Source organism: Moschus berezovskii, chromosome 16 (genome assembly GCF_049115385.1).
Source record: "Moschus berezovskii isolate FMDL1 chromosome 16, NW_MosBer_1.0, whole genome shotgun sequence".
Classification (NCBI taxonomy): domain Eukaryota; kingdom Metazoa; phylum Chordata; class Mammalia; order Artiodactyla; family Moschidae; genus Moschus; species Moschus berezovskii.
The window spans coordinates 11,459,394-11,520,341 of NC_142475.1; the positions used below are offsets into that span (position 1 = coordinate 11,459,394).

The window sequence follows — 60,948 nt, forward strand, 5'->3', positions numbered from 1 at the left end:
GTAGCACCAGCTCTCCTGCGTATCTGGAAGGATTAACTAGTGTTTCATGGGGACTAAGCAAAGTCACAAAGTAAAGAAAGAGCCCAGCAAATAGTCCTTTGTGCCTGGAACACATGGAAACTAGAGAGGATGACGAGATATGTCTGGAAAGGGCATATCCTATCATCCTAGGATCCAGGAGCCGGATCCTATCATCACGGATGCCTCCCTAAGGAAACTCAGGAAATTGTTGGTGGCTGGGGTGTGACGGGTGATTTTCTGTGTCAACTTGACTAGGCCATGAGGTGCCCAGATATTTGGTTAAATACTATTTCTGAGGGTGTCTGAGAAGGTGTTTCTGGATGAGATGAACTTTGGAACTGGTAGGCTGAGGAACACAGATGGCCTTCTCTGTGGTGGGTGGGCCTCATCCAAATGAGTGAAAGCCTGAAGAGAAGAAAAGGCTGAGGAAGAAAGACTTCTCTCTCTGCCTGTCTACGAGCTGGGACATTGGTCTTCTCTTGCCTTTAAACTGGGACTTACGTCACTGGCTGTCCTAGTTCTCAGGCCTTGAGACTCAACATAATCGTGTGACCCAGTTCCTTACAACAAGTCTCATTACATGCGTGCACACACATACACACACACACACATGTACTTACCCCATCAGGCCTATTTCTCTGGAGCATCCTGACTAACACTGGGGTAGCCCTGTCACCCTGTCCTTCTCACTGGCTTCTCTCCTTCCCAGTGACTTGGTATTTCTAGCCAAGTTGTCTTTCTAACATGTACTAAAGCAGGCCTGGCCCTCTCTTGATATTCTCTAGCTCCTACCTACTTAGAGTTCCCAGTGCCTCGTTTCAGTCGCTCAGTCATGTCTGAGTATTTGCGACCCCATGGACTGCAGCATACCAGGCCTCCCTGTCCATCACCAACTCCTGGAGTTTACCCAAACTCATGTCCACCAAGTCGGTGATGCCATCCACCATCTCATCCTCTGTCATCCCCTTCTCCTCCTGCCTTCAATCTTTCCCAGCATCAGGGTCTTTTCAAATGAGTCAGCTCTTCACATCAGGTGACCAAAGTATTGGAGTTTCAGCTTCAGCATCAGTCCTTCCAATGAACATCCAGGACTGATCTCCTTTAGGATGGACTGGTTGGATCTCCTTGCTGTCCAAGGGACTCTCAAGAGTCTTCTCCAACACCACAGTTCAAAAGCATCAATTCTCCAGCACTCAGCTTTCTTTATGGTCCAACTCTCACATCCATACATGACCACTGGAAAAACCATAGCTGTGACTAGACAGACCTTTGTTGGCAAAGCAATGTCTCTGCTTTTTAATATGCTATCTAGGTTGGTCATAACTTTCCTACCAAGGAGCAAGTGTCTTTTAATTTCATGGCTGCAGTTACCATTGGCAGTGATTTTGGAGCCCCAAAGAATAAAGTCAGCCACTGTTTCCCCATCTATTTGCCATGAAGTGATGGGACCCGATACCATGATCTTAGTTTTCTGATGTTGAGCTTTAAGCCAACTCTTCCACTCTCCTCTTTCACTTTCATCAAGAGGCTCTTTAGTTCTTCTTCGCTTTCTGCCATAAGGGTGGTGTCATCTGCATATCTGAGGTTATTGATATTTCTCCAGGCAATCTTGATTCCAGCTTGTGCTTCATCCAGCCCAGCGTTTCTCATGATGTACTCTGCATATACGTTAAATAAGCAGGGTGACAATATGCAGCCTTGACGTACTCCTTTTCCCAATGCCTACTCTAGAGTCCTTCAGACTCGAACCCAGCCTACTGGTTCAGCCTTCTTTCCCCTCTTTCTCCAGTACCAACATGACCATTTAAACCAGTTATGGTTTCTGAGGCATTTGTGCCTCTTGCATCCACTGTTCCCATTGTCTGGAGGGTCCCTTCCCCTTTCTCCCCCTGGCTGGTTAACCGCTGGTTAGCATCCGCTTGCCACCTCCTCAGGAAATCCATCCCTGATTCCCCAGCTGAGCCCCGTTCCATTTTGTGCCTCCCTTCACTGTGGCAGGCATTCCGTCACACTGTACCGGTTCATGTAGTGTCTGTTTCTACCAAAGGACAAGGCTTCTTAAGGGCGTGAACCACGACAGTTTAAGTTTCGGATCCTGAGGGACCAGGATGCAGTAAGGACCTGAGTCCCCAAGTGCTGAAACATCTGGGCATGAACATCTGGGTAAAAGGATAGAAGCGACCAATAAAGTAAGCGTGACAGTGTAGACCCCAGTTTTCACAGCTCATCCTCCTCTTTAAATGTCCTATTAAATGAACATCATGAACTCCTTTCCTGGCAATGCTTTACACTGTGTTCCAACAACAGCCAATAATTAACTTTGGGATTGTTTTCATAACATTTTTTTTCTTTTATTTTTATCAAGTTTCATCCAGTTTCCATTTGGGCTTGAAGAACCTTGGCTAATTTCAGACACTGCCATTCTCTCTCCTTCTCTCTTCTTATGCTTATATTTTGTACTGAAGAAATTTCAAGAACTCATTCTGGTGTTTTGGGGACATTCAAACATGGCATTGCTTAGTGTAAAGTTAACATTTTAGGGAAGGCAGAATTTCTGAAAAGCATCCTTTGATATTTTGAGAAAATACATGTTGGGAGTTTTAAAATTCAAGCTCTATACTTGTGCCAGAGTGAGGAAGTTACGCTTTTAATGAAAGCTGGAAAAATAAAAAATCAAGATTAAGGAGCAGGCAAATTTCTTGTGAGTATAGGATCTTTAAAATGAAACTGCAGCAGGGGCAGCAGAAATTGGTTTAATGATTTTAAAAGCAACACTAAGACTGAAAAATGTTTTTAACATTCCTAGCACACAAAAAGAGTTGGCCTCAATGTTTTGCTGCTGAGCAATTGGGAAAATGAGTATTTCCACTGTGGCCAAAAGCCTGTACATTTCCGTTATGACTCATCTCGTGTCTGAATTCTGAAAGCCTGACATGCAGAAGAATGGGGAAGTGCCACACCCTCATTTCCAGTTAATTCCTGTCAATATAAAGTCAGACACACTTCAGGGAAAGTTTTGTTCTGAGCTGACAGTTCAGAATGTATTTTCTAGGGCCCTTGATATTTGGGATAAGGAGTAATTTTCATCTCTAAATTTAAAAAAATGGAGACATTCTCTTGTATGTAAATAAACAGCACCAATTCTTGACACATATACCCCTTCTTGCTCTCTATACTGTGGACTAATATAAACATCAGTATCCTGACCTTGGGGAAGTAATTAATATTTTTGACCTTCATTTTCCTCATCTGTAAAATGGGAACAATATCTGCCTCATTAGTTTGTTGCCGGAGTTAAATGAGTAAACGTATGTAAATAGCTTAGCACTCTCATTATTCAATAACCAGTGGCTGCTGTGGTTGTTGTTGATATTATTAGCAATGTAATGGAGAGAACATTGGCCTAGAAATCAGAAAAAACTAAGTTTTCCCAAAGTAACCACTTAACCAATAATCTATTTTAAGCCATATTTTCTCATCTTAAAATGAAGAGTTTGGCCCAGATAACTTTCCAAATTCAGTATTTATGACTCTATGAATAAACTGGTCAGAATAGTAAAGTCCTCTCAGCTCTATCCCTTGAAGTTCCTGCATCTTTCCTGAAATATTTTTCAACCACATGTGAGTTTTGTGTCTGAAATTCCTTGGAGCTCTCGTATCTGAACTCCATGCTAGCCAGTTCTGGGTGGGCGCACAATAGCTCTGCAGAACTGAAGAGGAAAGAATTTTTAAGGCAATGATTTCTAAATCCAAGGACATAATGTTTAGAAAATTTTTAGTACTATTGGGTACACAGATAACATTCAGACTTGTCTCCAAGAGATACTGTTCATTGTCAGTGAGAGTGGAAGATCGATGCCTTTATGCCACAGCCCTTGATGAAATTTAACCATTTTAACCTGGAAGCAAAGAAGTTTTCACCGGGGGAAATAAAGTTCTCCAGAATGACCCCGGTGAGGGTGGACAGCCAGAACAGCACAATAACTGCCTCTTGCAGCTGTGTGGTTTTTGCCCCTGGAAAGCCCTTTGTCATACATTATGGCCTTTCACCCCCACAACAGCCATACAAGGTAAATATCGATGGTCATAAGTTTGAGCAAGCTCTGGGAGTTGGTGATGGACAGGGAAGCCTGGCGTGCTGCAGTCCACAGGGTCGTAAACAGTCGGACATGACTGAGGGATTTAACAGAGATGCAATGACTAGTCCCATAACTAAAATAAGGAGGTAATATCCAGAGAGGTTGTATGACTTCCTTGGAGTTGCATGGCTCACTGGGCATGTGCTATGCCAGAGAGAACTGTGGCTTACTGGATGTGGAAGACACCTAGACACCCCTTTCCAATTGCATCTGAAACGCAGCAATTCTGTCTTCCCCACTGGTCTTCTTGGAAACTAGTATTTCTGTCAGATAAAATTAAGCAAAGCTAAGATCTGCTTTGGTAGATCAAAGAAGGATCTACCAGATGGGCTTCTCAAGCAGGCGTGCTGGAGGAATGCAAACGGCAAGATGTGGGGAGACTAGGCCCTCCTTCTTGTATGTATATCATATGCTGCTGCTGCTGCTGTTGCCAAGTCGTGTCAGTTGTGTCCGACTTTGTGCGACCCCGTAGATGGTAGCCTATCAGGGTCCCCCGTCCCTGGGATTCTCCAGGCAAGAACAATGGAGTGGGTTGCCATTTCCTTCAATAAACACTTGTAAAAGGGCTGTCAAACAACTTGCATTCCAAAATGCACAAAAATCACCCACAGAGTCACACTCCGTTCAAAAGCAGTCATTTAGGACATTTAATGGAGAAATTTATCTGCTTATTATAAAGGAAAAATAGCATTTTATTAATTGAATAAATCAAATGCTACAAGAAGAAATTCGGGTTCATGTATCAGGAGGAAGATTAATCTTAGCCTGTTCATAATTCTGCTGAGTCACTTCTGCAGATAGAAGATAATGGCACGCAATTTGCCTCTCTGCTTGGGTTTGAAAATGAAATGATTCCCTTATGGCTTGTCTTTCTCACATTCCTGAGTTTGTCCTGTTCCCCCAGGACTCGGGAGTGGAGAGCAATGGCTGACAGGTCTGGGGGTGGTGGTGGGCTTGCCCACCATTTACTCTGGAAAAGGATTGCAGACAAGCACTGTTGGGTCTTGAGCCTTCGAGAACCTGGACTCAATGACCCCAGGGGGCCCTTCCAGCTGGAAAGGCAGAGATGTTCCCTTCCCCTTCCTGGGAATCAGCCAGCTGAGAGTGTCCAGATCATCCTTTAGCTCTGGCAAGGATCGTATAAGTCCCACAAATAGAGAGAGAAAGATGAATCCCCCAGAGAACCTCACCCCACTCCCCACTCACCTTGTCATGTCAGGCCCTCATAGTCTGATGAGTTGGTATGCATATTTCGTTGTTTGCGAATAGGTCTCTTAATTCCCCAGAGGGAGCAAGGTTTGGGACTGGCAGAATCACGGCTAAGCTTTGTCTCCCAAGGTACCCACCCGCATGTGAGGACCCTCCCAGTGGTTTGAGGCCCAGAGGTGCACAAGAGCACGCATGGCTCCACAGCTGGTATATCCCTGAGCCCACTCAACCAGCTTGCCAGGAATCAGGATCCCTTTGTTCCAGCTCTAGAGAAAGCCCTCAAACTGGCTCTTTTTCACTCCTGGTTTCAATCTGTTCATCTTTGCAAAGCCTGGCTTATCAAGGTCCAAAGGCATCTGAACAAGAAGCCTACAGCATGATTGTGAACACGCCACTGTCAACCAAGGGGCAGATTTTCAGGGGATGTTGATGTCCGCTTATCCAGAACCGACTCTAGGCAGGAGCAGTCCTACACTTAACCTTGAGGAAGTGTGAATACTATTCCCACTTTACAGATGAGGAAATAGACTCAGATGTGTAGGCTACATTTACATGGGTAGCAAAAGCCAGAGGCGCCTGCCTTTAACCACTGAGCAGAATTGCCTCTGGAAGGACCAGAAGAAGGATCAGAGCTTCCAACTGGAGACAGAGCTTCTGAAACTTGAGATCGGTTCATCAGCATGCTTGAATGCTCTTCATTCACTTACTTTCTAGCTGTCTCCCCATCCACTTGGAATGGTACCCTATATGCAACAAATGCAATAGCCCCGTGACTCCTCTTAGAGACTTTAGGAAATAAAACATGGGCCAAACCTGGAAGGAAGAAAGTTTAACAGATTCATGGGGTGTGATGGGGGTCAATATCAAAATGTGTGTGTGTGTTTCATGGGAGTCTTGGGGTCAGTATTAAAGTGTGTGTGTGTGTGTTTCATGGAAGCGAGTATGGAAGTGTGTGTGTGTGTGTGTGTGTGTGTGAGCCTGCAGTAGGGGCTTTCCTCTGTATACACGAGGCAGGAAGCAGGCCCTCCCTGGCCTCCGCAGCTCCAGTGAAGGCTGCCCAGAATAGCCTTGGCCTGGCTCTGGCCTCATCACGTTACAGAGCAGCATCTCCATTCCTCCTTCCGCCCAGTTGCTTTTCAGCCTCTCAGCTGTCCTTTCTCTCCTGACCTCTCTACCTTCGTGGTAGAGAGGATTAGCTCCCCACAGCTAGATGGGTTTGTACTTCCCCAAACCGAATCCCAATTCCTCCCCTCCTGCTCGCCAGCAGCGCCTTTGGATGTCTGCTCTGGTTTCCGCCTCTGGTCTTTGAAGCACCTGCTATGCCTGCTCTCTTCCAAGTTATTAAGCAGAGGTGTTAACCGAGGACAGCCTGGACCGGGTCTCTGGCTTGATACCTCCCTGGAGGCAGCTCCTAGCTTGTCCCTGCGATGGGCACCAAAATGCCAATGCTTAGCCACTCAGGGATGCTCTGAATCCCCAGCTCTGCCATCTGGCTAGTGCTTTACTTCCTGAATCTCAGTTTTGTTATCTGTGTTATGGGTACAGTAATTTCCTCCTCCAAGACTTGGAAGTAGTTAATGAGATAATGGTATACAATACTCAGTATGTGACAGCTACTGAAAAAGTTCCAGCTATCATTAATGGATTCATCATTACTTGACATGCTTCTCACCACTCAGTTGACACAGATCTTCCTTCATTTTCTTGTCCCCTCTCCAGTATCTACAGTTAAAAAAAACATATCATCTCAATAACCTTTACAAAGGGATGTTATCACCCCAGTTTATAGGTAAGGAGATAGATCACAGACAGGTTTCCCAAGGTCGCATTGTGTGGTCAAGGCAACTGGGATACATGAGTTCTCTCTCTGACTCCTTCAGAAAACGTTTACTGGGAGTTTCTGGTGCCAGGAACTTTGTTAGGGGTTGCGGAGACTGTGGTGATCAGACATGGGCCTGAGCAGGGACCCAAACAAACGGGAAGACAGTCAAGTACTTGGATAATGACAGAATAGTAGACAAAGGTATCCGGACGAGGAGCCAGGGACCTGGGGCACCGCAGAGTTGACACAGTGCCAGCTGGACTGTGTCCTGGGGTCTGGCACGATGGGGCACACTGGGGGAGTCGTTCAGACAGGGGACAGAGGGAGCAATCTAGGAGAACCTGTGGGGCAGGTGGCCTCATTCGAGAAGGGCTCAGAGGCCAGGACTTGGGCAGCAATTCTGAAAGCAGCTTACCCTTCATACCCTCCAGCAGCTGCCTTTCTTCAAGGACAAGGAGACCCTCCCCTGGAGCCCCCTGAGGACCATCTCTCTCAACTCTTTGGCCAGAATCACATCACAACCCTGTGGAATCACCATGATTGACTTAGGACAGCAAAACATACTCATAGGCTATGGGGGGTCCCTGTGAGAGTGAAAGCACAGCGGGGGTTCTGTTAGCAAGGAGGAGGGGCTGCCTGGTAGGTGACTGGCCAGTGGTCTGCCGCAACCGTCCATTATTAGTCTTATTTTGGTTTTTTATTTCAATGTTTGGCTAATTTTTCTCTCCTGTGTTTTGATCCATATTACTCCTTTTTGGTGACTGGGGATATTGAATGCCCCCAGTTCACTATTCAATTTTTTTTTTTTAATTACATTGAGTTCTAGAATTAGGACGCTTTGAAAAATGGACTAAATTGATACTGGCTACTGGGCTGTCTTTTGGAAGGCACATTTTGGATAAATTACCAACTTTGTCTGATTTATCTTTTAATTCTGAAAGCAAAGTGCTGAAAAATGTGACAGTCGCTCAGTCGTGCCCAACTCTTTGCGATCCCATGGACTGCAGTCCACCAGGCTCCTCTGTCCATGGAATTCTCCAGGCAAGAGTACTGGAGTGGATTGCCATTTCCTTCTTCAGCTGAAAAATATTACTGGCTAAATTGCCAGGCTCCCATTACAGTTGTTTGGCCACTGGTCACACTCATTTGGTTCTCTAACAGGCTACAGAATAGGGTGAGGACTGGAACCTCTAATTAGGATCAGACAGGTGGAGGGACTTTTGTAAGGCCACTGTAGCAAGTTTCAGGCTTCCTGGCTGCAGACTTGTCACTAATTACAGGGTGATGAGCAAAATAGTCTGAAAATGACTATGGCAGCTCACTCTGGTTGCCTGGCCAATGAGGTAGCAGGCCTCAGAGACGTCTTTCTTTCAGCAGAAATGCTACATCCCAGCTCAGTTTCCCATGGGACCGGTAGCATCCTTTCCCTGCAGCATCCTATGGACCGTGGCTGCTGGCTCTCCCAGCACCCCTGTAAATAGCTGGCCCCCCAATCCAGATTGCCTTGATCAAACTGCCTGAATTTTCCCCCACTGACAAAGCGGCTGTTTTACACTTGCTTTATAGAAAAGGCAGAATAAAGAGAGATACTGTTCCTCTATTGGAACGTAAACCCACACTACATTTCTTACACAGCACCCTTGCCTGTCTGTCTGTGGGACCATGGGAGGCAGGGAACCTGGTCCTCTTTCTGTGTAACCTACCTTGTGTTTTCCCTTTCCCCAATAAAGTAAGTGTTAGTCGCTTAATCGTGCTGGACTCTTTGCAACACTATGGACTGCAGCCCACCAGCCTCCTCTGTCCATGAGATTTTCCAGGCAAGGGTACTGGAATGAGTTGCCATTTCCTTCTCCAGGGGATCTTCCCAACCCAGGGATCTAACCCCAGTCTCCTGCACTGCAGGCAGATTCTTTACCAACTGAGCAACAAGGGGAAGCCCTTCCCCAATAAAGCCTATTCCTTAACCCAAACTGGGTGAAGTTGTAGAATTCATTCCAAACCTGATGCACAGTAGGTGGTGACTCAGAAGGGACCCAACTTGTGCACAATTCAGACACCTGCTTTTTTTATGTAGGTCGGAGGAGGGAAGTGCCATTCAATTGTCCCTACAAGTGCAAAGCTATTAATATAACAATGTAGAAAAAAAACTTGTGCAAAAATTATTTCATCCTTATTTAAAATTTATGCTTTCAAGTTATATGTATGTAATACAATATATAATATATTCATTGAGTGAACTCTGGGAGTTGGTGATGGACAGGGAGGCCTGGCGTGCTGTGATTCATGGGGTCCAAAGAGTCGGACACGACTGAGCGACTGAACTGAACTGAACTTTCTTTTGCAACAAAATAAGAGTGTGCACAAATAAATACATATGAATAAGGGGGTTATATGTTATTCATCATTTTATCTAAGACTTCTGTGTTCTTTTTTTCTTTCTCTTGTCCCCACACATGCAAAACATTGACATTACTGCTTTCAACAAAATCCAAGCCCTGGCTCTCGGCCTGAGTGTGTTAAGCCCTGCAGCCAATAAAACCGAGATTCCAAACACACACACTCACACCACTCATTTATTCTCTGGCAGCAGTTCATCAATGCCATTGCTAAAGAAACCTGATTTCCCTAGTGATTCTAAATATTGAGATTCTAGGGGCATTTGGGAACATGATTCCCCCCCAATTCCTCTGATCCTACAACTTCTCTCATGTCTCTACTGAAGTGACCTAAGACAAAGTAGTTTTTAGTAAAAGAACAGGTTGGGTTTTCCTTGTGGCTCAGCTGGTAAAGAATCTGCCCACAATGCGGAAGACCTGGGTTCGATCCCTGGATTGGGAAGATCCCCTGGAGAAGGGAAAGGCTACCCACTCCAGTATTCTGGCCAGGAGAATTCCACGGACTGTATAGTCTATGGGGTCGCAAAGAGTCGGACATGACTGAACGACTTTCACTTTCTCAGGGAAGTATTAACTGCCCTCATGGGCGGATTACTTTGGAACGTTCTCCAGCTTAATCCTCTTCTGAGTCCTTCCGTATCTGCAGATCTACGTCTGGTCTCAGCCCTTCCCTGAAGGCTCTCTCTGATTAAGGGCTCCCACATTTCCTTCTCTAGCCCTTGTTGCTCGTATATCAGCATGGCTTATACATTATCACTGAGTAACACATGTACACTCACATACTGGCTTAAAAGTGGGAGTGATGACTTATACCTGAGTGTGAGTATTGAGTCCCTCAGTGGTCTCCAGTTCATCCAGAAAAGGGTGTCTTGTGTGCTCTTGAGAGTCAGTCTCTCCTGCTTTGACCTGCTGAGGCTGTGAGTCCCTCCTGAACGTTCCATCAAAGCCTGTGGCAACAGCCTGGTTGTCATCCCAGGCCAATTTCCTCTCCCACGTCAGCTCTGGTCCAGGAGCAGACTGGGTTCAGCCCAACACCCTCCCATCCCAAGAGGAGACCAAAATGAGGAAACTCCCTTCATCCTCTAAATCCCCATGTCTTCCCTAGAAACTTCCCTGAAACTCTGTTCTGTTCTTTTTACTTCAGCCTCTTCTCCGGGTCTTGGGTACAGGTCGTGGGGGCAGAGTTGGGCCATCTGAGGGACAAATAAGAGCTGTACTGAGGTGAAACCGTCCCCATCACTGACTTAATGACCTTTAACAATCTTGAACTCTCTCTTTCCTTAAAATGAATTGTCACTTCCTTTAGGAGTGGGCTGGGCAATGCACAGTGGCCCATAACTTTCTCTTCCTTTCTCAGGCAAGACAGACTACTAGGGAGATTTCAGCTGACACTATCAGGCTGGCACCCCAGTTTCCAAATAGAAACAAATGGAGGCCTACTTCCCTTTTGTTGTTCCTTCCATTGAGAGGTGGAGCCTTATCTCTTCACCTCTTTACACTTGAGCCTGGCCAAATGGTTGGCTTTGGCTAATAAGAAAAGTTATGACCAACCTAGATAGCATATTAAAAAGCAGAGACATTACTTTACCAACTAGGTCCATCTAGTCAAAGCTATGTATTCAGTAGTCACGTATGGATGTGAGAGTTGGACTATAAAGAAAGCTGAGTGCCGAACAATTGGTGCTTTTGAACTGTGGTGTTGGTGAAGACTCTTGAGAGTCCCTTGGGCTGCAAGGAGATCCAAACAGTCCATCCTAAAGGAAATCAGTCCTAAATATTCATTGGAAGGACTGATGTTGAAGCTGAAACTCCAATTCTTTGGCCACCTGATGCGAAGAGCCGACTCATTTGAAAAGACCCTGATGCTTGGAAAGATTGAGGGCAGGAGAAGGGGACAACAGAGGGCGAGGTGGTTGGATGGCATCACTGACGCGATGAACATGAGTTTGAGTAGACTCTGGGAATTGGTGATGGACAGGGAGGCCTGGCGTGCTGCAGTCCATGGGGCCGCAAAGAGTCAGACACGACTGAGTGACAGAACTGAACTGAACTGGAAGACACATTAGCAAGGGTGACACAAACAAAGGCTTGAAAAGAGCTGTGAATTGGGATCTGCTCTCATTTGCTCCTCTTGGAACCCAGTGGCCAGTGAAAAGCCTGGGGTGGCCTACTGGATGCTGCAGACACGTGTCACAGTTGCCTCTGAGCCATAGTCAACCGCTAGATATGTGATGAAGCCACACACGTTTAGTCAGCTCCTGGCTGGACTGCCAGATGAACTGAAGCCACATGAGCAAGCCGAGGCAGGACCCGCAGAAGAAGCAGCTCGCTGAGCTCAGTTCAAGTTGCCAACAGCCAGAACTGTGAACTACTCGGTGATTGCTTTCCTAGCCAAAACACACGTGTGGGGATTGTTGTACAATAGTTAACTGACCTATTAACGGAAGGGAAGAAGAGGGAATGTAGAACTGTTGGGGTAAATATCCACAGCTGATGGATTAAAGAAGATCTAAGGTCTTTTTCAGATACTGAAATTCTAAGATTCGTTGAGAAGATCTCAATGTCAATAACAAGTAAAAGGCACATAATTTAAATTTACAATTTCAGACCACATCTGCTCTTCCCTCTGTTTTATAAATCTCAGGGACACACAGTGTGTGACCATAAAGAATTGTGACTGATAATCACCGCAGTGATCTCATTACTTCCTTACCATGCCTTGCTTTGTTGCTGCCAAGGCAGGGCCTTTTCTGAGTTGTGGACTTTGTAAATGTTTACTTCACATGATTCATGTCTCAATCTTGGATAAGAGCTATCTGCATTAGAAAAAATGAGTTGAGACTTATGCATGAATTAATTTTTTAATAAAAAGATATTGAAATCACTTGCACAGTCACACACACCCATAAAAGACTGCAGCCACTGTAACACTAAAGGAAATTACCTCCAGGCTCCCATCCAGGACAATGCAATTTCAGCAACTAAGAGAGAAGCCTTGAAAATAAGAGCCAGCAACGGAAATGCTGACAAATCCATAACGCCCATTGCTGAAGAGCAGCAAAGGAAGACCAGAGTAATAACGACACAGAGTGAATTCCAAGTGTTTTTACCTGGCACTGACAGCAAGTGACAGAACCTGCCTTCATAATGACAGCATAATTAAATCACCCATGGTTTATCCAAATGATTTCTGAAAGCCAGGAAAGAAAATAGCGCAATTGAATTTTGGAGAAGATCCCCTTTGGCTGAGGTTTCTGTTTCGTGCCCACAAGTCAGAGATTTCTAATAGATGGGGGTTTACACATCTGGCGTCCACCTTAGGTCATGTGCGGGGAGACACAGGAGAGAGGCAGACGCAGCTTTGTATATCAGTCACGCTGAGGACTGTGGGTCTACAGCTCTGGGAAAATGTCCTCCTTCAACTCTGTGGTCAGTGCTTTCCCCTCCTGCGGCTGTGACACAGTTTTCCCTTTGAAGCACGGAGGCATCAGGAGACCGTTGCTGGCTCTCATCTCCATTTACGCTACCCCCACCTTCCCCCACTTGCCATCCTCCACCCCCCGCCTGCAGCCCACCTCCTGGACCTCAAAGAGAGTCCTCCTCCAGACATGCCAGGCTGACCCATCACGAGGCATGGCCACCCTTACTCATTACAGAACGTTCTCTCTTCTTATCTTGCCTTTTTTTAGCCTGAAGGACAAAGACGGAGAGAGGAGTCTTGATTTTCCTTGTTAGTGTGCTCCAGCTGGCAGCCCTGCCAATCTCTAATATCAGTTGTGATGTGACAGTTATCTTTTTTTTTTAACTCTAGCATCTCACTTGATGCAATTTTATGGGTGACAGGATGGGAATTCAGCTTAGAAAACTTTTGACCAACAACATTCAACAAATAAAAATGAGGACAAAAAGGATGGCTGTGACAAGCAAAATAAAACAGCTCCCGCTATGCCAAGAATGTACATGAATCATGTTTCCAAGGGACACGCTTCTTATCTGTTTAATAATGATCTGGAACCTCCTTCTCATCACGTCTCTCGGGCTCCTTAGTTGCCCAAAGCTGACTCATGTCTGAGCTTAGAACAGTGGACACCCAGAGTCTCAGACTCTGAGCTGAAGGGACCTCAGTGTGCATTCTGGTTGATCGGGTCTACCGCATCCCACACACATGTTGGGAGTTGGAAAAACAAGAATGAAGAGGGTTATGGGCTGAACTGCATCCCCTGAAAAGATGTGTCAAAGCCTTAATCCCCCAGCACTTGTGGATGCACCCTTATTTGGAAATAGGGTCTCTGCAGATGTAATCAAGCTTCAGACGAGGTCACTGCAGTGGCCCCAATCCAATCCAACTGCTGTCCTTCCCAGAGGGCGAGGGATCCTGGGACAGACACAGGAGAGGAGAACACCATGTAACAGGCGGGGGCGGAGAGCGAAGAGCTGCAGCTGTGAGCCTAGAGAGCCCAGGGCTGCTGGCAACCCGTCCGAATCCAGCAAGAGGCAAGTAAAGATGCTCCCCTCCAGGTTTCAGAAGGAGCCTGACCGTGCCGACACCTTGATTTCGGATGTCAGCCTCCAAAACGGTGAGAGGAGTGAGACATCGCCGTTGTTTCAAGCCACGTGGTTTGTGAGGCTTGTTTCAGCAGCCCTAGGAAACGGATCCAGAGAGTTAGGCAAATTGCCCATGATCCCAGGGCGGGTGATGGCTGAGGACACACCAGAGCACAACCCTTGTGAGTCCCACTCCAGAGTCGGCCCACTGTCCTGGCCTTTATTCCTCTGAGGCCTCACAGCTAAGTTGTATGCACGTGTGTTTTCTTACATCTTGTTTTTATTCCGGATTTCTATAATAATTTGCCTCAAATAGACTTCCCTCGTCTCTCCCCTTTTTGTTTTGAAAAACTTGAAACAGAAAAGTTGAAAGAATAACACAAGGAACACATATTTCCTACACCTAGACTCACCAGTTAACATTTTGCCATGTTTGTTTCTCTCTCTACATGTTTTGGGAGCCCTTGTCTTGAGCCCCTTGAAAGTTGCAGACCTCAGGACATTTCACACCTAAAATATTTCAGCACGAATCTCCTGAACTCTGAATTCTCCTAACCAAAGACATTCTTCTTCATAATGCCCAGAGGCAAGGAATTTAGCATCAAAAGGATAATCAAACACAGATTATATTAAAGTTTCTCCAGTTTGCCCCCAAATGTCTTGTATAGATATTTCTTTCTTCCTCCCTCCCTTTCCCTCTATATTCTCTCCCTCCTTCAGTGTCCTTCAGCATATCCCCCAGCTGCCAGGTGTCTTTGGTCTCTTTTAATTTAGAGCATTTACCCACCTAGGTTTTTCCTTTTTCGGCCTGGCTTTCATAATGTTGACATTTTTGAAGAGTCCAAGCCAATTGCCTAACAGAATGTCCCACCATCTGGATTCGTCTGCGTGTTTCCTCATGATCAGGTTCAAGTTAACCATTTCCTGGTAGGAATATTTCCAGGATGAAAAGATGCACTTTCCACGGCATCTCAGGAAGAACCCCGTGGCAGGCAATAACTACTGTGGCTGAAGATGCTGGGTTCACTGGTAATGGTGGGGCCCGTCTGGTCTCCCCACTGGAAAGGTTCCATTCTTTTCCTGTTGCCATTAATGAATTGTCTGTGGAGGATATTTGAGGGAAGACTTGTCTTTAACTACTTAATATAGTACATCCAGAGTTAACAACAAATGCTGACTTGGTATTAGATGTCACTCCACAACTGAAATGCAATACCTAACATGCCCTGCTTGATTTACCACATGTTTTTCATTAAGAGTTGAAGAGGGGGTTAAGGTTAAAATAATCTTCCTCCTTTACAAACCGCCTGCCTATGGAAATCTGATGGTCATTCTCATAGTTTCACCAACACTTACAATATTATCCAGGTATTGGCCTCAGGCAAGATTTCTGACTACCTAAAATTGACATTGAAAGTTAAGAAGGCATACCTCCCAAAAGTTAACTATATCAAAGAGTAAGGGCCTTGTTAGGTAACCTCGATGCTCAAACCTGAAAATTACGTTAGGTAAATGAAAAATTTGTTTCTCAGCCCATCAGTATCGCAAAAGTCCAGGTATCACGGATAACACAGATCTTACATAGAGCGTAGTATTTTCCTTGTTGGCTATCATACAGGACATGAACTTGAGAAAGCAGAACAAAAATAGATCTCCAAAGCCATGTCAATCATTTTTGAGAGGTCAAAACTCCTCATGGCTTTAATTGAAAGTTACTGCTGTGGTAAGTAGTGTGACAGAAAAACACACCTACGTCTCTGTGTGAATATTAAGCAAGGTGGTTACGAAACATCAGCCACCAAGGCCACCCTCAGGGACTTCGTAAGCCACTAAAGGTTGGTTCTGCTGTGAATTCCCATGGAATTTTTTCTGCAGTGATTTCGCCCCTGGATTGCAGGTGCCATAAGAACAGGGGTTTGTTTGGTCCTGTTTGCCCTCCAGTATTCAGAACAGTGGGCTTCCCCATGGCTCCATGGTAAAGAATCTGCCTGCAATGCAGGAGCCACAGGTTCGATCCCTGGGTCAGGAAGATCTCCTGGAGGAGAGCATGGTAACCCACTCCAGTATTCTTGCCTGGAGAATCCCTTGGACAGAGGAGTCTGGTGGGCTACAACTGAAGCAACTTAGCACACACACATACTTTCAGAAAGAACAGTATCTGGGTGTCCAACAATTACTGGTTGAATGAATGAATGACTCAAATAGTGCTCATCAGTTCAGTTCAGTTCAGTTGCTCCGTCGTGTCCGACTCTTTGCGACCCCATGAATCGCAGCACGCCAGGCCTCCCTGTCCATCACCAACTCCCAGAGTTCACTCAAACTTATGTCCATCGAGTCGGTGATGCCATCCAGCCATCTCATCCTCTCAAGGTTAGGTCAATTCAACACTTCTAAGGAACCAATGAAACCTCATGGATCTTTTAGTCTATTTTTTTCCCTTATTTTTAACTGGAGGATAATTGCTTACAATGTTGTGTTGATTTCTGCCGTACAACATCATGAATCAGCTATAAATATATATGTGTCCTCTCCCCCTTCGTTTTCTTTTAATTACAAAATTTGGTGCTAAGGTGTGGAAAGGGCCCTTCTTAGCTTCTCTATCTCAACTTCCAATAGCTTAGCTGTCCATTTCAGGGTGGACAGCATACCTCTATGTGCCAGACTGGGTCACGATTCTATACCTTGAAGCCCATGTTTCTCTCTGTTTTAAAATACAAAAATAGGAACCAGAAAGGACATGGAATATTCCATCATTTCCTCCTCTCTTGAGTGTTTATCTCCTTCCAATATTTCCATTACTGGGTTGCTAAAGGTCATGGGGAGAGTGAAACCTGTGGATTATTAATAGGATGCATAATTTGCTTAAATAACATTTTTTTCCTCCACATGATTTTGTCTAAAAATAATGTGACATAAAATTTTGATTTATCTCCTTTAACGTTTGAGAGTTAAGCAAAATAAATGATCTGCCCTATAAACATAATTTCATTGTTGTTGTTCATGTGCAGATGCCTTAGTTTCAAGGAAGCTGAAAGAATCAACCAGTGCACAAGATCACTTGAATCAGAACATTCCAGACTCAGAGATGGGAGACAGTGCAGAGCCAAGGAGACAAGGGCCAGGAGGGAGGCTCTCCTCTCAGGAGGAAGTGACAATAATACAAATTTAAATATAAGAATGATAGTAATAGCTTGTGGTTATTGCGTGCTTATTACTTCTATTTACAACAGCCCTTTGGAGTAAGACTACTACTTCCGTTGTAGAGAAGAGGAAATTAAAGCTTAGCAAGGTAGTGACTTGACTGCAGTAATGAGTGAGCAAGAATTTGAATCATCTGACTTCAGAGCCTCTTACCTCACCACACACAGGGCTGCTTCCAAATGCACAGGAGAAGAAGAGCCTGCTGTTTACAAGTGTTGTCCTGCAAATTTTCAGGGAAATCTTTGATCATTTTTTAAAGAATGTATGCTGGAAGGAATCCTGTAAGATCGCTGCCCCGGAGTTCAGATAGGGAAATCCCTATAGTATTCTTCTTAAATCTAATACCTTTTGATATTATTCAGCCCTTTTATCATCGTTGTCATTCTCCTTGAATTCCTCTTCAAAGATGATACATTCGCTAAAATTATGGATATAGCTCAACTCCTGAGAGGCCTCCATTTGCAAACAGATGAAAAGCTTTGCCACCGTAGGTGAGATGAACAGGGTAGACTGACAACGAGGCAGGTTAAATGTCCCATGACCTCTGACACAACGGCTCACTCTCCTGTGCCCTGGCGAAAAATCAGGGGAGAAAAGGGGCCCATATATACAAAGGTTACTTTTTAATCCAATACCTGGAAATAAGTAGAAGGTTTACAATCATCAAGTTTAGGTAGGTAGGTAGGTGATGTCGCTCAGTCGTGTCCGACTCTTTGTGACCCCGTGGACTGTAGCCTACCAGGCTTCTCCGTCCATGGGATTCTCCAGGCAAGAATACTGGAGTGGGTTACCGTTTCCTTCTCCAGGGGATCTTCCCGACCCAGAGATCGAACCTGGGTCTCCCGCATTGGAGGCAGACGCGTTAACCTCTGAGCCACCAGGGAAGCCCAGTCATCAAGTTTAATGTTGTCTAAGCTTCTGAAGATTTTATACAGAGGGCGAAGGCTGAGGGAATGGGGGTGGGAGTCCTTCTAAAACCAGTATTCATGTTGGCAACAGCAGCTCTCCAAAGCTAAAGTTCAAATTTTGAACCACTACGGGCACTATTTTTTTCTCTTACACCCACCCCCCTCCACATTCCCCCAGACACATACTAGAAAAACATTCAAAGCCAGTTTTTAAATGCAAGCATACATTTTTCTTTCTTGCAAACTAGTTTCCCCTTAATGTAGGTATTCGGAGAAGGCAATGGCAAGCCACTCCAGTACTCTTGCCTAGAAAATCCCATGGATGGAGGAGCCTGGTAGGCCGCAGTCTGTGGGGTTGCTAAGGGTCGGACATGACTGAGCGACTTCACTTTCACTTTTCACTTTCACACATTGGAGAAGGAAATGGCAACCCACTCCAGTGTTCTTGCCTGGAGAATCCCAGGGATGGGTGAGCCTGGTAGGCTGCCATCAGGGGGGTCGCACAGAGTCAGACACGACTGAAGTGACTTAGCAGCAATGTAGGTATTGTTAAACCACTGACAGGCAAACAGCAAGAATGCCTCTACATGAGTATCTTTCTTCCAACCCCAGCACAAATATAACCATCCTCACAAGGGCTTCTAGCCTTTTAGGTTTCAAGGACCAATAAATGAATGCACACAAGAAAATTTGGATGATGCTAGGTTGCCAAGTTTTATTTTGCAATGAAAGAAAACAAATAATAATATATAGTATCATCATGTCTTCATGAAGTGAAGGACATCACAGGAAAAAGAACGTCAATACCTAATTTCATGCTAAATTCCATAAACTAATTTTAAGATTTTTTAAATCTTAAAATTAGCTTATGGCATTTAGTTTAGTTTTCTTTCTCACTCTGCCACAAGTCAGTGAAAACTGTATTAGACACTAGCACTGGTCCTGAGACCAACCTTTGGGGACCACCGATCTAAGAGAGGTCTTTCCTGGTAAAATCTTCTTCCTCCACCACTGGGCAGAACTAATCCCCTTCTTTCTCCTCAAGCATTTTGTGAATACTTCTGCTATCTCACATGGTTTCATAATTGTTCCTGTTAATGTTTACCTAGCAGCTAGACCACAAGTTTTTAAAGGCACAAAGATTGTGTCTTAGCTTTTTATCCACTTAGAGAACATAGCACAAAGCCTAGAACACGCTAAGAGAATTTAACAAATCAATTTGTACCTAAATCAGTCAAAGCTAAAGAGAAAAATCTCTCCCTAGACCAAACTGATCGTCTCATTTGCAAACTGGCGTAACACAAAGTCCTGGAGGGAGATCACAGAGATGTACAGGAAGTTATAACAACGTTCAAATACACAGTTGCACAGCGATGGCTTGCAAATTTCAACTGAAGTTCAACACCACTGTTCTGAAAAACAATCTCAGGAAAGAAATCGGTTTGGGGCTATGTTTAAACATGGAGAGTGACATCAAATGAAAATGGAATTTCCAGATACAAAACAGAGTTAAGAATCAAGAGGTCGGGCAATAGTCCGCAGCAGTTGAGATCCTCCCTGTTCATTTGTCCAGGTGGTTTATTGGTGAGTCATGGATCTGAGGTCTGAATACCAAACACTGAGCCGGCAGTTTCCTGAATCCAGGAAAACAACACGTCCTAATTTATTACCCTGACAAAATGTGGCCACAGATCAGCAATGCAGTAAAAAATATGTTCCATAAAAATATCTTTATAGATTTTCTCATTACACTAACAAATGAGGGGTGGAATCACCTTATTGGGGGGGCAGAATCACCAAAAATTTCCATCCTTTATATACCCATATCTCTCATGAAGCAAAGAATATAAAAAGTGGGAGAAATTACAATTACTATCAATTGTTTCTTGCACTACAAAAGTCAGAGGCTGTTAGCCTATACAGTGTCATGTTAGCTATTACTCTCCACTTCTTAGTGGGACCCGACAGTTAGATCATTCAGTGCTGTCTTATGGATTAAAATCAAATTTACTTTTAGCAGCGATTAAATAATTATGAGGCAATACAAAGCTTTACGGATGGAACTGTGGCAGCACTGGCAACTTGTAAGCAGGATCAGAGGAAGAAAACTGAAACCCAGAGCCTCCTCACTTCTGTGCTCATTCACCTGTTCTTCAAGCTGAAAAGGAAAAAAAAAAAATGAAAGCAGCTCTGGGACCAAACTTGAGCATATCCAGAGCCAGTGCTTTTGAAGAAGCAACATCCCGCAGGCTCAGATATGCCATTTCCTCCCTGCAAGTGGCGGCTTCCAAGATGGCCTCCAGTGACCCTATCCCTGGGACTCACGCCCTTGTGGACTCCCTTCCCTTTACCAGGGTTGGTTGGTGTGACTGATGGAACACGGGAGTGATTGTCACTTCTGAGATTAAGTTATAAAGGACTTTGCAGCTTTCAGACAATTACAGCCCCAGCAGACAGCTCGACTGCAACCCCACCAGCCCCCGAGCTAGAACTACCTAAGTGAGCTGCTCCCAGACTCCTGACCCTCAGGAACCAATCGAGAAATTATGTTTCATGGTTTAAGCTGCTAGTTTTGGAGGGGATTTGTTACCTGACAACAGGTAAGTAGTACACCCACTGTGATCTCAGGCAAGTTAAATAAATGAGCTTCTGTTTCCTCATCTATAAAGTGGGGACTGACATAAATAGAAATATATTTATAATTATTGTCCTTTGTTTTGGAATTTAGGACTGCCTTCAGAGATACATAGAATATAAGGCAGTATAAATTAAAAGAGGGAGGATAGAAAAACAAGGGGAGGGAAAAATAATATATTACACACAACTAAAATTGGGCCACAATTCTGGATCTGAAACTTAGCATAACTCCTTCAACTTCCTCCTGCCTCTGCCAACCCCACCACACACACACATGGTCATGTGTTAATTCCATTCAGAGTCCAAAAATTTTAAAAAGAAATTCAATTATTTAAGAGGCATATAATTATCCTTAGAACTAATATGAACGAGAATTTTCCTTGGGCACTCCCTAAAGCAAATACTGCATGGGTTACAAGCTGAGGCCTTCAAACGAGGGATAATTTAATGAAGTGGGATGATACGCACAGTGTCTCGTATCAGGCTGGCCCATCGTAGGGCTTGTCCAACAGTGCCTGCTGTTAATACTACCATTCAGAGCAGTTTTATCAGTACTACAGCTCCCCGCCAAGAAGAGTTTGCTCTCCACAGACTAAAACTCTTGACTTGCCATTCTCATCAACATTAAAAATGTTGGAAAATCCTGGATATTCCAAAGTTTCTCATCTTCCTTCCATTTGCACTAAGAAGCTCAGTGGACATAACTGTCCGCCCTCATGTCCTACCAAGTCTTAATGTTTTCAGTAATGTCTCTTCCCATCTGATTTCCTTTATATTTTTGCTGCCACTGCCTAGCCCTGAGTTCTGACTCATTACTCCCAGATGTAGGCAAGAGTCCTATATTAGTCAGCTCCGGCTGCCGTAACAAAAATATTGATACACTAGCCTGGTCACCTTAAACAGGAGATGCTTATTTCAGTATTTCTCACAGTCTTGGAGGCTGGGAAATCCAAAAGCAAAGTGCTGGCTGATTCTGCACCCTGGTGAGGGTGTTCTTCCCTGGCTTGTAGATGGCTCCCTTCTCTATGTGTCCTCACATGGCAGAGAGAGACAGAGAGGGAGAGAAAGCTCCCTGGTGTCTCTTCTTAGAAGGGAACGAATCCCATTATGAGGGCCCCATCCTCATGACCTCATTCAACCTAATCACCTCCCCAAAGCCCTACCTCCTAATCCATTTCACTAAGAGTTAGGGCTTCAACATAAGAATCACGGGGATAGCATTGAAACATGTATATTATCATGTGTGAAATAGATCGCCAGTCCAGGTTCGATGCACTGGGATGACCCTGAGGGATGGGATGGGGAGGGAGGTGGGAGGAGGGTTCAGGATGGGGAACACATGTACAGTCAGTTCAGTTCAGTTCAGTTCAGTCGCTCAGTAGTGTCCGACTCTCCGCGACCCCATGAATCACAGCACGCCAGGCCTCCCTGTCCATCACCAACTCCCGGAGTTCACTCAAACTCATGTCCACAGAGTCGGTGATGCTATCCAGCCATCTCATTCTCTGTCGTCCCCTTCTCCTCCCGCCCCCAACCTTTCCCAGCATCAGAGTCTTTTCCAGTGAGTCAACTCATCACATGAGGTTGTCAAAGTATTGCAGTTTCAGCTTTAGCATCAGTCCTTCCAATGAACACCCAGGATTGATCTCCTTTAGAATGGACTGGTTGGATCTCCTTGCAGTACAAGGGACTCTCTAACACCACAGAAACCCAAACAAGACGGTAGGTATTGCGAGGGGGCATCAGAGGGCAGACACACTGAAATCATGATCACAGGAAACTAGTCAATCTGATCACATGGACCACAGCCGAATGTGGTCCACTGGAGAAGGGAATGGCAAACCACTTCAGTATACATGCCTTGAGAACCCCATGAACAGTATCAAAGGGCAAAATGATAGGATACTGAATGAGGAATTCCCCAGGTCGGTAGGTGCCCAGTATGCTACTGGAGATCAGTGGAGAAATAACTCTAGAAGGAATGAAGGGATGGAGCAAAAGCAAAACCAATACCCAGTTGTGGATGTGACCGGTGATAGAAGCGAGGTCCGGTGCTGTAAAGAGCAATATTGCATAGGAACCTGGAATGTTAGGTCCATGAATCAAGGCAAATTGGAAGTGGTCAAACAGGAGATGGCAAGAGTGAACATAGACATTCTAGGAATCAGTGAATTAAAATGGACTGGAATGGGTGAATTTAGCTCAGATGACCATTATATCTACTACTGTGGGCAGGAATCCCTTAGAAGAAATTGAGTAGCCATCATGGTCAACAAAACAGTCCGAAATGCAGTAAATATTGGATGCAATCTTAAAAACGACAGAATGATTTCTGTTCGTTTCCAAGGCAAACCATTCAATATTACAGTAATCCAGGCCTATGCCCCAACCAGTAACGCTGAAGAAGCTGAACGGTTCTATGAAGACCTACAAGACCTTTTAGAACTAACACATGTACACCCATGGCTGATTTATGTCAATGTATGGCAAAAACCACTACCATATTGTAAAGTAATTAGCCTCCAATTAAAATAAATTTAAAAAAAAGAATCATGGGAACATTTCAGCCCATAGCAAGTCCCCAGTCTTTCCCAGTGGAGCCAAAATGCATGACTGTAAGAGGACTTTTTCTGTCTTCTTTCATAAGGATTTAGTCAAGCATCAGCCTGGGTTCAGACTGAAGGATAAGAAAGCCTGACATCATTGAAATTAAAGACCTTCAAGAATCAAGACCCAACCTTCTGCCCCAACTCTAATTCCTGTACTTCACCCAACATAGCTCCTCCACTCTCTTGCTCCCTCTTGTCTCTGAGCTTTTTCTGTACTGTGAAACCTAGGATGCAATACCGTCACCCCCTTGCTGCAACCAATTCCATTCTTTAAACCTAGTTAAAATCCTAGCTGAGAACGAAGAGTCTGAGTTGGAAGGACTAAAGATCACTCTGTCCAACCCTTAATCTCATTCATGCATCTATTCACCAAACCAACATTCATTTTGTACCTTCTGAGCCAAGTTAAAATGAACATGATAGATTCAGACCAGAAAGAAGTCACAAGTTGCACAGGGAGACTGGAATGCAATAGATTACAATGTAAATACAATGTTCAAGGCCTGAAGAAGTGCTTTGGGAGCACATTCTTTGACACTTGTCTGGATTCTATTTGAATACCTCCAGGGACAGGAAACTCAGGTAGCTCATTCCATTTCAGGAAACTATAGCCTTGTAAAATTACACACTGAGTTTAAATCTATCTACACACATTTTAGTGGTGGCACTAGTGCTAAAAAACCCACCTGCCAATGCAGGAGACGTCAGAGACAGGGTTTGATCCCTGGGTCGGAAAGATTCATTGGAGAAGGAAATGGCAATCCACTGCAGTATTCTTGCCTGGAGAATCCCATGGACGGAGGAGCCTGGTGGGCTACAGTCCATGGGGTTGCAAAGAGTAGGACACGACTAAAGCGATTTAGCAGTTTAAAACTCCAGAGATTTCAAAGATAAATCTAGATTTCTTTTCATATGTCTGTCAATTAGGTATTTGAAGACTACACCATAAATATCCTCAAACTTCTTACACTTTCTGATTCTAGGCTCTTCACCCTGTTGGCTCTCTCCTCTGGCTCCACTGAAGATTTTTTATACCCTTCAAAATCTCCAGGGGATTTACCAAGGCGAGCCCCTCCTTTGTTCTCATCTTCTTGCAACCTAAGACCACATTGCCCTTTTGTGGAGGGAAGAAGGTGACCTTATTACTTCTCATGGATGACCAAAATTTTCTTTTTTTCTTCCTCATTCATCTAAGTGACCTCTCCTCTTGAATGACTCATATTGGGGCTTGTTCATGCTACCTTGTATTATCAGCTAATTTTTTTTTTTGACAGAATACCAGACCATTGACAGTAGTAAAGGACAACAAATAATGTACAAACTGGGGAATAAACACAACAGAGCCGGCAGATACCCCGCACGTGCCCAAACAGCAAGGTACGAAGGAAGTGCAGACTTCTCCAATAAGGTCTCAGGTGAGTAGGAGATGATGGTGGTCGTCCTGCCCAGGTGACCCGAACAGGCAGCCAGGGGCCGTCAGACAGGAGCGAGTCCACACAGAAGGGCAACGGGACAACCATTGGAGGTCAACCCAGACGGACCGCAAAATGCTGCACAGAACCGAAATCACAATAACGTGTAAGCTCCATACCAACTTGGGGAGCAGAGCACGGTCCTCGGGGAGAACCCGGAGGCATCTCTCACTTGTAGCCACGCTTTGAAGCAGCTCTTTTACACAAAGACATAACGGCAAGATCAGCAATATTTTCTATCTTCCTAGTTTACGTACAGACCATCGTTACTCATCAGAAGCAAATACTGGAGGAAATCTGAGGCCCTGGCACTGTGACCACGGCAGATGTGTGGGACTTACTCTCTTTTCTGTTAAGAAAAGGGGAAAAGCCCATTTTCACTGTGTCTGAGCAGCATCACCAGCCGTTGATGGCAATGGGTCTGGGGCCCCAGACCCCGCCCAGGGCCGTGTTACTGAAGAACTTCATACCTTTTAAGAAACATTCCAGTCTTTTCCCTTCAACTTTCCTATATTGTGGCAAAGCTTACATTTCTAATATTTATCATTAAAAAAGACCTGTGCCCGCAAGAAACAGTAAGTGAAAGTGTATTCCCCAAAACTCACCCCATAGAAGCACCCCCAGAGTGGTGACAGTTCTCTCCACCATTGGAATGAGGGGGCGTCAACACCTGGGGTTAAGATCCCCGTCGAGACAGACAGCAGGCATTCAGGTCACAAGTTGGGAGAAAACGTCATAGGAGGGAGAAAAAACAAAAAAGTAAAAACAAAACCCAAGTCCCTCACCACGTGGGCATTTTACCCAAACAAAGGTACCAGGGGACGGGCCGAGGAAGGCTGGGGACTCGTCCCTCGAGTGCATCAGAGCAAAGTCCTCCTGGAGAATATCCTCGGTGTCCGAGCCTGCCTGCTGATGGGCTTGGCCACACGTGCACTGTTCCGACAGCAAACACGGCCAGCACCACGAGGGGACGGGGGCTCCATAGGCCGCCCCCTCACCCCGAGAGGCAGCTGGCCACGCTGGAGTCCCCCTGTCTGCTGCTGGTGTCGTTGTCGTCCATCTCCAGCCGTGCTGGGGTGTCTGTTTCATTAATGGGTTGTCCATCAAACCTGAATCGAATCTGTCTCACGGATAAGTCCTGGCGCTGGCGGGAGGCCTTCATCAGCTTGCAGAGCCGTGCGTGTCTCTTGATCTTGAACTGGACCCCGGAGCCATCCTGCCCGGCCACCTTCGGGTTGATGTGGTCCTTCTCCGTCTTCACTCTCTCCTGGGGCTTCTCCTTGGATATAGCTGGGCTCGGAGGGCAGGGGGACAGCAGGCAGGCTCCGGGCGAGCGACTCCCGCTCTCCGCCAGCCACTCTCCCACCGCAACCGCCTCAGCTAATTTTTTTAATGTATAAATCTAAGCGCTTCATAACTCAACATTCAGAAAACTAAGATCATCGCATCCGGCCCCATCACTTCAGGGAAAATAGATGGGGAAACAGTGGAAACAGTGGCAGCCTTTATTCTTGGGGGGGATCCAAAATCACTGTGGATGCTTATTGCAGCCATGAAATTAAAAGATGCTTACTCCTTGGAAGGAAAGTTATGACCAACCTAGATAGTATATTAAAAAGCAGAGACATTACTTGGCCAACAAAGGTCCGTCTAGTCAAGGCTATGGTTTTTCCAGTGGTCATGTATGAATGTGAGAGTTGGACTATAAAGCAAGCTGATCCCCGAAGAATTGATGCTTTTGAACTGCGGTGTTGAAGAAGTCTCTTGAGAGTCCCTTGGACTGCAAGGAGATCCAACCAGTCCATTCTAAAGGAGATCAATCCTGGGTTCATTGGAAGGACTGATGCTAAAGCTGAAACTCCAATACTTTGGCCACCTCATGCGATGAGTTGACTCACTGGAAAAGACTCTGATGCTGGGAAGGATTGGGGGCGGGAGAAGGGGACGACCGAGAATGAGATGGCTGGATGGCATCACCGACTCGATGGACATGAGTTTGAGTGAACTCCGGGAGTTGGTGATGGATAGGGAGGCCTGGCATGCTGTGATTCATGGGGTTGCAAAGAGTCAGACACGACTGAGCGACTGAACTGAACTGCTTGGAAAGAAAGTTATGACCAACCTACACAGCATATTAAAAAGCAGAGCCATTACTCTGCCAACAAAGGTCCATCTAGTCAAGGCTATGGTTTACCCAGTAGTTATGTATGGATGTGAGAGCTGGACTATAAAGAAAGCTGAGCACCGAAGAATTGATGCTTTTGAACTGTGGTGTTGGAGAAGACTCTTGAGAGTCCCTTGGACTTCAAGGAGATCCAATCAGTCCATCCTAAAGGAAACCAGTCCTGAATATTCATTGGAAGGACTGATGTTGAAGCTGAAACTCCAATACTTTGGCCATCTGATGCGAAGAACTGACTCACTGGAAAAGACTCTGATGCTGGGAAAGATCGAGGGCGGGAGGAGAAGCGGACAACAGAGTATGAGATGGTTGGATGGCATCACCGACTCAATGGGCATGAGTTTGAGTAAACTCTGGGAGTTGGTGATAGACGGGAGGTCTAGCGTGCTGTGGTCCATGGGGTCGCAGAGAGGCAAGACACAACTGAGTGACTGAACTGAAGCGCTTTACTCAAACAGAAGAATTCTTGGGAGGTAAAGACACTTTTACTATATTGTTCGTATTTTCCTTTAGGAAGTATATGAATGAATGAACAAGTGTTAAGGGTGAAAAGCACTGTGGTATGCAGAGCCGCAGCCCTGTTTAAAAGAAGTCCACACCACAGTCCCTCTGAACTGTATGCCGTGTACTCCATGGCAAGGAGGGATGACGCTTGCAGATGGATGCACAGTTGCTAATGAACTGACTTTAAAATAAAGAGATTATCCTGGATTATGACCTGATGGGCCCAATGTAATCACAAGAAGGCAGAAGAATCACAGCGAGTGACCTGAAGATGCTGCTCTCGCCCTCTGAAGATGAAGAAAGGAGCTGTGAGTCAAGGCACTGTAGCAGCTTCTGACCACTGGATGAGACAGGAAAACAGATCCTCCCGAAAGCCTCCAGAAGGGAACGCGGCTCTGCTGACGCACCTTGATTTTAGCCAACAGAGACCCACGTTAGACTTCTGACCTCCAGAACTGCAAGATCTGTGTGCCGTTTTAAGCCACTGAATTTGTGGTAACTTGTTACGGCAGCAATAGGGGATTCATTTCGGTGCTACCACTTTGTGCTATTTGCCAGCCATCATTCTGCATTTTCTTTTAGATTATCATTAAGCCTTACAACACTGTTTAGATTTTTAAAGTGTTGAAGCTATTGGATAAATTTGGAAAGATTACCCAGCTAGTAAGCAGCAGAGCTAGGATTTGAACTCAGGTGTCTCTGGCTCCAACTTATGTTCATTTTATAAAATCTCAATGCCTTAAGAAGGGATAAAATCACAACCCAGATACTGTACTTTAGTATAGTCTGATTAGACTTTCGGAGTCCATTATTCCTAGCAGAAACTGGACACATAATTCGATAACTCTTACTAACATTCTTCTTGTCTTTTCTCCTTGAACTTTCACCTCTCATGTGGATACTGTTAAAGTTAAAAGTTATACGTTCAGTTATTTTAAACTGAACATATAGCTTTAAATAGTTTACTTCGTATATCAACTATAGTTTATTACTAGGGTGTGAACTGAATACATTAGGTGGTGATTTGTTCAGTTACTAAGTCATGCCCAACTCTTTGTGACCCCATGGACTGCAGGCTGCCAGGCTTCCCTGTCCCTCGCTATTTCCCATGTTTGCCCAAGTTCATGTCCATTGAGTTGCTGATGCCATCCACCCCTCTCGTTCTCTGCCGCCCTCTTCTCCTCCTGCCTTCAATCTTTCCCAGCATCGGGGTCTTTTTCAATGAGTTGGCTCTTCGCATCAGGTGGCCAAAGTATTGGAGCTTCAGCTTTAGCTTCAGTTCTTCTATGAATATTCAGGACTGATTTCCTTTAGGATTGACTGGTTTGATCTCCTTGCAGTCCAAGGGACTCGCAAGTCTTCTCCAGCACCACAGTTCAAAAGCATCAACTCTTTGGCATTCAGCCTTCTACAGGTAAACATTAGGTATTCACCTACAAATATTTATATCTAGTTTCCAAGGAAAATATGCTTTTATAATAGCTGATCCCGTGGGGTAATGGGTGCAGTGACTTGAAGCAGGAACTCAGTCCTTGCCTTCTTTAAAGAAAGAATTCAGCATAGAGACAGGTTGTGAAGCAGAGAAAGCATTTATTAGAAGCAAAGTAGTGTGGAGAACACACAGGTGGGGCTGGAGCGGAGTGAGGATTGTTTACATGGTTGATGTATGGACAGTGTTCCAGAGTGTCTCTGGCCAGTCATCTTGCTTGCCTCCATATTTGGCCTGACTCAGGGCCCTCTCTGGTGGATGTGCACTCATCTCTCAGTCAAGATGGATCCCAATGTGAAAGTCTCTGGGAATTTGGTGGGACATATTATGGGCTGGCTCCCTCTCCCTCTCTTGAACCCCTAGGACCTTCTCTGTGCCTGTGTGGCTGGGAAATTCCCTTGACCACAACAATGAGAAAAATGTGGTTGCTTTGTCTGTCACTTTGTCAGCCAGGCTCTGATGCTCTGCTAGTATCGAGGTGTCAGCAGGGGACCAGGTGTGACTGCTCAGCTAGCTACAACTGTTTTTCCTGAAAAACCATAACCAAACCCTGCAGTGCTCTGACAAGAATGGCTAATTCAGTGGACACACTTATCTGTGCAAAACTTATTTCTACTTACAGATACAGAAGCATGGGTGGAAATTCTGCAGTTCTAAGGATATAGTTTACTCTGTGGTCCATAATGAAAATGTGAAACGTTCTGTACTTTGACATGAGTTCATTACTGAACCTCTATTTTGTGCAGTGGTCACTGAAACATAGTGCCTTAGAAGGCAAGACAAATATTCCATTACTTCCTACCTGTGGAAACAGTGCAAGTCACCCTCAATGAGAGTCCTCTTCTGTAAAACGGATATACTGGGAACACCTACCTCTTATGAGTGTTATGAGGATACAACCAGACAATGCACTTAGAACAGAAGACAGTATAAAGCAAGCGTTCCCCACCCATCAGTTCTATTATGGCAAGCTGTGGGTGTATATGGGTGTCTAAGAGAGACATGACCCCTGCCTGTCCTTGGGAAGCTTATACTCTTATAGTTATGGTGTCCAGGTAAGCAGAGAATTATAGTTTTTAAGAAGTGTGTAGATCAGCAGCTACTATTTTTGAGTTCATAGTGTGGGGGCTTTTGCTGAAGTCTGCAGATTGGCATGGCCTGCTTCAGGGGCACTCACGACCTGGCACCTACTGTAAAGTGCTCTAGATCCATGCCAAGGTCTCAGCTCCCCTGAAACCTTTCTGAAACCTTTTACCTTCTGTACTCTGGAGAATCATCTATAGAGACACACTGAATGAAAAAGTGTAATTTTTCACTGCCTAGTAGTTGTCCGATGGCTAGACAATAAAACCCCTTCCCCCATGCACATCATCCTTACTATCCAAAGATAACCCCATCAGCAGGAATTTCTGAAGGAAAGCAACCCCAGATACCTACTTTCTATATTCATTGTCATGGTAAGTCAATGCAGGAGATTTTTGTTTCTAATTTGGCAAGAGAACAATGATACATATATTTCCCTCAAACTACTACTGCTTCATGAATTCTGATGAGAATGGACTACTTTTAAAATATTAAATGAGATAAGTCTGAACACACCTATTACCTCTGACTCACAAGAAATGAGCCACAGTACATGATCTGCTTCTTTCTACAGACGATTTGCTGATCTCAGCACATAACTCCAAATAATTTAATTTCAAAGCAATTCTCACCGCCAGGATGATAATAAAACAAGTATCTAATGCTTAATAGTTAAGTTCTTGCTGATTTCTTATCCAAGACGTGGAGGGAAGAAGGACTAAAGATTGTTTAACAGCCTCTCTTTCCTCTAATCGTTGATTTTAGCAAAGGCCATGGTTAACTCACTAGCCATCAGGCGAACAGCATCCCAGACCCACTTGCAAGTCTATTTTAAGCTTCCTGTCTGGCACCACTGAGATTCTACTGGACCATCTCCATGTCGTCACAGCTAACCTCCAATAACCCAAGGGTTTATATCATCCACCCATAAGAATACCAGGTCACTCTGGCTAAGCACTTGCTCATTTCCAGGTTTATTCTAGGGCAAGAAAATGACTATGTGTTAAGGGTCTAATTCAGGTACTGATTTCATTTTTGGTGTCACAAAAAGCATTGTGTTAACAAAAACAGGTATTTTTGCACAGGGCTTTCTTTGTACTGGAGTGTTTGCGAAGCCCCCTCCTCTCTCATTGCCTGTCCTTACAAAACTCCTGGGTTGTTTGGAGCTATTTTTCCACACCTTCCAATGTTAAAGTGTCAACAGGTGTTCTGGTGGCTAAAACAGTCTGTGAGGTCAGAGCAGCAAACCCACAGACCTCCTCTGGCCTTGGCTAGATGGCCATGTGATAAAAAGAGCACTTCTGAAGCAAGCCTATTCACTGGGTGACCAAAAGGAGCTCCATCTAGAGACAGGAAGAAAGCCAGGCCAGAGGGGAGACAAGGCTGAGATACTTAAGAACCTCCCCCAGTGGTACAAGCAATTGGTTCCCAGGCAGAAGGACTATAAATTTATTTACAACATACATGTCACAGAATAATATAACTTTGCAGCTAGAGAATAAAACTGACACCTCTAAATGAATTTATTTCAAAGCCATTACTCTGGGGGATCCTTTATTCTGATTCCAGAAATACCTTGGCATTGCCTTCAATTCTCAGGACAAATTCTTTTGACTATATTTAGTGGTGGCAAATGTCAATTTTTTGAGAGCAGGTGTTATTTTCAGAAATAGGTTGTTCAAAACTAAGAACGTTAGCATGAGGGAATCAATACTGCTGCTGCTGCTGCTAAGTCGCTTCAGTCGTGTCCGACTCTGTGCGACCCCATAGATGGCAGCCGACCAGGCTCCGCCATCCCTGGGATTCTCCAGGGTTGCCATTTCCTTCTCCAATGTGTGAAAGTGAAAAGTGAAAGTGAAGTCGCTCAGTCGTGTCCGACTAGTAGCGACCCCATGGACTGCAGCTCACCAGGCTCCTCTGTCCACACGATTTTCTAGGCAAGAGTACTGGAGTGGCTTGCCATTGCCTTCTCCGGGGAATCAATACTATTTTGCTATAAAAACCAAGGTGCTAGTTATAGTAAAATAAGTTGGAGCTTCCTGTGCAGATCCAAAAACAATTTGAAAAGGTAATTTTTAAAGGGCTCTGAATAATGGCAATACTGGTGTGGAATACGGTATATGCTACCAAGGTGATCTAAAGAGGTCATTGCTATGGATATAAATATATATACATCCTGGAGTCTCATGACTATTTTCACAATAGAAAAAGTTTTATAGAGAGCAAACTAGCCTAGTATAAACTTCATTTCTGAGTCCTCAGGCAGAAACTCTCAAAATAAAAATCCACTTATATTCAACTACCTGGTCTCCATGTCTGTAAAGTAGGGGCTAAGAGGTAGTGACATTCCTCATGTAAATAAATCACCTTAACCTGATATCCTAAGGTTGCAAGACTCTCCATTCTATTAATAACCGCTTAGTATCTGGCTGTAAAATATATTCTACTTGAGTGTATTCATCTCCTACTCTCTAGGAGTCCTTAATAAAACAAACACACTGACCTGGACTTGTCTATAATATTAATAATAGTTGATACTTACATAACCCTTACCACTTGCATTGTCCTTACTTAGCATGATATATATATATATACTCACTTAATACAAACCTGTGAGGGTAAACAGTTTTTAAAATATTACTATTTTTATTCCTATCTTACATATGAAAGAACTGAGCCAGGAAGAATTTGCCCAAGACCAGGTAGCAAGACGCAGAGCTGGGACTGGAACTCGGGTAGTCTAGTTCCAGCTGTGTTCTTACTCACTGTGTTATACCATCCTATACTGCCTCTATGAGACTACAGAAAACAGATACATAAATCAGATACTCAACAGAATAAAAGACCATGAAAAAAATACTTACCAACTTATGGGAAGCTCATTTGAGAAGTAAAAAAGAGGGGTTGATGTGAGGAAGATTGACCCATGTAAAATGGATGAGGGCCACATAAAAATAGCCACAAGAGTTCCGTGGGCAGCCTGGGGCTGGGCCAAAATGCTCTCTATTTCGAGAATAGAGGAGGCAGCTGGAAATACCTAGGAGCTAAAAAGAACCAGTTCCTGGCACTGTTCTGTGTCTATAAAATTTCTCCTTTATTACATAAAATCAGATAGTGCAAATTAAGAAAAACAATACTCCACAATACTGTTAAAATGACAGCTTTTATAGCTTGCGCACATCACTTTGGAAATTTTATCGGCTAGTAAGCAGATGTGCTTAATAAGTCAGTTAACTGTTTTTAACAGTAGGCAGGGTAAGTGCAATGATCTACCTGATACCATCTCCAAGGAAGTTTTCAGAAGCCACTATCAGTGACTCAGTTCCCATAAAGAGGAGATTATGTGTGGACAGAAGCAAGTGAAGCAGCCCTGCCATGTCTACCCTTTAACCAAGACTGCCAACGCCACCCCAATCCAGCTTAACAGAAGTGGAAACTGAGGCTCACGGAGCGGAAGTGACTTGGATAAAGGTCCTGACACAGAAAGTCCAGGGCTCTTCCCATTTTCGCATTGTGCGTTCTCCCCTTTTCCTATTCAGGGCAAATACAGACTGATTTCAAAGCCCTTCAGAAAACGTGGTGTGCCTACAATGCGGGAGACCCGGGTTCAATCCCTGGGTCGGGAAGATCTCCTGGAGAAGGAAATGGCAACCCACTCCAGAGTTCTTGCCTGGAGAATCCCATGGACGGAGGAGCCTGGCAGGCTACAATCCACGGGGTCGCAAAGAGTCGGACACGACTGAGCGACTTCACTTTCTTTCAGAAAACGTGAGCACACAATCCAGAGTCAAGAATGCCTTCATCACAACCTCCTCAGGCTGCTGTTCAGACCGCCTCTCTCTCCCTGGGCCCTCAGACGTGTCCAGAAAATGACAGAAAACATGCTCCAAAGTCAACGCTCCGAAAAGAATCCCATGAACCAGGCCTCAGATACCCCGGGGTTCTCTCAAGCCTTGTTATTGCAGGTAGGGCCGTCTCTGAGAATTGTTTCCCATTGGGCAGGGAGCCTCCCCTCGCAGCCTAAACCTACGAAGCCCCAGCCCACCCATAAGGAGGGAAGGAGGCTCGCTGAGGTGCCGGGGCGTCGTGGATGCCTGCCTGCGGGAAGCGACCGTTCACGGGCCCCGCCCGCTCGGGGACGCTTGTGCCGACCCCAGCGCTTCCGCCCTCCCGGCCCTTCCGTCGAGCCCGCGGCCACGCGCAGCCCCGCCTCCACCTGGCTATAGCGGGCGCGGGCGCGGGCGCGGTCACGTGAGGCGGGCCCGCGGAGCCAATGGGCAGCTCGCGCGGACTGGACGGGTGTGTCTGACCCTCGTGACGTCACAAAGCGGGCGGGGAGCGCGCGGCTCTTCCGCCCCCACGCGCCGAGCCGCGGCCCGCTCTGCTGCGCCCCGCCCCCTCGCCACTGCGCACCCAATGGGAAGGCGGGAAGCGCTCGGGCCCGAACGCGCGGGCGGGGCGGGGCGGGGGCCCGGCGCGGCGCGGGGAGGGGGCGGGGCGGAGTGGGCCGGCCTGGGGCCCGGGGCCGCGCGCCCGGGAGTCGCGGCGGCTCGTGAGGAAGGACCGCCGTGAGGTGCCGCCGCCGCCGCTGCCGCCTCCTCGCTGAGGAGAAGCGGCTCCTCCCCCTGCCGTGCCCGGTTCGTATTCCCTCACCCCAGAGCCGCCCCGTCCGGAATCCTCCTCCGCCCGCCCGAAGTTGTGAGGGGGGCGGCCGGCGCGCGTGTGGAGGCGAGCCTGGGGGCGCCAGGTGCGCGCTCGAGGGGCGTCCGGGCCGCGGCGGGCGTGCCGGCGCCGGGGGGCTGCCCGCGGGGCTCCAGGCCGGGGGGCGGGCCCGCCTCGCCCGCTGGCCGCGCCCGGGGCGCCGTGAGGGCCGGCGCGAGGGTGGGTTCCGGGGCAGGTGCGGCTCAGGTGGCGCGGAGGCGCTCCGCCTGAGGATCCCCCCTCACACGCACACCCCGGGCCCAGGGTGACCCCGCGGACCGACCCTCGGGTTTCAGGTCTGCGGCCGGCGCGGCGTGGGCGGGCGGAGGATGCCGCGCTGCCGTGGGCTCCGCGGCGGCCCCGGGGTGCGCCTCCGCCGGCGTCTGGGCCCCCGCCGCCTCCAGCTGTAGCCCCGCGGCTGCCGAGGGGTGGGTTTGTTGGTTAGGTTTCCGCCCTCCTCCCCACCCCCTGATTCGCGCCTCCATCCTCTTTCCCCCACCCCACCCCACCTCCTCGCCCCATTCACCCGGCTGCAGCGAGACCTCGCCCCTCCTCCGCTCGCGCCTCCCCTGCCGACGCCTCCTCTAACGAGCATCTCTGCCTTGCTTTTCAATGGGCCGGTGCCGCTGTCGCTGCTGCTCTCCGCGCGGGTTGTGGATGTTGTCGGCTCCGTGTTGTGATGACAGGAGAATGTGTGTGTGTCCCGGGCCCAGACGAATTGGTAGGTATTCCCTTAACTGCCTGGCGTTGGGTACCCAGGGAGGAGGATGACTGATTTTGCGTGTGGATGGTCTTAGCTGGGTTTGTGTGGAATGAAGAGGTGAGGTACGTAGAAAAGGGGTGACAAAGGGATCCTGCACCAGGATAGCAGTTGATGCCTTAAGTGAGTGCCATTTTCAGGTAGGGTACAAAGGAAACTGATCAAACAAGTGCTGACTTGGGGCTTCGGAGTCTTTCAAAGGCAGCAGGTTTCTTCATTCACGTAGAGATAACAGGAGCTGTGAAATGGCTAAACGTTGCCCCAAAATGCTGAAAAATCGCAGAGAGTCTTTATGCAGGGTGTTTAATGCCATCGGATTACATAAACTGGGTTTCTGACACATTTAATGATTAGTATAGCATTTCTTTTTAATTTACACCAAAAGCTTTGCAAAGCTAAAGAGCTCTGGAGTCGGGGCAGTAATTGCATTCTCTTAATTAGTTTGTTCTGAGAGTTTATTGATAAAGTGGAATCATTTCCTGGCACAAGCCCATCAGTAAGAATGGATGGGTCTCTCCTGTTTCGCCTTACAGCTCATCTTTCCTTATTCACTGGCAAAATCTGCCTAAGACTAAGATGCTGTACCTAAGGTGGCTAAGTCGGGATCATGAGATCGGAATTTTTAAGTGAAATTGTGGCCAGAAATAACTTGAAAATTTGACGGTGCTTCAATTTACCACAACTGTACCTTGCTGCTGTTCTTACTGCTGCATCAGAGCCCTTTAACTTTGTTAATTTAGCAAGTTGTCAATAAGAGTTTTGATTTCATGGAGTTTTGTTGTTGAATCACAGGATATTCAGAAGGATATTCAAGAGTTTTTTGAATGTTCACTTATGGTTTATGAAAGCATTTGAAAGTACGTTGACTTCCAGGAGTAACTGGTCTGGTAGAGAGAATATGTCACTTGTACTGGTGGTGAACGAATGCTCCTTAATCACAGAGTAGGTAACTTCCCTAGGAATTTGACTTTTAGAGGCATGTTGAGAGTCTCAGTCCATATGCTAAACCCCTGAGTAATTGGAAAGATGGAGTTAATAAAATTGACTCTCTGCTTTTTTGTTTTTAATCTTGAGAATTTATGCCTGAAGGAAAAATGTATGTTACTTGAGTGCCTGGTGTTTGAATTTACATATTCAAAGCATCTGCTGCATGAATCAGTTCTTCTGCCAAAATAGTTCATTTTGCAGTCAATTAGAAAAGCAGGAGGATTCTCAAAACAAAGGAATTTAAGGAAAGTGTGGGTTTCCCGGTCTTGTTATTTCTTGATCAGATGTCATATAGCCCAATTCTGTTACACATCTGTCTCTCAAACCCCGCCTCCAAACACAAACAGTACTTTGATTCAATCTGCATTCCATACAGAAACACAGGTATTTTTTTTCCTCTAAAATTCTTACATATTAAAGTAAGCTTAAATGAAGACATATATAAACTTACAGAGAAAATTTATTTTCATGAAAATTGGTATGTTTCCATTTTTAATACTAGAAATAATCTTCATACAAAGCATGAAATGAGTCCATGTGCTTTCTGCATACAAACCTAGCAAGAGATATGGTTCATATCTGAAAGCCAGTGTCATGTGGCCCGGCGTTTTAGCACATCTCCTGGCTCAGTCATGTACACTTAACCTTTGGATGACTTTCAGGTATTCAGTTTGAAGAGCTGTTATTTCAGTGGTTATTCTTGATAGATTCCTATTCTTCTGGAATTTCTGTCTTTCATGACTGCCTTTCAGACATTATTTAGTTCTTGCTCTTATTTCCAAAATTCTATTCATTACCTTCTCTTGCCTAATCTTGTTTTCAATTTTGTAAACAGTTTTCTTCTTAAATAATGCAGTTAAAATAATGGCACATTCTCTCACATGCAAAAGGGGTTCTACGTGACTGACTTACACAGTGCTTATTAACCGAAGCAAACTCAGCGTCTGCTCCCTACGTTCCACTTATCATTTTTCTAACTGTTTTTCAAAAGAGGGTATGTGAAAATAATGTAACATAGCTAATACTCTAGGGTATTTGTAAAATTCTTTGTTAATGTGTTCAACCTTAGGAAGAAATAGTTGATATTAAGGCTCAAGTGATTTTCTATTACTAATTCTTTTTTGTTTATTGCCTTTGTTTCCCTATTTAAGATATTTCTAAAGCCTATTTGTTTATAGGCCAGTTGAATACTTTGAGGCAATACCTCAAGAATTCAGGGGAAATACGTGTTACAAGAGGGATTCTTTTCTTGTATAGATTACTTGGCTTAGTGATACATGTTTATTACATTTTCTAGATAAATGCTCATCAAAATATTTTCAGTGTTCCACTTCCAGATAGAAATGATACAGTTTTTATTTATTCACGAGTATAATGCTCTACCTTTTAAAGCCAAACCTTAGTCCATTAGACTACTGTTTCACTGTTTATTAATTTCCAAGGGCAAATAGATAACCATTTTTTAAAATGTAAGAGAATATTTTTCTAGGGGTGAATTCTACTTGGGGTCCATAATAGATGAAGATCGTATTTCTGTAGCTTTCTTTTACGGCTGATAGGCAGAGGAAAATACTAACAAGTAAATTAAGTTCCAGAACTGAGACCATTTATGTTACTAACAAAGTTTTAGAGCTACTAAAATACTTGTTTTTTTTTTAATCACAAAAAATATGGTAAAATTAATATATAAATGAAACCTGCCCGCTTTTCCAGGATTATTTGGTGACTTGGTGGCAGACCTGTGTCCCTAAACTTGCCAAATCGGCACAGTGGTCTGGAGAAGCATTGTTTGCAAGACCATCTCCTGGATGCAAGGAGGGCATTTTGGAACTTCTATTTTTATCCATTATGTAAGATTTTTCTTGTACATGTTAATTATAGTGACGTATGTATATATTGTACAAATAATTCATGAATACACACAGGTTGAGGCTGCATCCCAACACGTTTATGGTGATATCCAGGTGTATCAAATGCTAACCATTGATTATGGCTCTAGAAACAGGATCTTCATAAATGGAAGAAGTCCCTGTGCAATATGGGAGTCCCATGGCCTTTCTTAAGGATGAAGAGGAAGGTGATTGGCCAGGTAGACTGCCACTGCATAATGTTATATAACCTTCATCTCCTCTGCTCTTCCCAGCCAGATCTATTGTACATTCTGCCCAGTTTGTGCTGCATAAAGAAATACAAAGGGAAAAGTAAAGCTAGAAGACAGTTTGCTCCTGGCTCCATTAAGTAATCGAGTGCGCTTAGCAGAGTATATCCTGTAGAGATAGTACCTGGTATGTGTGTAAAGTATAGTACCTTAGGAGGCACGGGGCACTTGTAAATTTACCTGCTCAATATCTGTTGTGAAAGCAAAAATAGATTAAATAATCTGAATGTAACTTTTTTCTTTGTGCGTACCTGTGAAATTGCTGTCTAGGAATCCCGGTCAGAAGTTCCAGCCTGCCACTGTTCTCTGATGCCATGCCAGCACCAACTCAACTGTTTTTCCCTCTGATTCGTAACTGTGAACTGAGCAGAATCTATGGCACTGCATGTTACTGCCACCACAAACATCTCTGCTGCTCACCCCCTTATATTCCGCAGAGTCGCCCGAGATACACACCCCATCCGGCGTATGCTACCTTTTACAGGCCAAAGGAGAGCTGGTGGCAGTACACCCAAGGAAGGAGATACGCTTCCACACCGCAGAAGTTTTACCTCACGCCTCCCCAAGTCAATAGCATCCTGAAAGCTAATGAGTACAGTTTCAAAGTGCCAGAATTTGATGGTAAAAATGTCAGTTCTGTCCTTGGATTTGACAGCAATCAGCTGCCGGCAAACGCACCCATTGAGGACCGGAGGAGTGCAGCAACCTGCTTGCAGACCAGAGGGATGCTTTTGGGAGTTTTCGATGGCCACGCAGGCTGTGCTTGCTCCCAGGCAGTTAGTGAAAGACTCTTTTATTATATTGCTGTCTCTTTGTTACCCCACGAGACTTTGCTGGAGATAGAAAATGCCGTGGAGAGCGGTCGAGCCCTGCTGCCCATTCTCCAGTGGCACAAACACCCCAATGATTACTTCAGTAAGGAAGCGTCCAAGTTATATTTCAACAGCTTGAGGACTTACTGGCAAGAGCTTATTGACCTCAACACTGGGGAGTCGACTGATATTGATGTTAAGGAGGCTTTGATTAATGCTTTCAAGAGGCTTGATAATGACATCTCCTTGGAGGCTCAAGTTGGTGATCCCAATTCCTTCCTCAACTACCTGGTGCTTCGAGTGGCATTTTCTGGGGCCACAGCTTGCGTGGCCCACGTGGATGGTGTTGACCTTCATGTGGCCAACACTGGTGATAGCAGAGCCATGCTGGGGGTGCAGGAGGAGGACGGTTCTTGGTCGGCAGTCACGCTGTCTAATGACCACAATGCTCAGAATGAGAGAGAAGTGGAACGGCTGAAACTGGAGCACCCAAAGAACGAGGCCAAGAGTGTGGTGAAACAGGATCGGCTACTTGGCTTACTGATGCCTTTTCGGGCTTTTGGAGACGTCAAGTTCAAATGGAGCATTGACCTTCAGAAGAGAGTGATAGAATCTGGCCCAGACCAGTTGAATGACAATGAATACACCAAGTTCATCCCTCCTAATTATTACACACCTCCTTATCTCACTGCTGAACCAGAAGTAACTTACCACCGATTAAGGCCACAGGATAAATTTCTGGTACTGGCGACTGATGGGCTGTGGGAGACAATGCACAGGCAGGATGTGGTTAGGATTGTGGGTGAGTACCTAACAGGCATGCATCACCAGCAGCCAATAGCTGTTGGTGGCTATAAGGTGACTCTGGGGCAGATGCATGGCCTTTTAACAGAACGGAGAGCTAAGATGTCATCGGTGTTTGAGGACCAGAATGCAGCAACCCACCTTATTCGCCACGCTGTGGGCAACAATGAGTTTGGGGCTGTTGATCATGAGCGCCTCTCCAAAATGCTTAGTCTTCCTGAAGAGCTTGCTCGGATGTACAGAGATGACATTACAATCATTGTAGTTCAGTTCAATTCTCACGTTGTAGGGGCATATCAAAACCAGGAACAGTGAGTGGCTCTTACCAAGGCAATTCTCAAATAGATTTAAAGGGCAGATAGGTTTTTTTTTTTTTAAAAAAGATAATACTATAGTAAATATTTCCAGTGGGTCATTCTCAGCATTTCCCTATTTGATGCTCTAGTCTGCCAGGTAGTCTAAATTGACTTTGTAGCAGAGTGGCAGGATCCTGAGAGTCTCGTTCTGCTTAGTTCGGACCTCACAGCACCTGCGGTTGAGGCCCATCAGTTCCTTAACTGCAGATGGCTTACGATATTGGCTGCTTTTATCAGTCTGAGAAAATCAGGATGACCTGGCAAACGGGGTTTTGAATAGGCCCAAAGCAAGGAACTTTTGGTAAAATGAAGAAACATTACTGTTCACACCTGCAGACCGCTTTCATCACCAAGATTCCAGTGTACGTGAGAACATATATTTATTGCATGATTTCCTAGATGTACAACCTGTGCATTATTCATGAACTTTATTTTAACCAGAGGTAGTTTTCAAATCCACTACTTTAAGCCATAAAGGACCGAGAACCAGGCAATCTGAATTTGTCAGTGTGTATGATCATTTGACTTGGAATGCTTCTTAAATGAGAAAGCAAACACTAGCCCTTCACCTGATTACCTAATGTAGTTGAAACATTTTCTATTTTGCCAGGCACTTGAAGACAATAAAGATGTTTTATCTCCCTGGTGTTAAAGGGAAAAAAAGTTTCAGTTTATATTAATGAAAAGCTTTATTTAGTTTGAAATAAAAAATCCAGAATGAAGAGACTGATGTGTTCAATTATGGTCGTCTGCAGCCACCAGCACGTCACTCTTACCATGTAAACCCCTGAAGTGTGGCATGCTCTAAGTGTGTGGTGGGTAGACTGCTGCTGAGAAATCACACTTCTGATTTAGTAGTGGTAAGAATTTTTGTCATGTTTGGAATTTTAAGGATGACATATAAAAAATTTACATAATTTGGGGGAGTAAAGTTTAAATATTACCTTCAGATGTTGAAGTTTTTGTTGTTGTTTTTCCCCACTTAGGTGTAGTTCAATTTAAATAATTGGTTTAAAGATTACTAAATGCTTTAAACATATTGTAGCTTATAAATAGAAATGTTAAGATACATACATGAGAAATTTTTTAAAGTCACTATTGTGCATGCCTGATGCTTAATGGAACACTTTATAGCATCAAATATTGTTTGCAGCAGTCTCCGTAATTATATGCAGACCCTTCCAATGCTGTATCAAAGTAAATGAAAATAAATATATTCAGATTGTCTTTTGGGGAGCTTATTTGATATGCATCAAATGGTGTTTTGTTCCTGTGTTTAATGGTGATTCGTGTACAGCTGTGCCTATATTTCATCACTTATTCTAGCATCACTGTTAAAAGAATGGCTATGACTATGTTCAATTTTCACATAAGTTTTAATACAGAACATGATCAGTTTTCCCTTGTGTAATTAGCTGAGGGGTGTTAGGAGTCCTTGCAGATTTCTGTAGAATACTTAACTAGATATTCAAGGACGCTGGACTGTGGACACCGAAGCAAGGTAGAATTGGCTGCAGAATTTATTCCAATTGGAAATAGACTCTGGAAGATTGCTGCTTACGAGACCATATAATGTTTGTTTTCTGAGACCTTTTTTTTTTCCCCTTTTTTCCCCTCCTTGAGTCACCTTGGAAATTTTCTCCCAGGTGGTATTTTGGAGGGGGAAAAGCTATTATACTATATTATACTATACTTATTTATAAATGTTTCGGCAGAGACTTCATTTTTTAACGGAATGTATGTAGAATACAGTAGCAGTTAAAATTCATTTTCAGGCTATTATTTGAATTTCTCTTGAACACCTTTACTAAAGAGTTCCATATTATACTTAATAAAGTCTCATTTCTATATAGTACAGTATATATAAATTTAATTTGTTTCGATCATGATCAAGATAGTAATTCTTATTATTACGCAAGAAACTTGGTCTGCGGTCTAAAAGCCTGTCATGTTAAGCCTGTAGTATTAACAGTGTGGAAATGAAAATAATTGGATGTTAGAAATTTGAATGTATTCTCATCTAAAAGAAGTTTTGATTTTATTGTAATTGGTTGTCACTGTGATGTGATATCTAGAATTAAAGAATACATGTAAACTTTCGTTGTATTTAGCCTTTCTTAAACATTTTTAATTTATACTTTCTAACGTGTCATTTTCTGTATATAGTCAGTGGCTCATGGTATTTATAATATGTCCTTAGCTAGTTAAATGCAATGGTGTTATGGTACACAGTTCAGTCGCTCAGTCGTGTCCGACTCTCCGCGACCCCATGAATCACAGCACGCCAGGCCTCCCTGTCCATCACCAACTCCCGGAGTTCACTCAGACTCATGTCCACAGAGTCGGTGATGCCATCCAGCCATCTCATTCTCTGTCGTCCCCTTCTCCTCCCGCTTGGAGGGAAAAAAAGTCTTATAAAAGATTTATCTGTGTGAAGAAATATGAAAAGTTTATATAGTGAATAGTCAGAAATGCCCACAGTGAATTAAAGCTTCGTATCTGCTTTCTGAATGAATGACCTGTGTTGTGTTTTAATTAATAGATTTATTAGATGCTTTCTACGGTGATAGGTTATACTTAACTTTAGGATCCTCTGGATAGGTAGTCCTTTTAAAAAAAAAACTGGGGTATACTTTACATTCAATAAAATGCACAAATTTTAAATGTGTAATTTGAGATATGGCAACCACAACCCCAGTAAAGATACAGGACTTTTCCATTACTCCAGCAGAAAATTCCCTCATGCCCCTTTCTGGTTAATCCTTCCCCATAGAACTATTGTTCTGACTTCTGTCACCATAGATTACTTGTTCTAGAAATTCATATAAATGAAATCATGTAATATGTACTCTTTCATATGTGACTTTTGTTCTTTTTACTTTGAGATTCACTTATGTTGAGTGTATTCATAGTCTCCTCCTTACTACCAAGGAGCGTTCCATAGTATGAATAGAACAGTTTATCCACTGCTGATGGACATCATCAGCCCCTTCTTCTCCCCCTTAAAAGTTAACTTAGGTTATCAATTCCCAGGGATAGTATTTGATTGAAGTATAGATTTAACATCAAAAACATTACAAGTGAGTTTTATGTTCCATACTTTAATGGTAGGACTTTTTAAAAAAAATGCCCTTTAAACAAGCAATGAAAATTAAACTTGGTGAATAATTTGGAGGGATTAGCATTCCTTCGCTAATGACTTCTCTGTACCTCTCCCATTGATAACTTTATTGAGTTAAAAGTTCACTAACTGAGCTAATGACTATCCACTAAAAAATAGACAAATTATATCTTGGTTTTTCCTGTTTGTTTGCTTTTCATTTTTTCTTTATCTTTAATTGAAGGATAATTACAATATTGTGTTGGTTTCTGCTGTACATCAACATGGATCAGCCATAGCCCCTCCAGTTTTTGATGGTCTTGGTTTATTACTCCCATCAGCCATAGCTAGGATTGGGGATGAGAAAGGAAGTGGATTAAATGCTGACTTAAATTATGCAACTCACTTGAATATCTCAGCTTTTTTAAAAAATTAATTCTTCCTAGACCAAGATTTCGTGCTCACTAGTCAAACACATGCCTGAATGTGGGTTACTGTTAGCTTTATCTTCGGGTGTAGTAAGAGGGTCTAGACAACTGCTATCCTTAGTTTGTTCATTAACATACCCTAATTCTGACCTTTTTCATAAATGAATGAAAGTCACTCAGTAGTGTCTGACTCTTTGCAACTCCATGGATAGTCCATGGAATTCTCCAGGCCAGAATACTGGAGTGGGTAGCCTTTCCCTTCTCCAGGGGATCTTCCCAACCCAGGGATCGAATCCAGGTCTCCCGCATTGCAGGCAGATTCTTTACCAGCTGAGCCACAAGGGAAGCCCCTTTTCATAAATAGTAACTACTATTTACTGTAGCTGAGACCTGGACATGCTGGGTAAATGGTATCTAAATAGACTTGTTACAGTATGAAGGTCACTTTTTGTTCCTTTCAGAAATAACTTTGAAAGCCAAGCTTAATCCTGTTAAATCCAGCCAGCCTGGTTCTTACGACAAAATTTATACCTTGGATTGAATCCTAACAGTATACAGCATTGTCTTCTAAATAGCTTTCAAATTTTAAGTCTTCAAAGTAAATATTATCAAGAATGATGAAATTCACACATTTCATGTTCCATTAATAATGATTATTCAGTGCATATACTTTCAGGACCACACAATTTAGGCTCAGTAATGTAGCCAATATTTATGTTCCTAAAATATACATGTCTGGTTTTAAATTATTCTAATAATTTTTTAACTTTATCTTGTTTGTCCATCAGTGTTTTCAGTTAAGGTCAGGGCCCATGGATTTTGTTTGTCCTTCTGAGCCAACACAGTATTGAATAAAAAATGTTCTGCATCCACTTTATTTAGAGATGTACAATCAATTTTAAAAGAAGCCTAAGTGAACTTTAAGAAGTTCTCTTCCTTTGTCAGAAGTTAACATCTCAATCTAAATGCAGAGAAGTAATTTATTCCAGTAATTTCAGTTTTGTTTTATAGGTAAAAACCAACGATTTCTAAAATTTGAACTAGTTCCCTGTTGCAAAGAATAGTCAAAAGAAAAAATTCAAAAATTCAAAAAAAAAAAAAAAGCACCAGTTAACTAATAGGCCCATCATAGGTTTAGCCCTCTAGAGGAGAAGATTTCCTGTGTTCATTGGAAGAGACCTCAAAAACTCAATTTCCAAGTGAGTCAATTGAACCCCCAAAGTCAGCTTATTTCCCCCAGTAAAACTTTGCTGAATGGTCCCCATATAACCCTTGTCCCCTCCCCCAGCTCCTTTTACACAGGTTGGGAGAAGTGTTCCTTTGAGGACCTGCCAAGCACTTTAGCAGCTATTAAGTACCTGGCACCTGGTTCCAAAATAACTCAGTATTTCATGTTGGTTCACCTTCGTACCCTGAGGGGGGTTTAAAACTGTCCTTAGAGTCACACCTCTCTGCTTTTCTAAGCTATACCCAGGTCACTGGCTCACTTTCTGTCTTCAGCACAGACTCAACCAAACTGAACAATCAGACTTTACCACAGTGCACGGAGGTTCCTGGAGAAGGAAATGACAACCGACTCCAGTATTCTTGCCTGGAAAATCCCATGGACAGAGGAGCCTGGCCATGTCGCAAAGAGGCGGACACTACTGAAGTGCCTTAGCATGCACGGGTGCAAGGAGGTTAGTCATCACATTCAGCCCTTCAGAAACCTCAAACCTGGAGCGCGGAGCCACACCAAGCAGCCAAGAAGAGTCAAAGAACCAGATTTTTATCTCACCGGCAGTGATTTAATCAGTCTATCTCCTTGAATGACAAGACCGATTCGATTGGCTGGCAGTGTTGACTGAGAGGCCAGCCTTCAAGCGTGAAAACTGAGAAGAGTGGGAAATGTGAAACAAGATCCAAGGGGAAAAAAGGAAAGGTGAGGAAAGAGAGGGGTGTGATTAGAGACGGTAAAGGCGGCAGGGAGCATCAGGTCCTCTGATAGCCCAGAACAAGCGACAGGGGCACAAGCAAAACAGGACAGCAGGCGGCCGAATCCTGTTGAGGCGTGCTGTGATTCATGGGGTTGCAAAGTGTCGGACATGACTGGGCAACTGAAGTGAACTGAAGGGAGTTTAAGCAACATTTTTAAGCCCTTATGAAATCATGGATTTTATGCTTGGGCTGCAGCAGTTGGAGTGCAAAGCAGTTTCCATTAGCGTGACCATTTTGTCTTGGCTCATTAGTTAAGAGGGACAAAGGAAAGTCTTAGGCCATATGTAAAGGAATCTGTGGTGCCCAGATGGACAGATTTCTCAAAAGAACTTTGCTCAGAAATTTTTCTTGCTCCAAATCTGGGGACAGGTTAAACAGCCTAATTTCACCTGATGAAAACAGAAACTAGATCATGAAAGCTCTGGTGTCAGCAGATAAGAGAGAATGCATTACTGAACCAAGCCTCACGACTTGCTTAGAGGGGCAAAGATGGCCTCAGGTATAACCGGAAAGTCCAGTGACCTTGCAGCCTTAGTGATACTAACAATAACCGCAATCACTTTTTGTGGAGCAGTTGCTATGTGCCAGGTCCTGTGGAAAGTACACTGTGTATTTTCTCATTTGATCCTGTGCTGCTAGTCTCGTCTGGTTCTTCAGCCCCTTCACTAAACCCTCTGTGCCCGGCTCTGTGCTCCTGGAGGCCCCGCTCTCCAGCTGCACCTGCCAGGCACTCTTGTCTCCTGATTGCCATTCCGTTCAGCCCATAGGTAGCACCCGCAGGTGAGATGCGAGTGTCTTCCCCGCTCTCTGCACGCCTCAGGCTGCACCTCCAACCGTAGCTGCACCCGCCCTCTCTGCAGCATCTCTTCCACAGTTCTGGTTTTCGGTGGGCTCTTCTCCCTTTAGCCTCTCAGCTTTAGGGATGCTAATGGCTCCCTACTGCTGCTCATCCCTGGGTGCCTCGACAACCCTGGTTTGTTCCCTCATCCTTGCTCACACCTCTGTGAATAATCCATTCATTTGAACAACATAATGTGAAATCAGCTTCCTGCCGGGACCTGACCAATGTGATCCTTACACTGAAGTGTTATTTCCCCTATTTTACCTAACACGAAGAGGTGAGGTAGCTCATCCTGCATCACCCAGCAAACAAAGCCATATGTGGATGTTCCAAAGTTCTGTATGTTTAATCCCCACATCACACTGCCTGGTCTTTCCGAGTAACCAGGGTGATCCCTTTGGAACTGAGAAGACTTGAGGGCTGTCAAATGGCCAATAGCCAAGTGAGCCCTTGGAAAGCACAGACAAAGATGCTCAGAAGCAGCAGCAAACACCCATGTAGCCGAGCAGTTAGGCTAACACGTCGAGGTATGGAGCCACCCACAGAGTGTGCCAAGTGGGGACAGAATCAGCCATGCATGGTGGTGTCCCAAGTATACAGTTTCTCAGCTCCCCAGTTCACTTGTTGAAATCTTCCATGGTGGGAGGTGAGGTCGAAAGACACAAGCCACAGAGAAAGCCTTAGGTGTATATACATTTGAGCCTTGAGCAAGGAGGGGACAGGGGCCCCAAACCTCCCAGCATGGTAGGAAACCCAGTATAAATTATAGCCGGCCCTTTATACACTCAGTTCACCCGGATCTCCCGATTCTCCGTATCTGTGATTCCACGTCTACAGATTCAACCAACCATAGATCAAGTAGCACTGTATTATTTACTACTGAAAAAAATCCACATGTAAGTGGACTTGGGAAGTTCAAACCCTTGTTCAAGGGTCAGCTGCACACAGTGACAGCAGCATCCTTGCAGCTAGCATACATTTAGAGAAAGAACTACCGGAGAAGGTAAAGACTAGCTGAGCAAAGCATGGGATGTTAGAGTTAGTAGGGGCAGGGCTGGGAGAAAGGAGTACAGCAGAGGTGAGCCAGAGCCACAGCCAGGCTGAAATCTGGCTTCTAGTCACTCAGCTGGGAGACTTGACCGATTCTAGCTGAGGAAGGGCTGGTGCTTAGGCAAGAGACATGTGTGTGATTTACATATTGCCATTAGTCACTCGTGTCTGTGTACTCACATTTAATAAACTGATATGTTTAATTCAAAAGCAGTCAATATTTTCTCTTGATTCCTTGGTTACCATAGTGCATGACCACTGAGCTCTACTCAGGTATGGTGTAACTTGACAGCTGAACTTGAGTGACCTAACCAGTCACTCATCAAAGTCTTGGAACATTATAGCTGGATTGAACTGCCAGTTAGTTCAGTCCAACCTAGAAAGTGTTTATTGGGCTTGTTCAGTTTTGGGGGAAGATAAGCCCCACCCTACACAGTTGGAAGGTGTCCAGTATGCTACAGGGAAAGAATGGAGGGTAATTTAAATAGCTTCCAGAAAGAAAAAAGTGGCTGGGCCAAAGTGGAAATGATGCTTAGGTGTGGATGTGTCTGGTAGGGAAAGTAAAGTCTGATGCTGTAAAGAACAATATTGTGTAGGAACAATATTGTGTTGGACGTGGTCAAGCAAGAGATGGCAAGAGTGACCATCGACATTTTAGGAAGCAGTGAACTAAAATAGACAGGAATGGGCAAATTTAATTCAGATGACCATATATTTATTACTGAGGGCAAGAACCCCTTAGAAGAAATGGAGTAGCCCTCATAGCCAACAAAAAAGTCCAAAATGCAGTACCTGGGTGCAATCTCAAAAACAACAGAATGATCTCAGTTTGTTTCCAAGGCAAACCACTCAACATTAGAGTAATACAAGTCTTATGTCCCAATCACTTATACTGAAGAAGCTGAAGCTGACAAGTTCTTTGAGGACCCACAAGACCTTCCAGATCTAATACCAAAAGAAGATGTTCTTTTCATCTAGGGGATTGGAATGCAAAATTAGGCAGTCAGGAGATACCTGGAGTAACGGGCAAGTTTGGCCTTGGAGTACAAAATGAAGCAGGGCAAAGGCTAACAGAGTTTTGCCAAGAGAACATGCTGGTCATAGCAAATACCCTTTTCCAACAAAACAAGAGACAACTCTACACATGGACATCATTGAATGGTCAATACCGACATCGGACTGATTATATTCTTTGCAGCCAAAGATGGAGAAGCTCTATAGTCAGCAAAAACAAGACGGGGAGCTGACTGTGGCTCAGATTATGAGCTCCTTATTGCGAAATTCAGGCTTAAACCGAAGAAAGTAGGGAAAATCCCTAGGCCATTCAGGTATGATGTAAATCAAATCCCTTAGGATTATACAGTGAAAGTGACGAATAGACTCAAAGAATTAGATCTGGTAGACAGAGTGCTTGAAGACCTATGGACAGAGGTTCATAACACTGTACAGGAGGCAGTGACCACAACCATCCCAAAGAAAAAGAAATGCAAGAAGGCAAAGTGGTCGTCTGAGGAGGCCTTATAAATAGCTGAGGAAAAGAAGTGAAAGGCAAAAGAGAAAGGGAAAGATTTACCCAACTGAATGCAGAGTTCCAGAGAACAGAAGGAGAGGTAAGAAAGCCTTCTTAAGTAAGCAATGGAAAGAAATAGAGGAAAACAATAAAATGGGAAAGACTAGAGATCTCTTCAAGACAATTAGAGATACTGGGGGAACATTTCATGTGAAGATGGGCACAGTGAAGGACAGAAACAGTTTTGACCTGACAGAAGCAGAACATATATATAAAGACGAGGTGGCAAGAAAACACGAAAAACTCTACAAAAGAGGTCTTAATGACCTGGATAGCCATGATGGTGTGGCCACTCACCTAGAACCAGACATCCTGGAGTGTGAAGTCAAGGGGGCCTTATGAAGCATTACTATGAACAAAGCTAGTGGAGGTGACTAAATTCCAGTTGAGCTATTTAAAATCCTAAAAGATGTTGCTGTTAAAGTACTGCACTCAATACACCAGCAAATTTGGAAAATTCAGCAGTGGTCACAGGACTGGAAAAGGTCAGTTTTCATTCTAGTCCCAAAGAAGGACAGTGCCAAAGAATGCTCAAACTACCAAACAGTTACGCTCATTTTGCAAGCTAGTAAGGTTATACTCAAAATCCTTCAGGCTAGGCTTCAGTAGTATGTGAACCAAAAGCTTCTAGATGTACAAGCTGGATTTAGAAAAGACAGAGGAACCAGAGATCAAATTGCTGGCATCCATTGGATCATAGAACAAGCAAGGGAATTCCAGAAAAGCATCTACTTCTGCTTCCTCAATTATGCTATAGCCTTTGACTCTGTGAACCACAAGAAACTGTGGACAATTCTTAAAGAGATGGGAATACCAGAGAAATCTGTGTGCAGGCCAAGAAGCAACATTTAGAACCGGACATGGAACAACAGACTGTTTCAAAACTGGGAAAGGAATACATCAAGGCTGTATATTGTCACCCTGTTTTTTAACTTGTATGCAGAGTACATCATCTGAAATGTGGGCTAGATCAATCACAAGCTGGAATTAAGATTGCAGGGGAAAATATCAACAACCTCAGATATACAGATGATACCACTCTACTGGCAGAAAGTAAAGAGGAACTAAAGAGCCTCTTGATAAAGGTGAAAGAGGAGAGTGGAAAAGCTTTCTTAAAACTCAACTTTCAGTAAACTAAGATCATGGCATCTGGTCCTATCACTTCATGGCAAATAGAAGAGGAAATGGTGAAAGCAGTGACAGACTATTTTCTTGGGCAGAAAGAAAAAAATCACCCAACGATAACTATAGCCATGAAATTACAGGACACTTGCTCCTTAGAAGAAAAACTATGACAAACCTAGATAGCATATTCAAAAACAGAGGCATCACTTTGTTGACAAAGTTCTGTATAGTCAAAGCCATGGTTTTTCCAGTAGTCATGTATGGACGGTCCTTATTTCCTGGCATTTATACTCTGAAGGAAAGTTATGACCAACCTAGACAGCATTTTAAAAAGCAGAGACATTACTTTGTCAACAAAGGTCCATCTAGTCAAGGCTATGGTTTTTCCGGTAGTCGTGTATGGATGTGAGAATTGGACTATAAAGAAAGCTGCTGCTGCTGAGTCACTTCAGTCGTGTCCGTCTCTGTGTGACCCCTTAGATGGAAGCCCACCAGGCTCCCCCGTCCCTGGGATTCTCCAGGCAAGAACACTGGAGTGGGTTGCCATTTCCTTCTCCAATGTGTGAAAGTGAAAAGTGAAAGTGAAGTCACTCAGTCGTGTCCGACCCTTAGCGACCCCACGGACTGCAGCCTACCAGGCTCCTCCATCCATGGGATTTTCTAGGCAAGAGTACTGGAGTGGCTTGCCATTGCCTTCTCTGATAAAGAAAGCTGAGCACCGAAGAATTGATGCTTTTGAATTGTGGTGTTGGAGAAGACTCTTGAGAGTCCCTTGGACTGCAAGGAGATCCAACCTGTCCATCCTAAAGGAGATCAGTCCTGGGTGTTCATTGGAAGGACTGATGTTGAAGCTGAAACTCCAGTGCTTTGGCCACCTGATATGAAGAGCTGACTCATTTGAAAAGACCCTGATGCTGTGAAAGATTAAGGGCCGGAGAAGGGGACGACAGAGGATGAGATGTTTGGATGACATCACCGACTCAATGGACATGAGTTTGGGTGGACTCTGGAAGTTGGTGATGGACAGGGAGGCCTGGCGTGCTGTAGTCCACGGGGTCGCAAAAGTCGGACACGACTGAGCGACTGAACTGAACTGAATATTCTGTATAGTTTGTATACTCTGTAAGATTTGTTTGTGTGACCAGTGGAACATAGCAGATGTGATGGCATGTCCCTCCTCAGATCAGATTATAATAGATGGTGCAAATTTTGTCTTGGTCACACCTGCTGTCTCTTGGATTACCCGTTCTGGGAGGAGCCATGTTGCGAGCAGCCTTGTAGAGAGAGCCACATCCTCAGGGACAGGTGCCTCCTGGCCACAGTCACGTGAGTGAAGTTGGAAGCAGACATCACAGCTCCAGTGAAGACTCCAAAGTCGGCAACTCCAACTGATGGCACGTTTACAACCTCAGCAAGATCCTGGGCTAGAAAAACTGCTTCCAAATTCCAAACCCTCAAAATGCAGCAAGTTCTTTCACTAGCACAATAGATTTATTTGGGAACAGCAAGAACATTGCATTTTAGGACATGCAATCTGTGGCACACCGTAGGTGAATTTGGAGAATACAAGAGAGGAAATTTTTTTTTTTTTTTAATAGAGGAGAAGTGGGAGAGTCTGTTATAAACATTGGAGTCCACTGGAGGAAACTGAGAATTTGGAGTACAGTGGATTTTCGTTGGCTGAGTTGTGACGGTCTCAATGGCTGGGCTGTTGCCAGGCAAGGAGAAATTGTTCCTTCCTCCTACTGGGTAGTCATGCTGTACTTTCTTCCTGTGGAGCTGCAAAGGTTCAGCTCTGCCAGTTGGGTCTGCAGTTGAATTTCAGTGGTAGAGCATGAGACTGCCCCTCCTGGAGCCACTTTAAATGAGGTTTCTATTTATAGGCAAACCTCATTTCATTGTTCTTCACTTTATTTTGCTTTGTGCTATTTTTTGTAATGGGCTTCCCTTGTGGCTCAACAGGTAAAGAATCCGCCTGCAATTTGGGAGACCTGGGTTTGATCCCTGGGTTGGGAAGATCCCCTGGAAAAGGGAAAGGCTACCCACTCCAGTATTCTTGCCTGGAGAATCCCCATGGACAGAGGCGCCTGGTGGACTACAGTCCATGAGGTCGCAAAGAGTCGGACACGACTAAGTGACTAAGCATAAGCACATTAAGTGGACAAACAGGTTTCAAGTCAATATGCACAAAGTCAGTTTAATCTGATTTTATTTTAAATGGATGTATGCATGTCGAAAGATCTGGAACTATAATAGCAAAAATGACTCAAGGCCAGCATACAAAAGGAAGCCTCCTCCTTCAGACCCTTAACAGGCTCAAGTCCTGGGACAGCTGCAACAAGAATCAGGGAAAGGTGTCCTGAGAGAAAATGACTGAACATGGTTAGAATCTTACGTAACATATTTTCTATGCCACAATTTAAACTTCATACCATTCTCTTTAGTATCTATATTTACTTTTGAGAGCACTATATTTTAGAATCGCATGCTGTGCTGAATGGTTCTCTACCGGCTGTCTACTCCGGGACACGCTGACATCATCGGAGTGGTCGGCTGTTTTGGGCGTTCACAAATGCGGATGAGGTAATACAGCATCTTTTGTAGAGAGACGTGGGCAGCATCTTTCATCTCCCCTGGGCTTTTAGACAAGAATCAAGTCAAAGAGAAGGCAGGGGGCAGCATCTGGCAGTAGCCTCCTAGCCTTAGCAGCCTTTGCTCATGAACATGGAGCTCAGTTTCTTGGTGGCTAAGGGAGGGAAAGGTCAGATTGGCCTGCGAGGAAGGAAATCCATGTCCCTCTGTAGAAAGTCCACTTCTTAGGCAACTAAAGGAATATAGTTGAGCCAAGACAGGCCTCAAAAGACAACTCTTCAGGGCATGGGTGATGGTGACCCTGATCGGAGAAGACACTGGATGTAGGGCAGAGTTGAAAACTTAGTTTGAATGATCTCCCGCAGTGACTAAACATGAACTTTGTCTCCAGCTTTTGTGATGGTAGCCGCGTTCACCTGAATTACCCTCACTGCCCTTCTAAGAGAGTTACTGGTGTGACACAGAGGAGACCAGCAGTTTTGCCACTCTGAGCTGCAAACAGAACTGGAGCAGCTTTCTCCAGCTCCTCCTATGTGCCAGACAGGCCCACACACAAAGGAAGCCTCCTAACTCAGACTCTAAACAGGCTCAAGCCCTGGGGCGGCTGCAACAAAGTCGGGAAGCAGCCACTCCCTTGCCCGCTCGTGGGCTTGGCTGCCGGTCTATCTGCTCTGCCAGCCGCCTGGGTTGAGGAGTTGTGAGAGGTGAGAGGCAGGATTTTTTCCAAGAAAGGGAAATGAACCAATAATGCTAAGATAGTCAAACTCACATGCAGACGAAGGGCACCAATGAGGCACACAGAAGCCATTGTCCACAGATAGAAGATGACTTGCCAAAAAAACCCCCCACTAACACATGGTAATTCTTGTACAAACACAAATTTAAACAACATACACAAAAACACTGATAAAGTCCAAAACCGCAGAAGCTTAATGTGACTGTAGTGCAACTGGGCAAAATCACTTGGGTGTTGGCTGTCCTGTTATCCTCCTCCTTTGCCTCCTCTTACAACTGCATAGATGGGGGAAGTGTGTGCGTTAATCGCTCAGTTGTATCCAACTCTTTGTGACCTCATGGACTAGCCTGCCATTCTTCTCTGTCCATGGGATTCTCCAGGCCAGAATACTAGAGTGGGTTGCCATTTCCTTCTCCAGGGGATCTTCCCGACCCAGGGATCGAACCTGGATCTCCTATACTGCGGACAGATTCTTTACCACTGAGCCATCAGGGAAGCCCCTAGATTGGGGATGGGGAAGGGACAAAAGAGGCAGAAAGACTCTAGCAGACCCACTGGCGAGGAGGCAGAGGGAAGGTCTGGAGGAGAGTGTGAGGCCCTGAGGATTGCCTGGAGAATCCTAGGGACGGAGGAGCCTGGTGGGCTTCCGTCTGCTGCTGCTGCTGCTGAGTCACTTCAGTCGTGTCCGACTCTGTGTGACCCCACAGACTGAAGCCCACCAGGCTCCCCCGTCCCTGGGATTCTCCAGGCAAGAACACTGGAGTGGGTTGCCATTTCCTTCTCCGGGCTTCCGTCTACGGGGTCGCAAAGAGTCGGACATGACTGAAGCGACTTAGCAGCAGCAGCAGAGAGGAGTTGACAGTGAAAGTGAAAGTCGCCCAGTAAATTCTGACTCTTTGTGACCCCATGGACTAGACAGTCCATGGAATTCTCCAGGCCAGAATACTGGAGTGGGTAGCCTTTCCCTTCTCCAGGGGATCTTTCCAACCCAGGGATTGAACCCAGGTCTCCAGCATTGCAGGCGGATTCTTTACCAGCTGAGCCACCAGGGAGTTAAAAAGGATTTAAAGATTAATCATGAATTATGACTTAGATTTTAAAAAAAATTTTTTAAGAGAGGTGAGTAAAGCTGAAATGCCTGTTTGAGTTGTGCTTCTTTAAATACGTGTCCATTCTGAGACTAGACCACTTGGGCTATGACTGTGTAAGAATTCTCCAAGCAGGATCATGAGGCTATCTTTTTGCCCTTTTGTGAGCGTGTGAAATTGCAGAAAATAGAGTCATTCTCTTTGACTATTTCAAGTACTTTCTCTGTGACCCAAGACCAGTTATGTGCCAGCTTCTTCATAACCTACAAATTATGGCAGAAGAATACATCCTACTTTTCTCTGAGGGCAGGGAGAGGCGGGGAGCAGTTCATAGCTCAAATGCCATAGATTCTCACAGTTCTTACTGAGATTTAGTAGGTTTTCATGAATAAACGTTTCTTCATTGGCTATATGCCCTCAGGACAATCTGTACAGACTTTATTTTTTTTTTTGGGGCTTGGCGGGCGGCGGGTGCGGGGCAACGCGGGCCTGGGAAGGGCGAAGGGGCGGGGCTGAGGCGCTCCGGTCAAGCGCGCTGGGGGCTCCCGGTGGGGTTTGGCACGGGGCAGGTGCAGGGCAGGATGGGCGCTCAGGGCCACGGCTGGGCTGCGCGCCTAGGCCCGCAGGAGGCTCGGAGGACCTCGGGCCGCGGAGCCAGACACCTCCGGGGCACTTGGCCCTGAGCAGCGAAGGCGATGGGGGTTGGGGCGGGGGCGGCAGCCGCCGGGCTGGGGCGGGAGTGGAGGGTCCCAGGGTGGGATGGCGACGAGACATCCCACAGCCCACACCCCCACCCCACCCCACGCCCCTGTCCCGCACGCCCCGCTGGCCGCTCCGGGTCCCTGAAGCCCTGTGGGCCCCCGGGCCGGGCCGGGCGGGTGCTGGCCGGGGGTGGGGGTGTGCGTGGGGGCGGGGCGGCCTCGGCCGGCCCGGAGTCCGGTCGCGGGGGGTGCGGCCCGCGTGCAGCGCGCGCTCGGTGGAGAGCTGTGAGCGGCTGGCCCGACCGGCGGGTCAGAGCGCAAGGCAGGCGCAGCGCAGGCTTCTTAGGGCGCCTGGCGGCAGCCGCCTCCGTCTACGGCCATACCACCCTGAACGCGCCCGATCCCGTCCGATCTCGGAAGCTAAGCAGGGTCGGGCCTGGTCAGCACTTGGATGGGAGACCGCCTGGGAACACCGGGCGCTGTAGGCTTTTTTTCCTCCCCTCTCCTTCAGCCCCCGGGCCCCTCCCCCGCCCCCACCCCCGCAAGCCCCACCTGCCTCGGGCCCCTGGCATCCCACCGCGCTCAGAGCGGGTCGCATGCCTTCCAGCCCCTCCCCTCCCGGCCTGGGTGGCCGGCGCCCCGACTCCCGCTGCAGACCGGGATTGCCTCCGCGGGGCCGGCGAGCCCCTCCACATTCGCCTTCCAGGAAACCAGAAGACCCGTCGTGGGGGGTTGGGGGGCGCGGGCTCGGTCTGGGGCTCCTTGACAGGCCTCAGGCAATCCCGGGCGCGGCCCCGCCCCAGCCCCATCCTTGCAGGCGACCGCACGGACTCCCTGTACAGACTTTAAATGGTTAAGGTTTTAAAAGTAACCGTCACCAGTTATGACTGTTTCACTGAATAGCAGGTCTGAGAGGCTGTTCCTGCCACCATTGCAGAATTGGGTCTTTGGTATTTGAATCTGGGATTTTAGCAGAGAGGGGAAAAGCATAGTTCAAGTCAGGTTGGGAGCCAGAGAAAAAGAAACGAGAACTTTGGAAGCCAAAAAGAATCCATTGTTCATGGTTACTTACCTCCTGGGAATTTTATGGTCCAGAACCCTTCTTGGCTGAACTAGCACCAGCAAAGCTGTGGGCAGTGATATATAACAGCCTAGATACTCTGTGAGGCACGTGAGGTCATAGGCAGGTTCCTCTTCTGACCAGAGATCAGAGAAGAAGTAGGCTAGAGAGATAAGGCAACGATGCGGCGGGGTGAGTATGAAACCAACTTCTACATGTAGATATCTAATTTTCCACGCACCAATTCATTGCTGAAAGACTGTCCCTCCAAGGGTGTTCTTGGCACCCTTCCTGAAGACCAGCTGATCATATATGCATGTTTTCATTTCAGTTTCATTGGTCTATATGTATGATTTTATGCCAGTGCTGTACCATTTGGATTACTATAGCTTCACAGGATGGTAACCTCAAAGGATTTTTTTTTTTTAAGAAAAAGAAAGTTATGCCTTCAAAAGCAGGAAGAAACAGCAGCAAGAGGCATGTAAGCTCTCCTGGTATTCATAGGTGGGGTACAGGTGAATTCCTTGCTATTTGTGGGGATCTTTTCATGACAAAGCTTTCTTCTAAACAGTGGCTTCTGCAGCATGCAGACAGCTACAGGCCACTCAGTTGCTTGTATTTGGTCAATCATTCAATAGTTATTAAATGCCTACTATTGATCAGGAACAGAATTTAATTCTAAAATAAGTCTAAAACATTTACTAAGGCCTCCAACATACTTGCCACTTCTTGGTCATCAGTTCAATGAACATAATGTCATCAGTATGGTAGACCAATGAAATGTTTTACAGAATTTCTAGATAGCCTGAAGCCTTTGGAACTATCTCACGACAGATGACATGAGTTAACTGAAAAGTTAAAGAGAAACTCTAGCAGTTTCTGGTAGCAAACTTCTTCTACCACGCTTTTCTGATGAGAACAGAAGACAACATATTTGCCAGATCAATGGCCATGTACCATGAGCCAGAAGCCATATTGACCATATTGATATACTCCAGTAATGACACTATCGTGACAACTGCAGTTAGAGCTTCTGCTTAGTTAAATTGGTGGGAATTCACTCCTAGGATCCATTTGGCTTTACAGGGGACAAGCTAGTGAACTAAATGGACATATGAGGGCGACAGCCACCACGCATCCTTAGATTTTTTTAAGAGTGACACTAATCTACAGCACAGGGAAATACAGTCATTATTTTATAGTGATTTTAAATGGAGTATAATCTGTAAAAGTATTGAATCATGATATTGTACACTTGAAACTAATATAATATTGTAACTCAACTATATTCCAATTTTAAAAGAATATTAAAAAAATAAAGTAAGTTTAGTAAAACAAGTGACTCAAGCTCTTAGCCAAATGCAATCAAATTGCACAACTTGTCAACCCACTCCAGTGTTCTTGCCTGGAGAATCCCAGGGATGGGGGAGCCTGGTGGGCTTCCGTCTATGGGGTCACACAGAGTCAGACACAACTGAAGTGACTTAGCAGCAGCAGCAGCCAGATGTTATCTCATTTACAAATTTGACTGTATTTACTCTGAACAGGCTTAATACATAACTGCTTGATCTTTTCCTCCCTATTCCCCAATTCCCCCAGCAGGGACTGGAAACAGAGCATGCCCATCGGGAGCCAAATCGTATCTGAGGCTCTAGTGTTTCCCTTTGCTAATCTTCTTGCAAGTCCTTGGTTGGTTCCCAAGCCCGTGCCCCAGAACAGCTATTTGAAAACTCCGTCATTTCCCCAAGCTCCCAAAAGTCCTCTTTTTGCCCCCATTTTTTCTCAACAGATGGCTTGTCTCATACCAAGGACATTGAAGTAGTCAAGTGAGAAGTTGCCCTAGCCAACAACTTTGGAGAAGGCAATGGCAAGCCACTCCAGTACTCTTGCCTAGAAAATCCCATGGACGGGGGAGCCTGGTGGGTTGCAGTCCATGGGGTCGCTACGAGTCTGACATGGCTGAGCGAATTCACTTTCACTTTCACACATTGGAGAAGGAAATGGCAACCCACTCCAGTGTTCTTGCCTGGAGAATCCCAGGGACGGGGGAGCCTGGTGGGCTTCCGTCTATGGGGTCATACAGAGTCGGACACGACTGAAGTGACTTAGCAGCAGCAGCCAACAACTTGATCTGTTTCTGCAACTCCCTCCTTCTCTCTTGGTTTAAGTCTCACCTCTCCACCAGTCTTGTTAATCAGATTTGCCTTCAGCTCTTCTAGGTGGAATCACATCTTAAGGTGGAGATTAGATTCTTAAGTCTGCACATAGACAAGTCACATGCAGTCTAAATTACCCTAGTAAATTTCTTAAATTACCCACAACAGCAGATCAAATGTGGCTTTGAGAATATAGTCCTGGAAAGTAATACATAGGTGTGAGTATATCAAGCAGACAGTAATATACAGGTATAAGGCATGCATACTGTATAAGGCTACACAGAGTACATGGTAATGTGTAGCATGAAATTCCAAAGAGGGATTACTTTGAGAAAACTACTTAGGTAAGCTTTTTTGGAACCTTGAACAAACTAGCGATATTCTGTCTCCCCGTTTGCTGTCTTCATCCTAGTTTTCATGGATAACTTTATCACTTCCTCTCTAGTCCTTGGTTCTTCCATTTCCTCTTCCAGATTGTAGTAAAGCCACCACTACCCACTAGTATGAACGGCATTTCATTCTCTGTATGTGTTCTGGAAAGTCCTGTGTCCTCCATATCTCCATTGGTGGTTTCACTAAGAGGCTTCCCTGCCAGAATCCCTGCCTTTAGGCACCTTCACTGAGTGCAGTGGTCCCCTGGATTTCCAGCATGCTTTAATAATGATTTCTCTTTCTATCTGCCTCCTGGTCCATTAGAAGATTAAACTTGAGTGCACATCAGAGAAATCCAAAATAACAGTGGCTTAATAGAGAAGTTTCTCTCCCCTCTCTCTCATAAAAGAAGCCCAAGAGTAAGTAATGCAGGGCTGTTTTGATGGTTTGTCAAGGATCCAGGCTTCCTTTCTGCCCTGCCTTTCTATGAATAGTTCACAGTTTCCCTTCTCAGGGCTGCTGCAGCTCCAGCCCCTGCATCCACGTTCCAGACAGCAGGTGTTCAGGAAATTTATCCAAAACTTAGAAATAAAGCTGACTGTGCTGTACTGAGTCACTCAGTCATGTCCAACTCTTTGCGACCAAATGGATTGTCAGCCCGCTAGGCTCCTCTGTCCATGGGAATTCTCCAGGCAAGAATACTGGAGTGCCTTGCCATGCCCTCCTCCAGGCAGGGATCAAACCTAGGTCTCCCACATTGCAGGCGGAATCTTTACCATCTGAGCCACCAGGGAAGCCTGTATATCCTACCAGTGTCTTATGAGAGCACTGTCACATTCCCCCAAGGGAATTCTCACTTGGAGAATGACCCTTTAGTTACTCTTGATTAGAATTCAGACTCCGCAATTAAGTATTAATTTGTTAAAAAAAAAAAGTCAGTGAGATGTAAATAAAGTCTTTTCAGGATAGTTTTATGACCTTGAAGAACATTTGCTGCTTTTTTATCTTAGCATTCTTATTCGAGGATTCTTTTTCCCCTTACTGTACCAGCTATGTCATTTTGCTGGCTTCCCTCAATGAGTCAATTACACCGTGGCATGTGCTTAGATAATGTTTGGGAATTACATTATTAACATTTATAGGTTTCAATAGCAGGAAGGACAGAAGGGCTTTCTCCTAGCAGTTTCCCTAAATGTTCCACTGAAAATCTCTACTCGTATCTCTTGGGCCAGAATTTAGTCACTGGGCTACATCCAGCTGCAAGAGAGGCTGGAGAATGTGGCCTTAAGCTAAGTACATCAGTACACTGAATACAATCAGGGTTCTCTGACTAGGTAGGCAGAGATTGGAGAGCCAG

General features: G+C 45.1%; 1 protein-coding gene, 1 non-coding gene and 1 pseudogene across 11 annotated transcripts; all 3 read left to right on the top strand.

The window, feature by feature from the left end:
- The first annotated feature begins 34,705 nt into the window (after window positions 1-34,705).
- Window positions 34,706-42,890, top strand: PDP1 (pyruvate dehydrogenase phosphatase catalytic subunit 1). 10 transcript variants are annotated; one of them, XM_055432384.2, is made up of 5 exons: window positions 34,737-34,854; window positions 35,605-35,639; window positions 38,379-38,515; window positions 38,665-38,754; window positions 39,094-42,890. In XM_055432384.2, exons 4-5 carry the CDS (start codon window positions 38,682-38,684, stop codon window positions 40,752-40,754), a joined length of 1,734 nt encoding a protein of 577 aa, XP_055288359.1. In that variant the 5' UTR covers window positions 34,737-34,854; window positions 35,605-35,639; window positions 38,379-38,515; window positions 38,665-38,681; the 3' UTR covers window positions 40,755-42,890. The 10 variants fall into 10 exon arrangements, with proteins under 10 accessions (XP_055288364.1, XP_055288362.1, XP_055288361.1 ...); XM_055432391.2 differs by lacking the exon at window positions 38,665-38,754 and adding an exon at window positions 38,809-38,950; XM_088844665.1 differs by lacking the exon at window positions 34,737-34,854 and adding an exon at window positions 34,947-34,964.
- A 4,780-nt stretch (window positions 42,891-47,670) lies between these two features.
- LOC148775211 (uncharacterized) lies at window positions 47,671-56,349 on the top strand (annotated as a pseudogene).
- Window positions 56,350-56,372: 23 nt separating this feature from the next.
- LOC129560544 (5S ribosomal RNA) lies at window positions 56,373-56,491 on the top strand. Its single transcript, XR_008686783.2, has one exon. It is a non-coding gene; the product is annotated as a 5S ribosomal RNA (ribosomal RNA).
- Window positions 56,492-60,948: the final 4,457 nt, after the last annotated feature.

Bases quoted from the DNA above. Each gene is read 5' to 3' on its own strand.
- PDP1 (XM_055432386.2), top strand. From the start codon at position 38,682: ATGGAAGAAGTCCCTGTGCAATATGGGAGTCCCATGGCCTTTCTTAAG. The intron at 38,755-39,093 runs GTAGACTGCCAC...ATTGCTGTCTAG, and splicing joins AGAGGAAGGTGATTGGCCAG to GAATCCCGGTCAGAAGTTCC.